The sequence below is a fragment of the Perognathus longimembris genome, chromosome 4 (genome assembly GCF_023159225.1).
Source record: "Perognathus longimembris pacificus isolate PPM17 chromosome 4, ASM2315922v1, whole genome shotgun sequence".
Classification (NCBI taxonomy): Eukaryota; Metazoa; Chordata; class Mammalia; order Rodentia; family Heteromyidae; genus Perognathus; species Perognathus longimembris.
The window spans coordinates 938,153-989,292 of NC_063164.1; the positions used below are offsets into that span (position 1 = coordinate 938,153).

At 63.4% G+C, this 51,140-nt stretch overlaps 4 protein-coding genes across 4 annotated transcripts in view; 2 read left to right on the plus strand and 2 right to left on the minus strand.

The window, feature by feature from the left end:
- Positions 1-17,123: 17,123 nt before the first annotated feature.
- On the minus strand, positions 17,124-29,525 carry Gpr35 (G protein-coupled receptor 35). Its single transcript, XM_048344130.1, has 2 exons — positions 29,441-29,525; positions 17,124-18,058 (listed from the first exon to the last, which is right to left on the minus strand). Exon 2 carries the CDS (start codon positions 18,046-18,048, stop codon positions 17,131-17,133), a length of 918 nt encoding a protein of 305 aa, XP_048200087.1. The 5' UTR covers positions 18,049-18,058; positions 29,441-29,525; the 3' UTR covers positions 17,124-17,130.
- LOC125350087 (vegetative cell wall protein gp1-like) lies at positions 27,995-32,858 on the plus strand. The gene is made up of 3 exons (XM_048344320.1): positions 27,995-29,081; positions 30,278-30,443; positions 32,720-32,858. Exons 1-3 carry the CDS (start codon positions 27,995-27,997, stop codon positions 32,856-32,858), a joined length of 1,392 nt encoding a protein of 463 aa, XP_048200277.1.
- A 9-nt stretch (positions 32,859-32,867) lies between these two features.
- Positions 32,868-33,404, plus strand: LOC125350088 (proline-rich protein 2-like). The gene has a single exon (XM_048344321.1). The coding sequence runs from the start codon at positions 32,868-32,870 to the stop codon at positions 33,402-33,404; it is 537 nt and encodes a 178-aa protein (XP_048200278.1).
- Positions 33,405-51,074: 17,670 nt separating this feature from the next.
- The window catches only part of Capn10 (calpain 10), a 12,075-nt gene continuing 12,009 nt past the window's right edge, over positions 51,075-51,140 (minus strand). The window contains exon 13 of the mRNA XM_048344394.1: positions 51,075-51,140. The gene's annotated coding sequence lies outside the window, so the exon portion shown is untranslated.

Below are 51,140 nucleotides of genomic sequence, written 5' to 3' on the forward strand. Positions count from 1 at the left end.
TACCCGACACCTGCCCCTCGCGGCTGCCCCGCTGGCCCCGGACCAGGCCGGGGCCGGACGCGCCCTGACCGCCCCGCCCGCCCCGCCCCGCCCGCCCCGCCCCCGCCCGCCCCGCCCCGCCCCGCCCGCCCCGCCCCGCCCGCCTTCTCCTCCCCCCACCCCTGGCTTGGCCGGCGCTGGGGCCCCGGCCACCCCTTCAAAGTTCCTACCCAGCTTTGTGACTCATTCCTGGCTCCCCACGCACGCGTCCTGAGCCAGGCTCCTCGTCTCGCCTCTGCCCCCCCCCCCCGACACAGCACCCACCCAGACAAGAGACAGCCGCTCTTCCCCGTGTGGACCCAGACCTCCCCCGGGCAGCCGCGGGCACCTCGAGGGCTCTGGACCCTCGAGACGCAGCCGTGGGACTCGCTCCGCCTCACCGCACACTCTGAGCTTCCGCCCGGTTTCTAGAAAGGGCACAGTCGGTACTGAGCACGACGGCTGGCTGGTGGCCCCTGGGCTGCCTGCGGGCCTGGGTTGGACCGGAGAGGACGCATGTCACGCGGTGGGCGCAGTGTCCTGCGCAGCCCCCGCCCCGCCGCCCCGCACCAAGGCGCACACAGCCCCTCCTGGGGCCACGCGGCGGAGCCCGGCGCTCAGAACCCAAGGGCAGCGCGAGGCGCACTGTGGACATGCGCTGGATCCTGCCCGGGCTGCGGGGGCACGAAGCCGGAGGCCGCGGTCCACGGGGGTGTGCACACCACGTGGAGGTCACGGTCCATGGGAGTGTGCACATCACACACCACGTGGAGGCCATGGTCCCTGGGGAGTGTGGTCATCAGGCACCATGTGGAGGTCACGGTCCACGGGAGTGTGCACATCACACACCACGTGGAGGCCACGGTCCCAGGGGAGTGTGGTCATCAGGCACCACAGTGGCACGGTGATGTCAGGAGGGCGAGCAGCAGGGCTCAGAGGAGGGGAATGGGTGTGCCGAGCCCATGCTTGTGGGGACTGCTTTCTCTGCTCCGGCTCAAATTCTTATTTTCTCTCTTATTATCCTCGCATCGCCTTCTCCCCCAACCCTCGGCCTGCAGGTTGTCGGGTGAGACGTGGGGATGTCTCCGTCCTGGCGGGGCGCGCGACCCCGGTGGCAATGTGACCGCTATCCTACTCCGGACATAGACCACGGAGTCAGCTTCTGAGAGCGAACTAACTTTATTGAGAGAGGGGACAAGGGGAGATGATCCGGGGGAAGGGGGTTGGCCAGGATTCCCATAGGCCACGAGCTGTCAGGTGACCTCCAAGGGGCTGGTCACTTGACCTCCAAGGGGCTACGTCACTCTGAGCGCGCCAAACCAGGGCGGGGCTGGTAGGCGCCAGGCTGGCTGCCAGCTAAGTCGGGGGTCTCTTATCGGACCGGTTTCTCCAGATTCCAATGTAGAGAGGATGGAAGGGCTGCATTCCCCAGCTGGGGGAGGTGCCTCAGGCCCCTTCCATCTAGGGGGGAAGATGGACCCCAACATCTGCTCTTTTATATTTTTTTTTCGAACAGCAGAGGCGCCCTACTCGAGAGCGCGCCATGTCTTAGGTTGCCCCCCCCCCAAGGGAGTCTTACCCGTCTTGGGCTAACGCCCTAGCTCTTCAGGCTGACCTTCCTGCCGGGCTGGCGGGCCGATGAGAGGCCTTGGGGAGAGTGGGATTGGCACTCGAAAGAGAGCCCGATAATTTTTTCCGGTGCTGGGCGACCTTACTGAGCAGCCGGGCCTAGGGTTCGAGTGACGAGCCTCTTGGGGTTCTTATATGTCTAAAAGGCTAAGGCCACTTGGTACCTAGACAGCTCTGGTCCATCGCTAACAACAAGAGACCCAATGTAAACATAAGGTAAATGGAGCATAAAGCAGACATGAGCATAAGCAATCGTAATACAAGGCAAATGCAAACATGAGCAACTGTAACACATGAGCAATTGTAACACATGAGTAATTACAACAAGGCACAAGGCAATGGAGGGTCTCTTATCGGGGTCAGTCACGAAAGCAGAATTCTGGTCCAGTCTGGTGTCGCTCAAGGTAGCGCAGGTGCTCTTCCTTCCTCGATGGTGAGGTAGAGGGGCAAGGTTCAGGTCCTGGTGATGTGGCAGCCAGGATGCTGGTAACTTAACAACTGAGGTTAGTAAACACTTCACAGTAAACATTACAGCAAGGTGCCAATACCTTACTTATTATAAACATTTATAATAAAACATTAAAGTGTCCAAGTCCTTTAGCTCCTATTTCCCTCCAATGGGGACCCCCGAGATAAGCAGCAAAGGGGGGAGCGAAAGAGAGGGACAACCGTGCAAATTTCCCTTTGGTCCTTGTGCAAGGCTGTGGGCCACGCTGCCACAGCAAACGTTACTCCAAAGGGCGTCAGGCAGGGTCCAGGGAAGAAACAGGGCCGACACTGGGTCCAGTCCATCGCTGGTGCAGGCAGGCTTTCCTGTTTCTCCTTAGAAAATTCCACTCGGTCTTTGCTTTCCTGAGAGGAAACAAGGGGAGACATCCCTCAAGGGCAGGTGCCCTTGGGTGGTCATTCTGTTGGACAATATTTTACATCTCTAGCTGGTATCCAGATTGGATTCGGTTCCCCAGTAGGGAAGACGCAGGCGAATCCCCTTCCTGCGCTGATAATTGGGTCGGGTCCAGCCACGCCCCTGTCAGAGAATCCTTCCACCGGGCCTCCACTTTTAAGTAGGGTGTTTGGCTTGACCAGTGTCTCTGGAAAGCCGACAGAGGTTGGTCCTTAGAGAAATTTAAAATATTCAATGTAAACATCGCTGTCCTCAGCTGGTCCTGGGCTTCCCCCCCTTTTTGTTTTAATAATTGATCCTTCAGGGTCCTATTATGCCTCTCAATTATGGCTTGACCCTTTGGGTTATAAGGTATTCCAGTGGTATGTTTAATATTCCACATTTGGAAAAATGCCTGTAAAGGCTTACTGGTGAAACAAGGGTCCATTATCTGTTTAACCTGTAAAGGCAGTCCTAGGATAGCAAAACATTGTAAGAAGTGGCTTTCAGCATGCCGTGCTCTTTCACCGGTATGCAGAGAGGCCACATGCACCAGAGCAGGTGTCAATGGACATAAATATATATTTTAGCTTCCAAAGGGGGCGTAATGGGTCACATCAGTCTGCCAAATTAAATTGGGTCTTAAACCTCTTGAATTCACACCTGGAGATTGAAAGGGAGGGACTTGCACGAAAGGCATACATGATTTGCAAGTCCTAATAATCTTTTTTAAGTCTTTTATAGGAATTGAAGGAAATCTCTGATGTAACCCTCTCCAATTTAAGTGAGTACGCTCATGAAGCCCTTTGGCCATTTGGAGGTTTTGAGGTTGTACAATGGCTAGCGCTATGATGGTTCCATCCGTGGCCAGCTGGTCGGCCCTACGATTACCTTGTGCCAGGTCCCCAGGCAGTCCTTGGTGTCCACGAAGGTGCTGTAAAAAAATAGGCTCACTCCGCTCTTTTAACAGAGACCTGACTTGGATCATCAGAGGAGTGATTGGTTTCCATCCAACTTGATATGTGAACATACCAGGTGGGTAGCAAATTAACCACATACAGACTATCAGAGAACAAGTTCATTGGCTGTTTAACATGGGTCAGTGCCAAGGCGACTGCGTACAGCTCTTTAAACTGTGCAGAGCCAGTGACGGCTTCAAAGTAATGGGTGTTATCTTTCCCACCGCAGGGGGCGAGGCGGAGCGCACCACTACGGCAGAGCCGGCTCGCCCACCATCTGTAAAGACATTGGCAGCCTTGACAAGAGGCTTGGTAGAGAAAAGCACAGGGGGTGTCCATTGTAGCCTGGAAAATGAGGTCACCCATCTTGAAGTGCCATAGTGGCAATCTATCTTACCCATAAAGCCCTCCAGGGCACTAGACACACGTGAATTATTTCTCCTGACCCATTCAAAATCTGACAACCGGTAGGGAATAGTTAGGCACATCGGGATCTCTCCCATAATGTCTCAGGGAATTATCCCTGCCCTTAATACCAAGTCAGCTAGCTGGTCCATCTGGGAATAAACTCTGGGAGCTCCTCCCACTGATGCGTGCACCCACTGAAGGGGCTCGCCTGATTGCGTAATTGCAGCTGAAGAGAGTTCGGATCCGGAGGATCCAAAGGCAAAGTGGGCACTTAGGCTTGTAGCGTGCCAGCTGTGCCTTATTTAAGGCCAATTGGATTTTCTGGAAGGTTGTTTGGAGTGATGGAGTTATTGTAATAACATCAGTGGGCGCCTTGCCCTTTAAAGAGTCATGGAGCGGTAGTAACTCCTCTGTAGGCAGTTGAAGCCAGGATCTTAGCCAATTAATTTCACCTAACAGTCTTTGCATCTCCACCAGAGTATAAGTTGCCTGGAAGGATAACTGGTGCTTGAGTGGGCATACAGAGTCTAGTTTAAGCTCTGCCCCCAAGATCTTGAAGGGGTATACTTTCTGAACCTTGTCACTGGCTATATGCAGCCCTCCTCTTTGAAGGAGTGTTTGGGCCTTGCTATAGGCCAAGTCTAGCACATGGGGGTCTACTGATCCAATAATAATGTTGTCCAATTAAATGCATATAGTCGATCTGCTCCTGTATTAATTAAGAATCGGAACTTTTTTCCAAATATCATGATTACTGTCTCTGGCAATAGGGACTGCCCAGCAAGGGGCTTTAGGCTGTTTATTGCCTTGGTTGGTGGGAAATCTGAAAGTCAGGCCATAAAGCAGATGTTTTGTCCAGGATGCGTTCGGCTGCCTCTCAAGAACCATCCTCCCTGCACTCATGAACATCTGTAGCTTCAAGGCCTCTGAATTTAAAAGTGGCCAGGCCCAGTTTTTTTTTTTTTTTTGCTGCGGGGCGCTGCCGCCGCCGCCACCGCCGCCTGGGAAAAGCGGCAGCTCAGGGCTGCTGAAATCTGCATATGTATAGAGTCAAGCTGAGTTTCACCTGGGGAGGGGTAGCAAGCCTGCGGCTGCTCTGCTCATCTCCTGCCAGCCGCGGCTTTGGATTCCTGGGTACCAAATGAGATTTGGTCCCAGGGCTTTTTGGAGTAGGCATCGGGGCCCACTCCAGATCAAAATTACCTCCAGCTTCCTTCTCCTGAATCCAGGGGTTCCCCGCCCGGGTCCCAAGAGAGGCAAGCCTTGAGAGTCTTAATGGCTCGCAGTGGGAGTTTTCCCCATGGTGCTGTTTGTAATTCCCGCTCTAGTCGGTCCCAAGTTTCCCACGAGAGTGGGTTGGCTCCAGTTAGCCACGGGACCCTGTGGGTCAATTCCTCCCAAATTTGTATGGCGCAGGGCTCTGAGATATTAATCCCCGCGTTTTGGAGGGTGAACTTTAGGATCTTAGGGGGCGAATTGTTTCGCCGACTCTGGACTTGTCCCATCCTCTTACCTGGGGTGGGAGGATCGCGCGTCTCAGGATTTCCAACCTGTTTCTGTCAGGGCCGGTCGGGAGCCGGGCTTCCTCGCGTGGATTCGTGCAACCCACGTGGGCGCCACTCTGTGGGGACTGCTTTCTCTGCTCCGGCTCAAATTCTTATTTTCTCTCTTATTATCCTCGCATCGCCTTCTCCCCCAACCCTCGGCCTGCAGGTTTGTCGGGGTGAGACGTGGGGATGTCTCTGTCCTGGCGGGCGCGCGACCCGCGTGGCAATGTGACCGCTATCCTACTCCCGGACATAGACCACGGAGTCAGCTTCTGAGAGCGAACTAACTTTATTGAGAGAGGGACAAGGGGAGATGATCCGGGGAAAGGGGGTTGGCCAGGATTCCCATAGGCCACGAGCTGTCAGGTGACCTCCAAGGGGCTGGTCACTTGACCTCCAAGGGGCTACGTCACTCTGAGCGCGCCAAACCAGGGCGGGGCTGGTAGGCGCCAGGCTGGCTGCCAGCTAAGTCGGGGGTCTCTTATCGGACCGGTTTCTCCAGATTCCAATGTAGAGAGGATGGAAGGGCTGCATTCCCCAGCTGGGGGAGGTGCCTCAGGCCCCTTCCATCTAGGGGGGAAGATGGACCCCAACACATGCTGGGGAACAGGCGGGAAACAGCAGCGGCTTCTGGAAGGAGGAGCAGGCCAGGGGGACGGAGCAGGGCCCGCGACATTCCCTGCCACGGAGCGGGCGCACCAGGAGAAGGCCGGGCTCGGGGCCGCTGGGCAGTGCCCTCCGAGACGCCGCTCAGGGCCCGGCAGGGCTGCGGCGTGGAGGGCGGTGACACCCGTTTCTCCTGCCCCTCAGAGGTGGAGCGCAAGACCAGGGGCTCTGCTGAGCTGTGGATGACACAGGGGGCATCGGGCAGATGACAGGCAACCGCGCCCACGGCCCTCACACGCCCCACGCCCCACCCCCTTCCCCACGCCCCCACCCCCGTGGTGAGCCCCAGAGGCTCGCGGACCCCAGGGGCAAGGAGCGGGCACTGACCCGAGCTGCGACCGGAGGGGCCCAGCCGGGCCTGGTGACCGGCACCCCGCCAGCTCCTGACCCCGGCCAGAGTGGCTCCCCGAGGGCGCGGCCCGTCCCCACGGGGGTCAACAGGCCGCAGCACATCTCACGAGAGAGTGGGAGCCCGCGCGGCCTTCTCCCCGCCTGCCGGAGCCAGGGCAGCGACGCAGCACAGCCCCCCCGTCCCCGCCGCCCTCAGCTGCCCCTGCGGCACCGCGGCTTGCGCTTCTCTACACGTGGCTGCCCTCCAGTCCACCCGTGAGGGGGGAGACGCGCAGGGAAGGCCAGCGCGAGAGCCGCGGGCGGGCTTTGTTCTCGGCTGCCTCTGCACACGACCTGGGGGACCAGAACTTTCCTGGAGGAAGAGAAGGTGTCCGGTCCCCCCCGGAGAAGAAAGCACACCCCAAATCCCCAGTTCTCCCTGCCCTGGCTCAGAACTCAGCCATTTCCTGCATGGGGCTCCTGACCCCCCGGGGGTGGGAGCACCCCCTAAGTCCCCCGGGCCTAACCCCTGGCCTGGAGACTCCTCCAGGGGAGCACAGCACAAACACTTAGATTCTGACCCAGCACCTGGGGAGGCTGCTCCCCGTCTCCCCAACCTCAGTGTGGAATTGGCTCCATGAGTCTCCAAGCTCACCCACGGCACCCGGAGAAGAGCAGAGTGGAGCAGAGCCGAGCGGAGCGGAGCGGAGCGGAGCAGAGCGGAGCGGAGCAGAGCAGAGCGGGCAGAGCAGAGCAGAGCAGAGCAGAGCGGGCAGAGCAGAGCAGAGCAGAGCGGGCAGAGCAGAGCAGAGCAGAGCAGAGCAGAGCAGGGCAGGGCAGGGCAGGGCAGAGCAGAGCAGAGCAGAGCAGAGCGGGCAGAGCAGAGCAGAGCAGAGCAGAGCAGAGCAGAGCGGGCAGAGCAGAGCGGGCAGAGCAGAGCAGAGCAGAGCAGAGCGGGCAGAGCAGAGCAGAGCAGAGCGGGCAGAGCAGAGCAGAGCAGAGCAGAGCAGAGCAGGGCAGGGCAGGGCAGGGCAGAGCAGAGCAGAGCAGAGCAGAGCGGGCAGAGCAGAGCAGAGCAGAGCAGAGCAGAGCAGAGCGGGCAGAGCAGAGCAGAGCAGAGCAGAGCAGAGCAGAGCAGAGCGGGCAGAGCAGAGCAGAGCAGAGCAGAGCAGAGCAGAGCGGGCAGAGCAGAGCAGAGCAGAGCAGAGCAGAGCAGAGCAGAGCAGAGCGGGCAGAGCAGAGCAGAGCAGAGCGGGCAGAGCAGAGCAGAGCAGAGCAGAGCAGAGCAGAGCAGAGCAGAGCAGAGCGGGCAGAGCAGAGCAGAGCAGAGCAGAGCGGGCAGAGCAGAGCAGAGCAGAGCGGGCAGAGCAGAGCAGAGCAGAGCAGAGCAGAGCAGAGCAGAACGGGCAGAGCAGAGCAGAGCAGAGCAGAGCGGAGCGGAGCGGAGCAGAGCAGAGCAGAGCAGAGCAGAGCAGAGCAGAGCAGAGCGGGCAGAGCAGAGCAGAGCAGAGCAGAGCAGAGCAGAGCAGAGCAGAGCAGAGCGGGCAGAGCAGAGCAGAGCAGAGCAGCGAGGGCAGAGCAGAGCAGAGCAGAGCAGAGCGGAGCAGGGCAGAGCAGAGCAGAGCAGAGCAGAGCGGGCAGAGCAGAGCAGAGCAGAGTGGGCAGAGCAGAGCAGAGCAGAGCAGAGCGGGCAGAGCAGAGCAGAGCAGCGAGGGCAGAGCAGAGCAGAGCAGAGCAGGGCAGAGCGGGCAGAGCGGGCAGAGCAGAGCAGGCAGAGCAGAGTGGGCAGAGCAGAGCAGAGCAGCGCAGGCAGAGCAGAGCAGAGCAGGGCAGAGCGGGCAGAGCGGGCAGAGCAGAGCAGAGCAGAGTGGGCAGAGCAGAGCAGGGCAGAGCGGGCAGAGCAGAGTGGGCAGAGCAGAGCAGGGCAGAGCGGGCAGGGCAGGCAGGGCAGAGCAGAGCGGGCAGAGCAGAGCGGGCAGAGCAGGCAGAGCAGAGTGGGCAGAGCGGGCAGGGTGGGCACACAGAGCCTGCGGGGCCCGGGCCCCCCCGGAGCCCAACCCTGCTGGTCTCCACCATCACTGGGTTAGATAGCGTTGAGGCCTGCAGGTCTGAGCCTTGGGCTTCCACAATGGACAGTGGCAGACCCCAGCGTCAGGAAGCACCCCCAGTGCTGGCGGCCCTCGTGTCCCCTCCTGGTCAACGCCCCCTGGCCCCCTAGGGAGTGGCTCCCCCTCCCCCTTCCTAGCATTCGTCCTGAGCTCATGTTTCCTCTGGTGACATCACATGGCCACAGAACCCCGAGTTAGTGCTGCTTGCAGTCTGCCCGTGGGCCGCAGGTGGATTCCGCGCTGGGAGGGGCACTGTCTGGGCCTCCGCTGGGTTCCTGTTGATTGCTGTTTATTCCATTTTATCCCCCCCCCTTTTTTTAATGATGAACATTTGCTTGTTTTAAATTCTTAACATGAACAGAGCTGCTGCGAACATTTTTGCATATCTCTTCTGTAGACACGGGTTGTTGTTTTTTATTTCTTTTGGGGAAATACCTATAAAATGCCTCCAGCTAGAGGAAGGCCCGTTACCCCCACCTGAAAGCGGTGATAACATCTCCTACTCACCAGCCATGCCGGACTCTCGGTGTCCCTAAAAGTGACGTGGGGCTGGGTGCGATGGCTCTCGCCATGAATCCCAGCTCCGGGGGAGGGTTGGTGGACGGTGTGTTCCCTGGGCGTCCAGGGCCCCGGACAGGGGTGTGAAGGGGGCCGGGGGAGCCCCCCGTCCTGGTGACTGTCAGCTCCCTTCCTCTCTTCTGGAAAGTGCAAGCAGGAGTGTGTTCACATCTTCCCTAACCCCCCGACAGGCCCCGGCGAAGCCCCCCAGGACTGGAGGGGGGGAGGCGCGGGTCTGCGGGCCGCGGACGTTCCTCGGCCCCGTCGGCTCCGTTTCTTCTCCGGTGGGGTCTCGTGTTGGTGCCCGGGCCGGCCCCTTGGTGCTTCCCACGCGGCACAGCTGCCGGGCGACGAACCCGGGGCACCGCCCCTCGCTGAGAGCGGGGTCTGCCTCGCCGTCCCCGCTGGGGCGGCCGGGATTGCAGACGGGCACCGCCGTGCCTGGCTTCGCGTTGGCAATTTAAGTCACTGTGTGCATAGCTTGGGGACAGTTCTTGGGCTGTGGTTACAGAGTTCAAGTACAGGCTGCTGCCTGTCTGTTTTCCGGCCTTTTCCCCATCTTCTGCCTCGTCTACAAAGCCGGTTATTCGAAGTCATTATCTCGGCAAGACTCGGAAAAAATACAGACATTCAAAAGTATACTCTTTGAACTAGGATACAGAAATTAAATGTAGCTGGGTGCTGGTGTCTCACGCCTATGACCCTAGCTACTTGGAGGCTGAGATCTGAGGATCCTGGCCCAAAGCCAGCCTGGGAAGGAAACTCCATGAGACTCTTATCTCCAACTAACCACCAGAAAACCAGAGGTGGAGCTGTGCCTCAATATGGTAGAGCACTAGCCTCGAGCAGAAGAACTCAGGGACAACTGACAAAAATGAATTAAATGTATTATTTTATTTAAATGTATTTTTTAAATAATGAGAGCTATGCCTTTATGAACGCATAAGTTGATGCTAAGTGAAATGAACTCCATATTATGAAAATGACTGTTATATCACTGTTGTAATTACTTTCAACATGCCATGTGAAACCGTAGCGTCTATTGTTGATGATCTTCCTGTATCCCCTTCCTGTGGTTGTCCCCACACTATCACTGTATCTCATCTGAGTACCCTGGATACTGTATATAGTGGTATTAGAACTAGGAAAGGGAAAGGGAATATCAAAATAGAGAGGCAAAAGATAAAAAGACAGGGCTGGGAGTATGGCCCAGTGGCAAGAGTGCTTGCCTCCTACACATGAAGCTCTCAGTTCGATTCCCCAGCACCACACATATGGAAAACGGCCGGGGGGGGGGGGAGGGGCTGTGGCTCAAGTGGCAGAGTGCTAGCCTTGAGCAAAAAGAAGCCAGGGACGGTGCTCAGGCCCTGAGTCCAAGGCCCAGGACTGGCCAAAAAAAAAAGGATAAAAAGACAAACAACTCCAAAAGCAATACTTACAAAACCATTTGGTGTAAACCAACCAAACAACTCATTGGGGGGGAGAGGGAAGGTGGGAGGGGGAGGGGGGAATGAGGGAGGAGGTAACAAACAGTACAAGGAATGTACCCAAGGCCTAACGTATGAAACTGTAACCTCTCTGTACATCACTTTGACAATAAATAAGAAAAAAAATGAGAGCTTAATGGTATCAATAATGATACCAGTGCTAATTAGCATCCCCAAATACTGTACACAATGAAAATATGTCTGCCTTTCCAATTGCTGAACTTTTCCCCAAATCCTAACAATGGTCGTGCCAAGTCTTCTGTCATCTACAATTTTAATCCTTCTCTAAAACATTTACAGTCAAGCTCGTAAAAAATGACTCTAACAAGCTCTTATTTGCTAAACAGCTTCTCTTTAAATATTTGCTCTAAAAGTTTGGCAACTGATGCCTGTTAACATTTAGGAAAGCACAACATCTAACAGCCGGAGCGGTATTTGGAGATGCTGGGACAGTACTTAAAAGACTGACACATTTTTTTTTTATCTTAAAAACAGACAAGTTCAACCTAAGCATTGCTCCTCCTAAACCTCCTATGGCCAAAAGATCTTATGAAGACAGACTCCCGTCTGCCTGTCACTACCCGCCCCCTGCCTCCCTGTCCCGTTCTTGACCTCTCTCCCACTCTCAATTCCCCCCCAAAAAAAACTATGGGGTGCTGGGATCACATCAGCCTGGTGTAGAGAGATAATTAAAGCCAAACCACAGGGTGGCCAATCATAATTTCTTCAAAAATGTTACTCAAGAATGGAGTGTGGAGAGGGTTGTCAAAACCAATCGGATCCTCTTACCCCAGCCCTGGCAGAGTAGCCAAAGCCAAGATGTTCTGGAGAAAGAGCTCTTGTCCATGGCTTCCTACACAGAGGCCCCGCGGCAGACAGCACCCCACGAAAGCTCCCCCCCCCAATTGGGACCAGCACCCTTAGGAGACGCGCAAGAGCCTGCTCTCAAAGGTTTCAAATGTGTCTTGAGGGTTCCACACCCATGGAGTTGTCTTTGAAAGAGTCAGGTCCCTTTAAAATCCCTGATTGCGGGGGGCGGGGGGGCCTTCCTCCAAACAGACACTTAGTTAAAGCTTAGTCGGGCAAGGGGGCCCCGAGCCTGTCACCTCAGCTCCTCAGAAGGTGGAGACTGGGTGTTGAGGTTCCCGTCGATTCCGTGCTGGACTGAACAGCACAGGCCTGGCATCCCAGTGACAAAGAGAAGCCCAAGCAGGAACGGGCTGGTCCGGGCTGGTCCGGGCTGGCCCGGGCTGGTCTGGGCTGGTCCGGGCTGGTCCGGGCACGAAGTGAGACCTTCTCTCGAACAACGACCAGCGCAAAGAGGGGCTGGTGGAGTGACTTCAGGGGTGAAGCACCTACCTGGCCCGCCCCAGTTACAAGTTAAGCCCTTCATAGCAAACCTCAAGGGCAAGCCCGAAGGGGCCCCGACCTGTGTCCACACGGGAGTTAAATGTGCATCAGAACTTGAAGGGGGGGGGGGGGTACAGTCAGAACATCAAGGCATAGGCTACAAACGTAAGCGCGGGGAGGGACGGGTGAGCACGTTGAACGGGGTGGAGCTGCTCCAGGTGCACCGGGTTCATAACCTGCGTTGTCAAACGGCGACTCTGCGTACAATTACTGAAAGGTCACACGTGTGTGTCTGTCTACAGCTACACACACACACTAAAAATAAAGTAAATGACACAGTAATTTTTTTTAACTTCAAAGGACTGATGTCCTTGGGCTGAACTGGCTCGGACCTGGCCGCTCCCCGGGCGAGCAGGAACCCCTCTGTCCCTCACCAGGTCCTCCCCTTGGGCCCCCAGCGCGTCCTGGCCCACGCGGTCAGCACCGCGCGTCGCCCTGCCCGCTGAGGTCTCGCGTCCCAGGGACGCCACCGTCCCCCCCCCCCGCCGTCGGCCGGGAGCCCGGCTCCTCCACGGTGCTCCCACGAGCCGCTCCTCCTTCCTCCACGACAGCCAGCCCGTCACCAGCACCCCTGCCCTACAAGATGGCTGTCGCGGGGGCCCCGAGGGCGGGCGCGGGCGGGAGAGGGGAGGGGGGAGGGGGGCGCCCCGGCCGGCGGAACAACCTCCTGGGACCCACGGACACCTCCGCCAGAGCCCACGTGGGACGGGGCCCCTGCGGGCCTCACCCGGAGCCACGGGGGACCGCCGGGGGCGTCCCGGGGGGGGGACAGGAAGGGCTGCAGCCCCCCCGCCGTGCGTGCTCCCGCCCTCATCCTCCCGCAACCCGGCGCCGCAGTGCGGGCGCGGGGGCGTCCAGGCTCAGCCCAACGGACGGCAGTCAGACGCTCCCCCCTTCCCCCCTCCCCCCCTCCTCCTGCTCCCCCCGCTCCCCCCGCTCCCCCCGCTCCCCGGAACCACGGCCGGCCCCGCCGTGCCGCGCCCATGGCTTCCCGTGGCCTGGAGGTGTCTTCCCGTGGACCGTCCCCCGCCTCCTGAGACCCCACCCCCGCAGCCCACGGACTCGGCGTGGACAGCCCGAGCTCCGGCCTCCTGGTGTCCCCGGTGAGGAGTTGGGAACCCGTAAGCACCTGGCCGGCAACTCTGTTCCGCGTGGGTTGAGACCCTGGGCCCCACCAGCCCCGCCCCCCGCCCCCCGCCCCCCGCCCCCCTGCGCTCCACGGAGGCGTGGCTCCTCCCAGTGTCCTGGGCACTTCCCTGGCCGCCCCCCGGTGTGCGTGGAGCCCGCAGCAGGGCACTCCGGGGCCCCCCGGCTCGTCTCCGTGGGTGCCACCCGACCGCCCCAAGCGCGTTCCCCGGACCCTGGCTGGGCCATTCCCGGCACGGGCCGGGAGGCTGACCCCAGGGGGACCTCATGGCCCCGAGTCCTGGCCCTCGGTCCCGCACGGTCGGTACTTGTCCACGCGTGGCGAGGCTTCTAGAAGCACCCGCAGAGCCGGGCCCGTGGGGCCAGGGGCAGCGGCCGAGGCCGGGGCTGCTGCGGTCCCCACGCTGGGCTCCGGCCGCGCCTGCTCAGGTGGAGGAGTCAGTGAGTGAGCCAGAGGGGCGCCGACGCCCCCAGACAGAGCACCCGGGCGCGGCGGGGAGGGCCAGGCCAGCCACAGCTGCAGCGCCTCGTAAACACGAGCTCCGCAGGGCCCCGCCGCCTCTCAGTGCGTGCGGTCCAGGACGGCCCTGGGCCCAGCGGGAGGCTGACCCTCGGGGCCCCGGAGCCCGCGTGGGCTGAAGGCTAATCCGGGCCCCGGCTTTGCAGCCTGCTGCAAATCCTCATCGTGCAGAGCAGGGGTGAAGGGGTTCCTCCGCATCACCCCACAACACGAACAGGGCGGGCTGACTCATGGGCTGTCACACCCTCCGCCACCCGCCAGGAAGCAGACGGGACGCACGGAGATTCCCCGCCTGCCTTCCCCCGCCCTGGCAGAAGGGGCCCCTCCGCACCCCCTCAGGCACCGGCACAGCCCAGCCCCGCCCCACACCCTGCACCAACACCCCTGCACTACACCCCAGGCCCGCCCCACACCCCAGCCCCGCCCCACACCCCAGCCCCGCCCCACACCCCAGCTCCACTTAACACCCCAGCCCCGCCCCACACCCCAGCTCCACTTAACACCCCAGCCCCGCCCCACACCCCTGCACCACACCCCTGCACTACACCCCTGCACCACACCCCTGCACCACACCCCAGCTCCACCTAACACCCCAGCCCCGCCCCACACCCCTGCACCACACCCCTGCACTACACCCCAGCTCCACTTAACACCCCAGCCACACCCCACACCCTGCACCACACCCCTGCACTACACCCCAGCTCCACTTAACACCCCAGCCCCGCCCCACACCCCAACCCCGCCCCACACCCCTGCACTACACCCCAGCTCCACTTAACACCCCAGCCCCGCCCCACACCCCAGCTAAACACCCAGCCCCACATCCCAGCTAAACACCCCAGCCCCGCCCCACACCCCTGCACCACACCCCTGCACCACACCCCAGCCCCACACCCCAGCTAAACACCCCACACCCCAGCCCTGCCCCACACCCCTGCACCACACCCCTGCACTACACCCCAGCACCACTTAATACCCCAGCCACACCCCACACCCTGCACCACACCCCTGCACTACACCCCAGCTCCACTTAACACCCCAGCCCTGCCCCACACCCCAGCTCCACACCCCAGCTCCACACCCCACACCCCAGCCCCGCCCCACACCCCAGCTCCACACCCCTGCCCCACACCCCAGCTCCACACCCCACACCCCAGCCCCGCCCCACACCCCTGCACCACACCCCTGCCCCACACCCCAGCTCCACACCCCACACCCCAGCCCCGCCCCACATCCCAGCTCCACACCCTAGCTCCACACCCCAGCCCCACACCCCACACCCCTGCACCACACCCCAGCTCCACTTAACACCCCAGCCCCACACCCCAGCCCCACACCTCACACCCCGCCCCACTGCTGACCCAGTAGCCCCTGCCGGCTTCTGTCAACTCTGCAGAACCTAACAGGACCAGGCGCAGGGCGGGCTGCGCCTGTGAATGGCCCCGCCCAGGCCCGGGAAAGGGCTGCCCCCCCCCATGCCCCACCGCGGGAGCCCAGTTTTGTTCCACCACCTGCGCAACAGAGGTGCCAGGGCACTGCCACCTGCCTGCCCCTCTGACGCACCCGACCCGCGCAGCGCCAGCCCCTTCAGCCCATCCCAAATCACGCAGGACACGCACAGACGCTCCCAGAGGACCCCCCGGGGCTCCTCGCGGGCCCAGGGGCCCACGTCCCTTGGGGCTGTTGGCTGCCCCGTGACCCCATCGTCTGGCCCTGGCACGGGGGGCCCGGGGGCCCTGGGGCCCAGCCCCCTCCCCGCCCTCCAGCTGCCACTCGTGGGCAGGGCACCCGAGGCCCGTGTCTCCTACACAGGCCCTGGCCTGGGGCCTCCCGGCTCCAGGGCCTCCAGCCAGGCCGAGGTGAGGGGCCCCGCGGTGGGCTCGGATGCAGCGGAGGGTCACAGTGCCCCGTGGACCTCTCACCCCCAGGGAGGAAGCGTCCCTGAGGTCAGGGCGGGCCCCAGGGCCGTGGGACTGCCTTCCCAGCTGTGCCCCGGCCAAGCCAGGTGCCCGACTTAACTGGGCGTGGACGCGATGGGGCTCGGGGATCCGAGGGGCTGAGGGGGCCAGGGAGGGCCGGGCCGACGCAGCCTGGACAAGCCCGAGCCGGGCACGGCAGCGAAGCGGGGCTACCGCGGGGGGCCACGGGGCAAGGGTTGTCCACCGGGCTGGGTGAGGGAGGGGGGTCACCCGGTGGGGGGGGGAGGAGGGAAGAGAGGGTGCAGCCAGCCAGGGCATGAATCCTCATACCCGTGATTACCGTCTCCGCTCTGCGGGTGCCGCCTGATCACCTCAGGTGCAACCAGGACAGTGGGCGGCCATTCCCACCACAGGACAGTGGGCGGCCATTCCCACCACAGGACAGTGGGCGGCCATTCCCACCACAGGACAGTGGGCGGCCATTCCCACCACAGGACAGTGGGCGGCCATTCCCACCACAGGACAGTGGACGGCCATTCCCACCACAGGACAGTGGACGGCAAACCCCACCACAGGACAGTGGGCGGCCATTCCCGGCACAGGACGGTGGGCGGCCATTCCCGGCACAGGACAGTGGGCGGCCATTCCCGGCACAGGACAGTGGGCGGCCATTCCCGGCACAGGACAGTGGGCGGCCATTCCCGGCACAGGACAGTGGGCGGCCATTCCCGGCACAGGACGGTGGGCGGCCATTCCCGGCACAGGCCGGGCGCTGGGAGGGCACTGCACAGCACTGCAGCGGCACTGGAGAGGGCAGTGGCGGTCTTAGACGCCGGTGGATGGAGGCTGAGCACCTCCCGGGCAGGGAGAGGCCAGGCCCTGGCCCGGCGCTGGGCGGTGTGCAGCAGAACACAGGTCTAGGCACCCGTGCAGGAAAGCCGGGCCGGGCGCTGAAGCCAGAAAGGGCCAGGGAGGCCACCCCGCAGGGCGGCCATGGCGTGGAAGCCCGGAGCCAGGGCTGGGCTTCCGGTCGCGGCGGTGGAGGTGGGAGGCGGCGGGCGGCGGGGGGCACAGGTGGGAGTCGCCGGCAGCCGGCGCTGGGGAGCGGGCCAGGGAGCGGGGGGCAGACCCCGGGGCCCCGCGCGGGAGGGCGGAGTGGATGCCCAGCCCGTCACAGCGCTGCCTGCCTGGTCTGTGAGGCCCCCAGGGTCGTGGGGGCCTCGGTCAGCTGAGGGGCAGGGCAGGGAGGGGCGCAAGGCCCCAGGAGCTGGAGGAGAGCCCCGTGGAGGATGCCCGCGCCCCTCAGAGCCCGGGTGACACAGGGACCCCGCGGGACCGACTCTCAGCGGAGAGCTTTATTCGAGCCGACTGAGGTCCGACGTCCCCGGGGGGGGGGGGGGTGACCCGTCCTGGGTCCGTGGGATTGGCCCTCTCGGCCTCTGTCCTCTGGCCGTTGCCCCTCTCCCTTCCCAGGGGAGCAGGGGCCACCCCCAGCCCCGGGCTCCGTCGGGGCCGGGCAGCGGGAGCCCCTGCCGGGCCGCGCTAGGTGAGGGTCAGGCTGCGGGAGTCCCGGCTCCTGTGGGCCGCGGCTCCGGAGGCCCCGGGCAGCGCGGACGCGTCCTGGAACTCCTTGGCCGTGTAGTAGTAGCAGATGGCGTCCAGGCAGCAGTTGGCGTCTGAGAGCTTGCCGGTGACGGAGAGCGTCTGCCTGAGCAGGAGCCGGGCCGCGCAGGAGACGGGGCCCAGGGCCGCCTGCACCGTCAGCGCCACGTGCAGGGGCAGGAAGCAGACCACGAACACCGCCAGGTTGGCCCAGACCATGCGGGCGGCCTTGCCCGTGGCCCTGGCCTGCCCCCCGTCGGCCGGCGGCCTGCGGGACAGCGCGGTCACCACCCGCAGGGAGCAGAAGACCAGCACGGCCAGCGGCAGGTAGAAGCCGAGCAGGGAGATCACGGTGCTGCCGAAGTGCTGGCGGCCGCTGCTCCTGAAGCAGAAGCCGCCCTCCCGCGTCCCCAGGCGCCAGCGCCCCACCAGGGAGCCGACCACCGCCACCCAGAGGACCAGGCACACGGCCGCCGCCTGGCGCGGGGAGCGGAGCCCGCGGGCCCGCAGCGGGTGCCGCACGGCCACGTAGCGGTCCACGGCGATGGCCACCACCAGGCCGATGCTCATGTACCTGTTGGCCAGGTAGACGCCCTGGGAGAGCTGGCAGAGCGGCGTGTCGGAGGTGTGGCTCAGGGAGTGCAGCATGAAGGGCAGCGAGCAGAGCAGGCACAGGTCGGCCACGGCCAGGTTGGTCATGTAGATGCGGGTCTCGGTCCACCGCCGCATCCGGCGGCAGAACACCCAGAGCGCCAGGCCGTTGAGCAGCAGGCCCAGCACCAGCAGCGCGGCCGAGTAGGCGAGGAAGGCGTAGTGGAGCCGCGAGGACCACGTGACCGCGTCGCACGTGCTGTTCATCGTCCCGGGGCTGCGGGGGCGAGAGCGGGCGGGAGAAAGAGCCCCGGAGCCAGGCCCCGCCCCGCCCCGCCCCAGGTCCCCACGGCCAGCTGGAGGCTTACGAGGTGAGCCCACCCGGGCACACCCCGAGCTCCCCTTCCAAAGTCGCCCTCGGGGCCACCGCTCCCGCCGGGCCGGTCGGGAGAGCCAGGCCTTCCGAGAGGCCGGGCGGTGCAGCCACCCCCTCCCTGGGCCCGCCTGCTGCCCCGCGGGAGGGGCTCGAGGTCCACCTGGGCCTCCGGGGCGCCGGCTGTCCAGCCGGCCTCTGCCCAGGGGGAGCCCGAGAAGCCCAAGGCTGGGCGCGGGGCAGGCCCTGGGACCGCGGCGCCCCCCGCTTTCCCGAGCCAGGCGGCTGCCCCCAGCTGGACGGGCTGCATCCGCTCCACCGGGCCGTTCCCGGAGGCAGAGCCAGGGCGGCAGCGGCCACGAACCCTGCGCCCTCCTCTGTCTCTCCCTCCCAGCAACACCTCCGCGCCGGCGGAGCCCCGCGCACGGCCCACGCCCGGGTGTCCGCTGCCTGAGCACAGGGACACGGGGCTCCTGGCCGCCGCCGGCTCTGCCCCTCCAGGCCCTGCCCCGGCCGCTCAGAGGTGGGGCCCTCGGCCCCGGGCCCTTAGGGGCAGGGCCGCCCCCCCTGGCCGTGGCAGGTGCGGCCTTTGGGCTCTGGGCTCCCTGCCTGGCGCCCACCCCCGCAACCATCGCCCCTCACAGGCCGGTGCCACGGGGGTCACCTGGAATCCGGTACAGGAAGCGCTGGCAAGATCCCGGGCCTGCCGCACCGGCCGGGGGGGGGGGGTCTTGGCTTCCCGAGGCGTCCCCTGGTGGTCTCCCCGCCTTTGAGGCCGAGAGGGGATGGAGGGGACTGGACCCACTGGCGAGAAACAGACCCCCGCCCGCCGGCTGCTCCCCAGCGCCCTCCTCCTCCTGACCCGGCACTGGGCGTGCGGGATCGCCAGTCCTGCGCTCACTTCCCCCGCCTTCCCCCGGGAGCCTCCGGGCCCCAGGTCCATTAGGGAGACAGCGCAGATCCGGCTGGAGCCAGAACGTTCCATCTAATTAGATCGTGTCTCTTCAGGCCCCACGTCTGCTCAATGCCAATGACGCGCTGGGCAGCGACAGCCCCGGCCCGAGCCGGCTCACCCTGCCTGGTGCCCTGGGCCCCGGGGCTCGCTCTCCATCCTCCGGAGGGATGCCACCCCCTCTCCCACCCGCCAGCCCGCAGACCCCCCAGAGACACGCCCCCCCGGAACCCGGGAACCTTCTGGAAACCCCAGGGGAGCCCTGGAGGCCTCCAGCGCTGGGCAGCACGGCCCTTGGCTCACCCTGGGGAAGGACGCCATGGCACCAGAGGTCCTGCTGCCACCGGAGCCAGCCGGGGCCTCCTTCCCACCCACCCCCAGAGCCCGCGGCGGAGCCCCCTCCCCACCCCCAGAGCCTTCCCTCCCCCAGGGCCCCCCACCCCCAGACCCTCCCCACCCCCAGAGCCTTCCCACCCCCAGGGGCCCCCACCCCCAGACCCTCCCCACCCCCAGGGCCTCCCATCCCCACCCTCAGGGCCTCCCACCCCCAGGGCCTCCCATCCCCACCCTCAGGGCCTCCCACCCCCAGGGCCTCCCATCCCCACCCTCAGGGCCTCCCACCCCCAGGGCCTCCCTTCCCACCCCCAGGGCCCCCCCACCCCCACCCCCAGGGCCTCCCCAAGGGCAGGAAGGGTGCGGCCCTGGCCTCTCGCTCACCAGCTCCTTGGGAAAGCGAGGCGGCTGGACCAGGGCCTCACGGCCTGGCCCTCCCGGTGCCCTCCATCCCGGAGGCAGCCCCGAGGCCTGGGGCCCCATCCAAGGCCGGTGACTGTCAGGTTGGCCTCCGCATGGCCCAGGAGCACGTGGGAGAACGCTTAACAAAACCTGCCGCAGTCCTCATGGTTTCCCATTTGTAGTAAGACGAACACCAAGCCACCAAGCCCAGGGAAGGGTTCGGCCTTCCAGGGTAGCGCTCAGCTGCATGGTACCCAGAAGGAGCCCTGCTCACAGAGCCCGCCCCCCAGACACCCAGGAAGTGGGTTCCCAAGGCCCCCAGCCCCCCGCCTGCCTGCTCCACACGGAGCCCCATCGCCCGGGAGCAGCGGGCCGGCCCCTGGCTCCCTGCCGGGCTGCACACAGCCAATACTGGGGCTCCCGTAGCTCAGTCTGGAGAGGGAGCCAGAGGCCCCCGGGGTGGGGAAACCAGGGCCTGTGGCTTTCTGCCCGGGGCAGGGCAGTGTGCGGCTGACATGGGAAGAGAAACCAGCACCGCACGGCTGGCCTCTCCTCCAATCCTCGCCATAGCCAGACTCCATTTGGCCCTGCACTGCGGTCCAGGAGAGAGGTCTGTGGTAGCAGCTGCCAGCCTCAGCAAGCCACAGAACCTCTCCAGGCCCCCCGCAGCCTGGATGGGGACCCCAGATCCTGAAGCGAGTGTTAGGCCCGACACCAGGTCCATTGGCTTCGCCATGGGGGCAGAGTGGGGCTGCTGACTCCTGAGACGGGGACACCAGGGAGACCCTCTGGCCTCTCTGCGGGTGTCCCGGAGAAGCTCTTCCTGCCCCCCACAGGCTCCAGAGCTCACAGAGGGCACGTGGCTGGCACAAGGGACACAAACGCGCCGCCCATCCCCAGGGCACGCCGTTCTCTGTAGGGTTAAGATTCAGCCAACAAAGCTCATTTACACGCCACGCGTGTGGATCCGGTGCCTGTGACGAGCCATGGCCTTTTAGCTCAAACAACCTTCCGGGGCTAGTCTGGAAACTATTTAATAGTCATACACCCCAAGGGAGATTTTAAAATCCGTTATGATTCAGTGGTGCTAAAACAGCAGCACGCGCCGCGGGAGTCCTACGACGTCCCGACGCGTAAGGAATTTTTTACGTAAGAGCCACGACGGTGGCTGGAAAATGAAACTTTTCCAGAGCCTTCCTGTCGCTTTCAGACGAGCGGTTGGAAAGGCCTGACTGTCTGGAGCGCTGGGCTCGAGGTGGCAGCTGAAAGATCAGAAACTAGCGGCCTGGAGGTCTGCCGGCGCCCCGAGGCTGCGCGGTGCCCATCTCCCCAGCTGACTGCTCCCGGGCAGAGGTTGTGTATAAAAGCCATGGCTCCGGGGGTTGACAACAATGCAAACATGAATACTGGCTCAACTGTGTATTACTATCAAGGACCCAACAAATTATACAATAAAATAAAAAAAAAGATTCAGCGTAGTGCGCACAAAATAGATTTTATACTCTGAAATGCGGTGGGAACCCAGAAAGACCCGAGTTACACTGCACTTACAGACCACAGGGCGCCTCCCCCGGCCACGGAGGACACGGGGAGCCCCCCAGCCACGGAGGACACGGGGAGCCCCCCCCCAGCCACGGAGGACACGGGGAGCCCCCAAGCCACGGAGGACACGGGGAGCCTCCCCCGGCCACGGAGGACGGGGAGCCCCCAGCCATGGAGGACACAGGGAGCCCCCCCCACCACGGAGGACACGGGGAGCCCCCCCCAGCCACGGAGGACACGGGGAGCCCCCCCAGCCACGGAGGACACGGGGAGCCCCCAAGCCACGGAGGACACGGGGAGCCTCCCCCGGCCACGGAGGACACGGGGGCGCCTCCCCCAGCCACGGAGGACTGCACACTGATCCCATGATCCCCCAGGAAGTCCACCATCAGAGCCTCACCTATTGGAGCGGCGTCTGCCCCAGCCTCCCCAGCTCTGAGCCCCCCTAGCCCTGGCCACGGCGAGGCCCGTCCACCGCAGCACCCACCTGCTGTCCGCTCCGGCTCCGAGGGCTTCTGCCCTGCCCTGTTCAAGTCTGTGTGGTCGCCCGTGGAGCCCCTGGGGCGGGAGGGCCCTCCTGGGGGGGGTGCCCTCCCTAAGACGTGCAGGCTGACGGCTTGCTGAGGACAGCACCTCCCCATGCCCGCCGGGCCCGTGGGGGGATTTCTGGGGGGAAGTGGGATGTCTGACACCTCTGCTGGCACTTAGAGAACCGAAATCTTTGCAAAGACAGAGCGCTTGAAACAACTTGAAAGAAGCCCGCCCTGGCGGCTTCCTCTTTCCCAGCCCCTCCGTCTCTGCGTCACTGTGGCCGGGCCGTCCCCGACGGAGCCCCCACGTCCCCGTCAGGAGAGGGCGCCTGTGCGGGGGGGGGGGGAGGGAGGGGAGGGGGGCAGGGGGGCTCCCACACCCAGCCGGCAGGGGGCCTGCGGACGGCTCCTGTGGAGGGGAGGGGAGGCCCGGCCGGCCGCACGCCGCCACCCTACCCTCTCCAGTGAAGACCGCCAGGGGAAAGGGGGCCTGAACACGAGGGAGAGGGAAGCAAGAGGGGAGAGGCGGCGCCCCGGCAGCGGGGTCCCCGCTCAGCGGCACGGCCTCCCCGGGGGCTGAGGACAGGCCCGCGGCACAGCTGGCCAAGGGAGGTGGGGATGGGGGGTGTGGTAAGGTGGGGGTAAGGTGGGGGCAAGGTGTGTGCTGGGGGGGCAGTTCCCAGCAGAGCACCAATCACACTGCTGAGCCTCACCTCCACACCTGCCATCACCCCCACACCCGCCATCACCCCCACACCCGCCATCACCCCCACACCCGCCATCACCCCCACACCCGACATCACCCCCACACCCGACATCACCTCCACACCCGACATCACCCCCACACCTGCCCCTCACCTCCACACCCGACATCACCTCCACACCCGCCAACACCCCCACACCCGACATCACCCCCACACCCGACATCACCCCCACACCCGCCATCACCCCCACACCCGACATCACCTCCACACCCGACATCACCCCCACACCCGACATCACCCCCACACCCGCCATCACCCCCACACCCGACATCACCCCCACACCCGACATCACCTCCACACCCGACATCACCTCCACACCCGACATCACCTCCACACCCGCCATCACCCCCACACCCGACATCACCCCCACACCTGCCCCTCACCCCCACACCCGACATCACCCCCACACCCGACATCACCCCCACACCCGCCATCACCCCCACAACCGCCATCACCCCCACACCCGCCAACACCCCCACACCCGCCATCACCCCCACACCCGCCATCACCTCCACACCCAACATCACCCCCACACCCGCCATCACCCCCACACCTGCCCCTCACCTCCACACCCGACATCACCCCCACACCCGCCATCACCCCCACACCCGCCATCACCCCCACACCCGCCATCACCTCCACACCCAACATCACCCCCACACCCGCCATCACCCCCACACCCGCCATCACCCCCCACACCCGCCATCACCCCCACACCCGCCATCACCCCCACACCCGCCATCACCCCCACACCCGCCATCACCCCCACACCCGCCATCACCTCCACACCTGACATCACCTCCACACCTGACATCACCTCCACACCCGACATCACCCCCACACCCGACATCACCCCCACACCCGACATCACCCCCACACCAGACATCACCCCCACACCCGACATCACCTCCACACCTGACATCACCCCCACACCCGACATCACCCCCACACCCGACACCACCCCCACACCCGACATCACCCCCACACCCGCCATCACCTCCACACCCGCCATCACCCCCACACCTGCCATCACCCCCACACCCGACATCACCCCCACACCCGACATCACCTCCACACCCGACATCACCCCCACACCCGACATCACCTCCACACCCGACATCACCCCCACACCCGCCATCACCCCCACACCCGACATCACCCCCACACCCGACATCACCTCCACACCCAACATCACCCCCACACCCGCCATCACCCCCACACCCGCCATCACCCCCACACCCGACATCACCCCCACACCCGACATCACCCCCACACCCGACATCACCTCCACACCCGCCATCACCCCCACACCCGACATCACCCCCACACCCGACATCACCTCCACACCCAACATCACCCCCACACCCGCCATCACCCCCACACCCGACATCACCCCCACACCCGACATCACCCCCACACCCGACATCACCTCCACAGCTGACATCACCCCCACACCCGCCATCACCTCCACACCCAACATCACCCCCACACCCGCCATCACCCCCACACCCGCCATCACCTCCACACCCGACATCACCTCCACAGCTGACATCACCCCCACACCCGCCATCACCCCCACACCCGCCATCACCCCCACACCCGACATCACCTCCACAGCTGACATCACCCCCACACCCGACATCACCCCCACACCCGACATCACCCCCACACCCGCCATCACCTCCACAGCTGACATCACCTCCACACCCGACATCACCCCCACACCCGACATCACCCCCACACCCGCCATCACCTCCACACCCGACATCACCCCCACACCCGACATCACCTCCACACCCGCCATCACCCCCACACCCGACATCACCCCCACACCCGACATCACCCCCACACCCGACATCACCCCCACACCCGACATCACCCCCACACCCGCCATCACCCCCACACCCGACATCACCCCCACACCCGACATCACCCCCACACCCGCCATCACCCCCACACCCGACATCACCCCCACACCCGACATCACCCCCACACCCGACATCACCCCCACACCCGACATCACCCCCACACCCGACATCACCCCCACACCCGACATCACCCCCACACCCGACATCACCTCCACAGCTGACATCACCTCCACACCTGACATCACCTCCACACCCGACATCACCCCCACACCCGACATCACCCCCACACCCGACATCACCCCCACACCCGACACCACCCCCACACCCGACATCACCCCCACACCCGACATCACCCCCACACCCGCCATCACCCCCACACCCGCCATCACCCCCACACCCGCCATCACCTCCACACCCAACATCACCCCCACACCCGCCATCACCCCCACACCCGACATCACCCCCACACCCGACATCACCTCCACACCCGACATCACCCCCACACCCGACATCACCCCCACACCCGCCATCACCCCCACACCTGACATCACCCCCACACCCGCCATCACCTCCACAGCTGACATCACCCCCACACCCGCCATCACCTCCACAGCTGACATCATCACTCCCACAGCTGCCCTCACTTCAAGGAGAGGAACAGAAAGTGCTCCTGCTGAGAACCAAACCAGAGACACCTCCTCCCTGCCGGCCCAGGCCCGGGGCCTGAGGTCTCACCCCTGGCCTCCTCCCCCAGGACAGGCTGCCCAGGGATGAGCAAAGGAGGCTCTGGCAGAGACCCGAAACCAGGGGTCCCAGGAAATAACAACAACAACAACAAAACAGTGCTCAGTACAACTACCAAAGAAAGCAGCCCACCCTGATGGGCAGAATCTCAGGAAGGGCAGAGCCCGTACCGCTAGTTTCTTTTGCCCGTGGCCCCAGCAGATTCCTGGGGGGTGGAGTGGCAGCCCACGTCCAGCCCCACCCGTAGCCCGAGCCCCTGGGCCCCACAGCAGGCCCAGCTCCTGGCCCTCCCCCTGCCCCCCAGCGTCCTTGGCCCTGCCCAGGGCTGACTCGGTCCCACGGAGCCTCACTCCGCTTTCTCTAGTGACCCAGGCTGCCAAGGGCTGGGGTGGCTCAGGAGAGGGTGGTCCTGAGTGGGCATTCTGGGTGGGGGCAGGGGGATCCTGAGTGGGGCCGTCCTGGGTGGGGAGGGCTCGACGGGGGAGTGAGTCACTGCGGATGGAGCCGATGTGGAGGAGGTGATGGGGACTTGGGGGTCTCTAGACTTCGGTGTGGGTTTGAAAATCCCCATGCTGGATGCTTTGGGGTGGGTGGTGTGAGTCGTCTACGGAGGGCGGGTCCTGTCAGTTGGAAGGCAGAGAGGCGGCCAGGTGACGGGGGACACAAGGTAGGACAGGGCCCGAATGCTGTGGGATCAGCAACTTTATCCTGGAGTCCCTTCCACCTGAGATGTGCCCTGCTCCAGGCCTCCCCCCCCCCCGGCCCTCCCTGTCCCCCGACGTGGCCCCCTTGGCCCTGAGCCCCACGCCCAGGAGCCCTGCCGAGCCTCCTCCCCTCCTCGGGGTGTGCCTGGGAGCGCCTGGGGTTGGAGCTATCTGGGGAGGTCACGGCCCCTCCTGTGGGGCGGGGGGACCGCGGGCCGCAGCAGCCCCCCTGTGCCCGCCTGCACCTGCACCGGGCCCCGCAGCCCACCCGCACCGCGCACAGCCGGGCTGAGGACGCCAGGGGGCTCAGGGCTGGGCCCGACGGGGCCCGGTGCCACCAGCCCGCCACCGCCGGCCTGCCCCGCACACCCACACACGCGCAGTCCACTCAGACTGACCCACCGACTGGACGGAACCCAGCAAAAAGCAGGAAATGGGCTTGGGAATTCCAGGGAGGCCACCGCAGCCACGCCCGCCTGGCCCCTCCTCCTCCCCCCCCCCCCCCCGCAGGCCTCCTCTCCACAGCCACGTCCCCCGCCCCACCCCCGCCTCCTTTCCACAGCCACGCCCCCCCTCGGCCTCCTCTCCACAGCCACGCCCGCCTGCCCCCTCCCCCCCCCCCTCGGCCTCCTCTCCACAGCCACGCCCACCCGCCCACCCCCCCCCCCCCCCGCCTCCTCTCCACAGCACACAGCCACAGGGCAGGCTTGGGGGAGCCCTGAGGTGGCCTGGCCAGCCCCCCGGCCCCCCACCCCCTGCCCCACCCCGTCAGGGTCCTGGAGCTGAGGGAAAGTCCGTCCACACAGGGAGCGCCCTTCCTGGAACAACTGCCGCTGCCCTCCCCCTCAGAGGGTCCTCCTGGCGTGGCTGGAAGCTTCTGTGGCCCACGCCCTGTCACCTGCGGCCCCGCGGGCAGCGCCAGCCCCATTCGTGCCACACCCTGATCTAGAGCTGTCTTTGGCTGAGCTGCAGCGGGGGGAGTGGGAGCCGCCACAGGGTGGTAAAGGGGACCCTGAAGGAATTCGGGGGGGGCCTGAGGAGTCCTGCGGGAACTCTGAGAGGGTCCAGAGGGGTCCTGGGGAGACGCTGGGGGGCCCTAGGAGACCCTGGGGGCCCTGAGGGGTCCTGGGGAGACCTTGGGGGGCCCTGAGGGGTCCTGGGGAGACCCTGGGGGGCCCTGAGGGGTCCTGGGGAGACCTTGGGGGGCCCTGAGGGGTCCTGGGGAGACCTTGGGGGGCCCTGAGGGGTCCTGGGGAGACCTTGGGGGGCCCTGAGGGGTCCTGGGGAGACCTTGGGGGGTCCTGGGAGACCTTGGGGGGCCCTGAGGGGTCCTGGGGAGACCCTGGGGGGCCCTGAGGGGTCCTGGGGAGACCTTGGGGGCCCTGAGGGGTCCTGGGGAGACCCTGGGGGGCCCTGAGGGGTCCTGGGGAGACCCTGGGGGGCCCTGAGGGGTCCTGGGGAGACCCTGGGGGGCCCTGAGGGGTCCTGGGGAGACCTTGGGGGGCCCTGAGGGGTCCTGGGGAGACCTTGGGGGGCCCTGAGGGGTCCTGGGGAGACCTTGGGGGGTCCTGGGAGACCTTGGGGGGCCCTGAGAGGTCCTGGGGAGACCTTGGGGGGTCCTGAGGGGGTCCCGGAGGACTCGCGAGGTTACTATGAAGAGGTCTCAGGGGGCTCCTGGGAGGATCCCAGCGGTCATGAGGGGATTGTAGGGGTGCATAGCACCCAGGACCTGCCCCACCCACCCCTCCTCTACAGGAGCCACCTGGGGTCCGGGCTTCCACCCAGTGCCTGCCTTCAGCGAAAAGACAAACCCTCAGGCCGGGCCACACGGCTGCGGCCTCCCCATTTCCGGGAGCCCCCTGCCCATCCACCCCGGTGCCCCATGGCCCCACCCATCCACCCCGGTGCCCCACGGCTCCTGCCCATCCACCCCGGTGCCCCGTGGCCCCTGCACATCCACCCCGGTGCCCCACGGCCCCACCCATCCACCCCAGTGCCCCCATGGCTCCTGCCCATCCACCCCGGTGCCCCACGGCCCCCACCCATCCACCCCAGTGCCCCCATGGCTCCTGCCCATCCACCCCGGTGCCCCACGGCCCCCACCCATCCACCCCAGTGCCCCCACGGCTCCTGCCCATCCACCCCGGTGCCCCACGGCTCCTGCCCATCCACCCCGGTGCCCCATGGCCCCACCCATCCACCCCAGTGCCCCCACGGCTCCTGCCCATCCACCCCGGTGCCCCACGGCCCCCACCCATCCACCCCAGTGCCCCCACGGCTCCTGCCCATCCACCCCGGTGCCCCACGGCCCCCACCCATCCACCCCAGTGCCCCCACGGCTCCTGCCCATCCACCCCGGTGCCCCCGCGGCCCCTGCCCATCCACCCCGGTGCCCCACGGCCCCTGCCCATCCACCCCGGTGCCCCACGGCTCCTGCCCATCCACCCCGGTGCCCCACGGCCCCTGCCCATCCACCCCGGTGCCCCACGGCTCCTGCCCATCCATCCCGGTGCCCCCGCGGCCCCTGCCCATCCACCCCGGTGCCTGCAGCTCCTGCCCATCCACCCCGGTGCCCCATGGCCCCACCCATCCACCCCAGTGCCCCCACAGCTCCTGCACATCCACCCCGGTGCCCCCGCGGCCCCTGCCCATCCACCCCGGTGCCTGCAGCTCCTGCCCATCCACCCCGGTGCCCCTGCGGCCCCCGCCCATCCACCCCGGTGCCCCCACGGCCCCCGCCCATCCACCCCGGTGCCCCCGCGGCCCCTGCCCATCCACCCCGGTGCCTGCAGTTCCTGCCCATCCACCCCGGTGCCCCCGCGGCCCCTGCCCATCCACCCCGGTGCCCCACGGCTCCTGCCCATCCACCCCAGTGCCCCACAGCCCCTGCCCATCCACCCCGGTGCCCCCATGGTCCCTGCCCATCCACCCCGGTGCTCCCACGGCCCCTGCCCATCTACCCCGGTGCCCCCACGGCCCCTGCCCATCCACCCCGGTGCCCCCACGGCCCCTGCCCATCCACCCCGGTGCCCCCACGGCCCCTGCCCATCCACCCCGGTGCCCCCACGGCCCCTGCCCATCCACCCCGGTGCCTGCAGCTCCTGCCCATCCACCCTGGTGCCCCACGGCCCCCGCCCATCCACCCCGGTGCCCCACGGCTCCTGCCCATCCACCCAGTGCCCCACAGCCCCTGCCCATCCACCCCGGTGCCCCGCGGCCCCCGCCCATCCACCCCGGTGCCTGCAGCTCCCGCCCATCCACCCCGGTCCCGGGTGGCACCACTGATGGCTCAGGGCTTCTGGAAACCACAGGTGTCCGCAGCGTGTCCACCCTCGGGGCAGGGCCAAGCCCGTAGACCACAGGAGGCAGCCACGCAAGAGGCATGTCCTGCGGAGGGCAGTGCCCGCCCTGACCCCCGCCCCTCCCCACCCCCCGCATGACACTCACCTCTGGGCAGCTCCCGCACCCCGCTCCAGGCGGGCCTCCTACGGTGCTTTTGCTGTGGCCGGGCCCCCCAGGGCCCTCCGGGCAGCCAGGCGCGGGGGCCTCGGCGCCCTGTCGGGTCCCCTTGCCCTGCCGCGCTCCGGTCGCTCACCGCCCTCCCGAGCCTCCTTCCCCTTTCGGGGCCCGGCCGTGTCTGCCTGGAAGGCTGGCTGCAGAGCCCTCCGCCCGCCACTCCCCGCCCCGGGCGGGGGGGGGGCGGGAGGGGCTCCCAGCAGAGACGCCGCCCCGAGCGCCTCCAGCCCTGGGCCGTGGCACCTGCGGGGCTCCCGCAGCCCGGCTCCGGGGCGGGGACCCCCAGCGGAGGGAGCGCGGGGTGAGGAGAGGCGCAGAGCCGCGGGACGCGGTCCAGACAGCAGGCAGCCGCCGGAGGCTGTGCCGGAGAACCGCCAGGACTCCCCTCCCCCGCCGGCTAGACGCGGCCCCGTCGAGTCGAGGATGGGCTGGAAGTGACACGGGGAGCCCCTGCCCGGGGCACTGGAGCCCCTCCCGCGCTCGCGCCCGCCCGTCTCCCATCCGCACCCCGGCCCTTCCAGATGCTTCCTCTGAGGCTGGGGAGATGAGCACTGCGCTCTGGCACCGCCACGTCTGCCCTTCCGCTGGCACGAGTCCCGGGCCCACCTCGCAGTCAGAAGGAGACGACTTCCGTACGCCCGCACCATTGCTCAAGAACCCTTCCTGCCTGAGGAGAGGAGCAGCTGCCCACGGAGGCGACCCCCGTGTTTTCACTCCTTTGATGAAGTCATTTCTGAGACCGTCTGTGCGGCCGGGGTTGGGCTGCAGGCTCGGTCCTCCTGCTGGGATTACGGCCGTGTTCCCCGTTCCACCGTGACAAGCTGCGCCACGCCAACCAAACTAGAGCCGCGGTAGCCGGGGGCCCTTGCAGCGCGGGAGCGCCAGCTGGCCCTGCCCGAGGGGCATCCGGGACTCGGAACGTCTCCCAGCACCGGTGAGTGTCCCCGAGGCTAAAGGGACATCACACCCTGAGGACAAGGCGCTTGCTGTAGCGGGCCAGGCCTGGGGGTGCCCTCACGTGAGCCGTCGGGGGAGCCCCCGGGGCAGGCCTCCTGCTCGAGCCCTGCGACCACCGAAGGCACCGTGCGACCGTCCCCCGAGATCCCTCCGGGGAAGGGCCCCCGCTCTCCCGCAACCCAACCTGGCCGGGAGCCGGCTCAGACACCATTCCCGGGCCTCGGGGCTCTGGGCTTGGCCCGTCCACCACGTGGACCTGAGGCCACTGGCCGATGGCAGAGCCAGCGGAGCTGCCTGCCCTCAAGGCGAGCACGCTTACCACTAGGCCACATGCCCAGCCCCCGAGCTGCCTGGTTTCAAACGGAGCAGCTTGCCTTCGATGAACGGGAAGGCAGACTCCGTCATCAGTGCAAGTAGGGTAAAGAGCGGCCATGGAAATGAGGCTCTCCTGTCGATTCCGCTGAGCCATATCATCATTTGTACAATTACCAGATTATACTCACTCAAATCTTTAAGAGGAATCTTTTCACACTGAAAGCGAAGATGAAGATAGCCATCTGCATTGTTAGTTGATAACATAATCATTCTAGACTCTTCCAATGATTTAAAAAACTAGGCGTTTGGCTATATGTTTATATTATCTTGCCTACAAAAAAAAATGGCTGGGGGCTGGGAATGCTGCCTAGTGGTAGAGTGCTCGCCTAGCATGCACGAAGCCCTGGGTTCGATTCCTCAGCACCACATAAACAGAAAAAGCCAGAGGGGGCGCTGTGGCTCAAGTGGCATAGTGCAAAAAAAATGGTAAAAAAGTTTGTTACTTTCAATAATCATTTATCAAAAATATGTTTAAAATAATTGTACTACCAAGGTATTGTTGGCACTCTTACTTTGATGTTTTGTTTATTTGTTTTGTTTTTGTTGCCAGTCCTGGGGCTTAGACTCAAAGCCTGAGCACCGTCCCTGGCTTCTTTTTGCTCAAGGCTAGCACTCTGCCTCTTGAGCCACAGCGCCACTTCTGGCCTTTTCTATATATGTGGTGCTGGGGAATCGAACCCAGGGCTTCATGCATAGGAGGCGAGCACTTTACCACTAGGGCATATTCCCAGCCCCATACTTTGATGTTTTGTGTGTGTGTGTGTATGTGTTGTGTGTGTGTTGAATCGAAACATCCTGAATTATTATGCTGAAAATTGTGGCATTATGGTGTGGAATTGATGTAGACCTGAACTTGAATGGGAAGTATTCATTTGTGTTCATCTTTTAAAAAGAAAAGCTAATTGTGGGGCGCTGGTAGCTCTACACCTGTAATCCTAGTTACTCAGGAGGCTGACATCTGAGGATAGCAGTTCAAAGCCAACTTGGACAAGAAAGTCTGTGAGACTTTTATCTTAATTAACCAGCAAAAAGCCAGAAGTGCAGCTGTGGTTTGAGTGGTAGAGCAGTGGCCTTGAGCACAAAAGCTCAGGGACAGTGCCCAGGCCACAGTTCAGCAAAAGAAGAAAGAAAAGAAAAAAAGAAAAGAGAGAGAGAGAGAGAGAGAAGAAGAAGAAGGAAGGAAAAGAGAGGGAGGGAGGGAGGATAGTTGAGAGGGAGGGAGAAAGAAAATTTTATATCCATCAATCTGTAATTAAACTTTAAGAATTCACAATTTGTTTATGGTAAATGCAAGAAAATAGGTCACAGTTTTGAAAACTAATAAATAAAGAGAAAGCACCAAGGTCTTGTCTTCCTTTCCTACACAAATTGTATCAAATGATCAAATTGTTAGTGAAACTTCTCTTTACAGATGTATTTCAGCTAATAAATGAGGAAGGAAGAGAGAATAAGAATGTTGCTATTTTGCAGACTGTGGGAAATTGATGAAACTAGCATTAATATTAGTTGTGCCCATTACACACGCACACATTCACACACACAAGCAGCTCCCCTCCTTGGGTTTCCGTGCTGAGCTGGGGCTCCGCGGGGGTCTTGGCTCTGGGGAGCGGGTACGGCCCAGCCAGGAGAACACCTGCTCTGAGCCAGCTACAGGTCAACCCTCGGCAGACCTGCTTCCGGTGCGGATGCGCCGTGGGCTCGTTGTCATGGAAACCCTAAATGAAGCCACCAGCTCCGTGTAGGGGGCTCTGACAGGAGTCAGTGCAGGGTTAAAACGATCCCTCCCGTTCTCCTGGGGGAGAATGCCACTCCACTCCTTCCTACCGTCTCCTCTTCTCTGAGGGGACAAACCCCTGACACCCCAACGATGGACTGCAGATGTAACTACGTCATCGTCATGGAACTCCCTAAGCAGCAACAGAACCCAGCACGTCCTGTGCCCTTCAGAGAGCAGCAGCAGCTCACGGCCCCCAAAGCAGGTCGTCCCCTGTTCGTAGCCCCCGTGCTACCCTGCTGACCTGGCCCCATGCCGGGCCAGGCGGTATTGGTGAGCACAGCCCGAAGCTACTTCGGTTTGCTGACCTGCCAAATAAATCCATTTTTCCTTACCCTAAGACGTGTCTTCAACTTCCTGGCCCTCTCCAGTGGTGAAGAGCAACGTGGGTTTGTGCCCAGGGGCTGCCCCCGGCCCCTGGCCCCCGTGCCTCCCCCGGCCCCTGGCCCCCGTGCCTCCCCCGGCCCCTGGCCCCCGTGCCTCCCCCGGCCCCTGGCCCCCGTGCCTCCCCCGGCCCCTGGCCCCCGTGCCTCCCCCGGCCCCTGGCCCCCGTGCCTCCCCCGGCCCCTGGCCCCCGTGCCTCCCCCGGCCCCTGGCCCCCGTGCCTCCCCCGGCCCCTGGCCCCCGTGCCTCCCCCGGCCCCTGGCCCCCGTGCCTCCCTCGGCCCCTGGCCCCCGTGCCTCCCTCGGCCCCTGGCCCCCGTGCCTCCCTCGGCCCCTGGCCCCCGTGCCTCCCTCGGCCCCTGGCCCCCGTGCCTCCCTCGGCCCCTGGCCCCCGTGCCTCCCGTAGGCGGCTCACAAGGTGGCACCTGGTTCCCCTCAGAGCAGATGGGTGCCAGGCCTTGCCCCCCTGACAGCGGCACAGGCTTAGAGGCAACGACGCATGGTTCACTGAACGCTGCCGCAGCAAGCCAGCCCCCGGCCGCCGGCCGCGCTCGCCCTGGAGGCCCGGAGAGGCCCGGAGGCCCGCGCCCGCCCGGGAGGCCCGGAGAGGCCCGGAGGCCCGCGCCCGCCCGGGAGGCCCGGAGAGGCCCGGAGGCCCGCGCCCGCCCGGGAGGCCCGGAGAGGCCCGGAGGCCCGTGCCCGCCCGGGAGGCCCGGAGAGGCCCGGAGGCCCGTGCCCGCCCGGGAGGCCCGGAGAGGCCCGGAGGCCCGTGCCCGCCCGGGAGGCCCCCACGCACTGCTGCCCAGACCCGGCCAGGCCTGCACACGGTGCCCAGGGGAGCAGACCTCGGGTCTTCATTCCAGTAAAGAAACAACAACAATTTTAAGTTAGGAAATATGTGTGGCGGCGTCCCCTTGGATAAAGCCTGCCGTTCTATTCCTTAAGAAACGTGCGCGGCTGTATATGATCTTGGTACACTGGATATTGCATATATGTTTATCTGACCTGTGTGGAGGTTTGGAATTCCCAAGACTAGAGGCAGAAACAGAGACGGCCGCGCCCACGGCAGGGCCACCGGGACCGGGCGCTGAGGCTCGCCCGAGGCAGTGTGTATGTGCGGGCCCTCGGCCAGGACCAGCGCCGGAGGGTCAGAGGTCAGAGGTCAGGCCAGTTCCTGAGGGTCAGAGGTCACGCCAGCGCCCGGGGGTCCAAGGCCAGGGCCGCGGGTGGAGAAGGGGACCCGGGGGCCTCACGGGCCCTGACTGGGAGAAGGGGCTCCATGCCGCCTGGATAGAGGCGGGGTGACTCGACGTGCTGGGCTTCGGGCTGACGGGTGTGGTGTGGCGGAGTTTGTACAAATGCCCTGCACACACACACAATGTACCTACGTGCACACACCGGCATCATACACAGAACACACGCATAGACGCCCATGTGTATACATCTATACATATAACCAGACACAAAACACACACACGCACGCGCGTGTGCGCGCTCACACCTCACCACACACACGCACACGTGTACGCCCGTATAAACTCATTCCTCTATGTGGACGGACACCGCACAGGCATACGCACGCACGCACAGATGGACACAGATGGACATGCATCTGTTCATGTGCGCACACACACACACACACACACACAGTTGTCTGCATGCGCTAGACAGTCTACTCCCACGGGAGGGGGGCCCCATCGTCCCACAGGGGCTTGCACCCACCAGGGCCATCCGCCCCCCCTGGGGGACTGGCTCCTGCCCTCCCATCCCATTTGCAGGGTCCTGCCCCTTCTGGAAAGCCTCCTTCCTCTCTTCCTCTTCCGCTAAGGTCAGCCGCAGGTCACTTCGGAGTTAGGGCTGCAGTTACAGGAAATGGGGCGGGCGAGGCAGAGGCGGGGTGCGGGGGGTTCAGACCACAGCGGCTGGGAGCGCACACCCGGATGGGGACGCCCGCCCCGAGGGCCGAGGGCGGGTCCCAAGAGCCAGCGCCCTCCGGGGTCCTGCACGGGACGCGGGCCCACCCCGGGTGTCAGCCCAGCACTGGGGGGTCCTGCATGGGGATGCGGCCCACCCCGGGTGTCAGCCCAGCACGTGTGACGCTCCCCCCATCCCGGGCCCCAGCCCAGCCGACGCTCTGCCGTCCCCGTCCCGGCCCTCGCCTCCTCCCGAGTCCCCGCAGGAGCCAGGCGCCGCTGGGAACCCCCGAGACGGCCCAGCAGATCCGCCCGCGCCCCCAGAGGAGGAGGTCCTCCCTCCCGGGGCCCACTTCCCCGCCGTCCAGACCGCTAGACCCCCCCCCCCCCCCCACCGCTCCCGGGTCCCCGGCCGCGGTGCCTCGGGCTCCCTGCCGGCCGCCCGCCGGCCGTGGCTTCCTCTCCGCCTGCCCTCGGCCGCCCTGGGCCAGGCTGACGGGAGCCTGGCTCTGCTTTGTCACTGTTTCGGTGACGTGGACGCACAGCTGCCCCCCAGGGGCTGAGGCGGAGCAGGAGGTGATCTGGGAGGTCCCCTCCCATCCTCGCCTCCTCCCCGAAGCCCCCTCCTGTGCCCGGAGGCAGCACGGAGCCACGTCCTCCTGTGGGGCCGTGACACACGTGCTGCTGGGTTAGCTTCTGCCCTGACCTCAAGGCTCAGGGTCACACCGCCCTCCCCAGGTCGCTGAAACGCCAGGGCGCGCTGGGGCTTGTCCCGGATCCTGCGCGCGCGCTCCATTAGCAGCTTCCGCCTTCCCCACTCGCTCAAGAGCCACCCGTGACCGGCAGCCTGGGATTGCGAGCTCCAGCCCTGCCTCTGGCCTGCTCGCGGGCCAGGCCGACCCCGGCACCGCCGTCCGCCCGCAGACACCTCAGCTCTGTCCGTGCGATTGCAACCAGCTGACCACATCACCCAACCCCTGAGCCCAGAGGCTGAATCCCTCGGCTGCCAGTCCAGACATTTAAGTGTCAGGTCTGAATCTCCCTCTCCCTCCTACATCCAATCAATTATCCTGAGTGAACTACACACAGCACAAGCCCCAAACAATCACTACAAAGATAAAACAGCCATTTGCAGGGAAATGGATGGATCTAGAACAAATCATGTTAGATGAGGTAAGCCAAGCTCAGAGAGACAAACAGCACATGTTTCCTCTCCCATGCAGAAGCTAGATCGGAAATACACTGAGACGTGATTAATTATGCAGGTCTCTAGGCAGCCACACACAGGGAGACCAGATGAGGATGCTCTTAGGAGAGGAACACAAAGGTGCAAGGCCTAGGTGCATCTGGACATATACAATAATTACTGAAATGAACTCCACGAAATGGAAAGAAGAGGTCTTTTTTTCCTTGCTGCTTAGGTTTTCTTTTCTTCTTGTCTTGTTAGTTTATTTGTAAGGGGTAGGCATGGCACAGGAATGGAGGGACAGAGGGTGAACAAATGGGGCAGTGGTACTCAATGACATTATACGCTAAAAATGAACGTGTCCGTGGGGAAGGAAGGGAAAACTGAGAGAGAAGAGGGAAGGGCGACAATGTTCAAAAGGAAATGTCCTCTTTACCTGACAGACGGAACTGTAACCCTGCTGTATATCACCTTCCCAATAATAATTTTTTAAAATACCGAAAAAAGATGGCAATCCACTAAAAAACGATAAAGATAAAACAAAGAGGTATGCCAAATGATCCGATAGAGGAGATGAAGGTAATTAAAAGGTATTCAATTAACCAAAAAGAAGACAGGAGGGAAAAGATAGGAAAAATAGGTAAGAAGAATAGAAAAACAGCAAAATGTTCTCCTACTGTATCAATAATTGCATTAAATGTAGTTGCTATAAACGATCCAATGAAAAGGCAAAGATGTGGGGGTGGGAGGGAAAACTGGGAGAGGAAGAGGGAAGGGGTGACATTATCCAGAAAGATGTGTACCGTTCACCTGACTGATGTAACCGTGACCCCTCTGTATAGCATCTGTATAATAACAAGGCAAAGATGATCAAACTGATCAAGAAAACAAGATATGATCATATGCTGTGTCAGATACACACTAAATATGAAATAAGACAGTGTGAAAGAATGGGGAGAGTTATAAATATCATAAGAAATTTCTGATAGACCTATTAACACCCAATTGACCTCAGCACAGGAAATTCCCCAGAGATTAAAAGGTCCCCTTTAGCTGAGTGGCAGTGGCTCACACCTGTCATCCTAGCTAGTCAGGTGGCTGAGATCTGAGGATCACAGTTCAAAGCCAGCCTTGGACAAGAGAGTCTGTGAGACTCTTTTCTCCAATGAACCACCAAAAAGCCAGAAGTGGCGCTGTGGCTTAAGAGCATCAGTCTTGAGGAAAAATGCTCAGGAACAGCTCCCTGACCCTGAGCTCAAACATCAGTATGACTATATATTATATAATTACATATACTATATATATATTGTATATCATATAACTATTATATGTTATCAGATGCACACAGATTAGCAAATTAAATCCACTCATTTTTAAATATCAGCTGTGATACAATTCTATATGTAGAAAATATTAAAGAATTTGCCAGGGACTGGGAATATGGCCTAGTGGCAAGAGTGCTTGCCTCGTATACATGAAGCCTTGGGTTCGATTCCCCAGCACCACATATATAGAAAACGGCCAGAAGGGGCGCTGTGGCTCAAGTAGTAGAGTGCTATCTTTGAGCAAAAAAGAAGCCAGGGACAGTGCTCAGGCCCCGAGTTCAAGGCCCAGGACTGGCCAAAAAAAAAAAAAAAAGAATTTGCCAGAAAATGAAAGAAGAATCCATAAGCTACTAAACATATTAGAAAAAATTCACATAGGATACGATATTAAATTACTAAAACTGCATTTTCACAAACCAGCAGCAATATAAGTGAAAAGCAAACGTAAAATGGTACCATTTGCAAACCTGAAGAAACACCTGGGAAAAAGCGCAAAGTGCGTGTGCTCCAAACACTCAACACCATGGAGGGAACCTGACACGCGCAAAGCGTGTGCTCCAAACGCTCAGCACCATGGAGGGAACCTGACACGCGCAAAGCGTGTGCTCCAAACACTCAACACCATGGAGGGAACCTGACACGCGCAAAGCGTGTGTGCTCCAAACACTCAGCACCATGGAGGGAACCTGACACGCTCAAGACGTGTGTGCTCCAAACACTCAACACCCTGGAGGGAACCTGACACGCGCAAGGTGTGTGCTCCAAACACTCAGCACCATGGAGGGAACCTGACACGCTCAAGGCGTGTGTGCTCCAAACACTCAGCACCATGGAGGGAACCTGACACGCGCAAAGTGTGTGTGCTCCAAACACTCAGCACCATGGAGGGAACCTGACACGCTCAAGGCGTGTGTGCTCCAAACACTCAGCACCATGGAGGGAACCTGACACGCGCAAAGCGTGTGTGCTCCAAACACTCAGCACCATGGAGGGAACCTGACACGCGCAAAGCGTGTGCTCCAAACACTCAACACCATGGAGGGAACCTGACACGCGCAAAGCGTGTGCTCCAAACGCTCAGCACCATGGAGGGAACCTGACACGCGCAAAGCGTGTGTGCTCCAAACACTCAGCACCATGGAGGGAACCTGACACGCGCAAAGCGTGTGCTCCAAACGCTCAGCACCCTGGAGGGAACCTGACACGCGCAAAGCGTGTGCTCCAAACACTCAGCACCATGGAGGGAACCTGACACGCGCAAAGCGTGTGTGCTCCAAACACTCAACACCATGGAGGGAACCTGACACGCGCAAAGCGTGTGTGCTCCAAACACTCAGCACCATGGAGGGAACCTGACACGCGCAAAGTGTGTGCTCCAAACACTCAACACCATGGAGGGAACCTGACACGCGCAAAGCGTGTGCTCCAAACGCTCAGCACCCTGGAGGGAACCTGACACGCGCAAAGCGTGTGCTCCAAACACTCAGCACCATGGAGGGAACCTGACACGCGCAAAGCGTGTGTGCTCCAAACACTCAGCACCATGCGAGGGAACCTGACACGCTCAAGGCGTGTGTGCTCCAAACACTCAACACCATGGAGGGAACCTGACACGCGCAAAGCGTGTGTGCTCCAAACACTCAGCACCATGGAGGGAACCTGACATGCGCAAAGAGTGTGTGCTCCAAACACTCAGCACCATGGAGGGAACCTGACACGCGCAAAGCGTGTGCTCCAAACGCTCAGCACCATGGAGGGAACCTGACACACGCAAAGTGTGTGTGCTCCAAACACTCAACACCATGGAGGGAACCTGACACGCTCAAGGCGTGTGTGCTCCAAACACTCAGCACCATGGAGGGAACCTGACACGCGCAAAGAGTGTGTGCTCCAAACACTCAGCACCATGGAGGGAACCTGACACGCGCAAAGTGTGTGTGCTCCAAACACTCAGCACCATGGAGGGAACCTGACACGCGCAAAGCGTGTGCTCCAAACGCTCAGCACCATGGAGGGAACCTGACACGCGCAAAGCGTGTGCTCCAAACGCTCAGCACCATGGAGGGAACCTGACACGCGCAAAGCGTGTGTGCTCCAAACACTCAACACCATGGAGGGAACCTGACACGCTCAAGGCGTGTGTGCTCTGAGCGCTCAGCACCATGGAGGGAACCTGACACGCTCAAGGCGTGTGTGCTCCAAACACTCAGCACCATGGAGGGAACCTGACACGCGCAAAGCGTGTGTGCTCCAAACACTCAGCACCATGGAGGGAACCTGACACGCGCAAAGCGTGTGCTCCAAACGCTCAGCACCATGGAGGGAACCTGACACGCTCAAGGCGTGTGTGCTCCAAACACTCAACACCATGGAGGGAACCTGACACGCTCAAGGCGTGTGTGCTCCAAGCACTCAACACCATGGAGGGAACCTGACACGCTCAAGGCGTGTGCTCCAAACACTCAGCACCATGGAGGGAACCTGACACGCGCAAAGCGTGTGTGCTCCAAACACTCAACACCATGGAGGGAACCTGACACGCTCAAGGCGTGTGTGCTCTGAGCGCTCAGCACCATGGAGGGAACCTGACACGCTCAAGGCGTGTGTGCTCCAAACACTCAGCACCATGGAGGGAACCTGACACGCGCAAAGCGTGTGTGCTCCAAACACTCAGCACCATGGAGGGAACCTGACACGCGCAAAGCGTGTGCTCCAAACACTCAGCACCATGGAGGGAACCTGACACACGCAAGACGTGTGTGTGCTCCAAACACTCAACACCATGGAGGGAACCTGACACACGCAAGACGTGTGTGTGCTCCAAACACTCAGCACCATGGAGGGAACCTGACACGCGCAAAGCGTGTGTGCTCCAAACACTCAGCACCATGGAGGGAACCTGACACACGCAAGACGTGTGTGTGCTCCAAACACTCAACACCATGGAGGGAACCTGACACGCTCAAGGTGTGTGTGCTCCAAACACTCAGCACCATGGAGGGAACCTGACACGCGCAAAGCGTGTGCTCCAAACACTCAACACCATGGAGGGAACCTGACACGCGCAAAGCGTGTGTGCTCCAAACACTCAGCACCATGGAGGGAACCTGACACGCTCAAGACGTGTGTGCTCCAAACACTCAACACCCTGGAGGGAACCTGACACGCGCAAGGTGTGTGCTCCAAACACTCAGCACCATGGAGGGAACCTGACACGCTCAAGGCGTGTGTGCTCCAAACACTCAGCACCATGGAGGGAACCTGACACGCGCAAAGTGTGTGTGCTCCAAACACTCAGCACCATGGAGGGAACCTGACACGCTCAAGGCGTGTGTGCTCCAAACACTCAGCACCATGGAGGGAACCTGACACGCGCAAAGCGTGTGTGCTCCAAACACTCAGCACCATGGAGGGAACCTGACACGCGCAAAGCGTGTGCTCCAAACACTCAACACCATGGAGGGAACCTGACACGCGCAAAGCGTGTGCTCCAAACGCTCAGCACCATGGAGGGAACCTGACACGCGCAAAGCGTGTGTGCTCCAAACACTCAGCACCATGCGAGGGAACCTGACACGCTCAAGGCGTGTGTGCTCCAAACACTCAGCACCATGGAGGGAACCTGACACGCGCAAAGCGTGTGCTCCAAACACTCAGCACCATGGAGGGAACCTGACACGCGCAAAGCGTGTGCTCCAAACACTCAACACCATGGAGGGAACCTGACACGCTCAAGGCGTGTGTGCTCCAAACACTCAGCACCATGGAGGGAACCTGACACGCGCAAAGTGTGTGCTCCAAACACTCAACACCATGGAGGGAACCTGACACGCGCAAAGCGTGTGCTCCAAACGCTCAGCACCCTGGAGGGAACCTGACACGCGCAAAGCGTGTGCTCCAAACACTCAGCACCATGGAGGGAACCTGACACGCGCAAAGCGTGTGTGCTCCAAACACTCAGCACCATGCGAGGGAACCTGACACGCTCAAGGCGTGTGTGCTCCAAACACTCAACACCATGGAGGGAACCTGACACGCGCAAAGCGTGTGTGCTCCAAACACTCAGCACCATGGAGGGAACCTGACATGCGCAAAGAGTGTGTGCTCCAAACACTCAGCACCATGGAGGGAACCTGACACGCGCAAAGCGTGTGCTCCAAACGCTCAGCACCATGGAGGGAACCTGACACACGCAAAGAGTGTGTGCTCCAAACACTCAACACCATGGAGGGAACCTGACACGCTCAAGGCGTGTGTGCTCCAAACACTCAGCACCATGGAGGGAACCTGACACGCGCAAAGAGTGTGTGCTCCAAACACTCAGCACCATGGAGGGAACCTGACACGCGCAAAGTGTGTGTGCTCCAAACACTCAGCACCATGGAGGGAACCTGACACGCGCAAAGCGTGTGCTCCAAACGCTCAGCACCATGGAGGGAACCTGACACGCGCAAAGCGTGTGCTCCAAACGCTCAGCACCATGGAGGGAACCTGACACGCGCAAAGCGTGTGTGCTCCAAACACTCAACACCATGGAGGGAACCTGACACGCTCAAGGCGTGTGTGCTCTGAGCGCTCAGCACCATGGAGGGAACCTGACACGCTCAAGGCGTGTGTGCTCCAAACACTCAGCACCATGGAGGGAACCTGACACGCGCAAAGCGTGTGTGCTCCAAACACTCAGCACCATGGAGGGAACCTGACACGCGCAAAGCGTGTGCTCCAAACGCTCAGCACCATGGAGGGAACCTGACACGCTCAAGGCGTGTGTGCTCCAAACACTCAACACCATGGAGGGAACCTGACACGCTCAAGGCGTGTGTGCTCCAAGCACTCAACACCATGGAGGGAACCTGACACGCTCAAGGCGTGTGCTCCAAACACTCAGCACCATGGAGGGAACCTGACACGCGCAAAGCGTGTGTGCTCCAAACACTCAACACCATGGAGGGAACCTGACACGCTCAAGGCGTGTGTGCTCTGAGCGCTCAGCACCATGGAGGGAACCTGACACGCTCAAGGCGTGTGTGCTCCAAACACTCAGCACCATGGAGGGAACCTGACACGCGCAAAGCGTGTGTGCTCCAAACACTCAGCACCATGGAGGGAACCTGACACGCGCAAAGCGTGTGCTCCAAACACTCAGCACCATGGAGGGAACCTGACACACGCAAGACGTGTGTGTGCTCCAAACACTCAACACCATGGAGGGAACCTGACACACGCAAGACGTGTGTGTGCTCCAAACACTCAGCACCATGGAGGGAACCTGACACGCGCAAAGCGTGTGTGCTCCAAACACTCAGCACCATGGAGGGAACCTGACACACGCAAGACGTGTGTGTGCTCCAAACACTCAACACCATGGAGGGAACCTGACACGCTCAAGGTGTGTGTGCTCCAAACACTCAGCACCATGGAGGGAACCTGACACACGCAAGACGTGTGTGTGCTCCAAACACTGAGCACCATGGAGGGAACCTGACACGCGCAAAGCGTGTGTGCTCCAAACACTCAGCACCCTGGAGGGAACCTGACACGCTCAAGGCGTGTGTGCTCCAAACACTCAGCACCATGGAGGGAACCTGACACGCTCAAGGCGTGTGTGTGCTCCAAACACTCAACACCATGGAGGGAACCTGACACGCTCAAGGCGTGTGTGCTCCAAACACTCAGCACCATGGAGGGAACCTGACACGCGCAAAGCGTGTGTGCTCCAAACACTCAGCACCATGGAGGGAACCTGACACGCGCAAAGCGTGTGTGCTCCAAACACTCAGCACCCTGGAGGGAACCTGACACGCTCAAGGCGTGTGTGCTCCAAACACTCAGCACCATGGAGGGAACCTGACACGCTCAAGGCGTGTGTGCTCCAAACAGCACCATGGAGGGAACCTGACACACGGAAGACGTGTGTGTGCTCCAAACACTGAGCACCATGGAGGGAACCTGACACGCTCAAGGCGTGTGTGCTCCAAACACTCAGCACCATGGAGGGAACCTGACACGCGCAAAGCGTGTGCTCCAAACACTCAACACCATGGAGGGAACCTGACACGCTCAAGGGTGTGTGCTCCAAACACTCAGCACCATGGAGGGAACCTGACACGCTCAAGACGTGTGTGCTCCAAACACTCAACACCCTGGAGGGAACCTGACACGCGCAAGGTGTGTGCTCCAAACACTCAACACCATGGAGGGAACCTGACATGCTCAAGGGTGTGTGCTCCAAACACTCAGCACCATGGAGGGAACCTGACACACGCAAGACGTGTGTGTGCTCCAAACACTCAACACCATGGAGGGAACCTGACACGCTCAAGGTGTGTGTGCTCCAAACACTCAGCACCATGGAGGGAACCTGACACACGCAAGACGTGTGTGTGCTCCAAACACTGAGCACCATGGAGGGAACCTGACACGCGCAAAGCGTGTGTGCTCCAAACACTCAGCACCCTGGAGGGAACCTGACACGCTCAAGGCGTGTGTGCTCCAAACACTCAGCACCATGGAGGGAACCTGACACGCTCAAGGCGTGTGTGTGCTCCAAACACTCAACACCATGGAGGGAACCTGACACGCTCAAGGCGTGTGTGCTCCAAACACTCAGCACCATGGAGGGAACCTGACACGCGCAAAGCGTGTGTGCTCCAAACACTCAGCACCATGGAGGGAACCTGACACGCGCAAAGCGTGTGTGCTCCAAACACTCAGCACCCTGGAGGGAACCTGACACGCTCAAGGCGTGTGTGCTCCAAACAGCACCATGGAGGGAACCTGACACACGCAAGACGTGTGTGTGCTCCAAACACTGAGCACCATGGAGGGAACCTGACACGCTCAAGGCGTGTGTGCTCCAAACACTCAGCACCATGGAGGGAACCTGACACGCTCAAGGTGTGTGTGCTCCAAACACTCAACACCATGGAGGGAACCTGACACGCTCAAGGGTGTGTGCTCCAAACACTCAGCACCATGGAGGGAACCTGACACACGCAAGACGTGTGTGTGCTCCAAACACTGAGCACCATGGAGGGAACCTGACACGCGCAAAGCGTGTGTGCTCCAAACACTCAACACCCTGGAGGGAACCTGACACGCGCAAGGTGTGTGCTCCAAACACTCAACACCCTGGAGGGAACCTGACACGCGCAAGGTGTGTGCTCCAAACACTCAGCACCCTGGAGGGAACCTGACACGCTCAAGGTGTGTGTGTCCAAACACTCAGCACCCTGGCGGGACCCTGAGCCGCGTGGAAGGTGTGCCGGGCAGGCCACACACTGACACTGCGTCCTGCTGCCTCCGCGTCCCACATCCTCGACGGCCTCGGCCGCCATCACCTCCCGCCCAGCCCAGGGAACCCCCTGGGCGTCCTCAACCTGCACCCCGCGGCCCCGGCCCTCCCCCCCTCTCCCCGGCTCCTGTCCTAAGCCAGTGTCCACGTCACTGTGAACGCCGCCCGCCCGCAGGGCCCCGGCCACCTGCGGAGGTGCCCAGCCCTGCCCCGCCCGTCCCGGCCGCCGCAGGACCCCGCCCTGCCTCCCACCCAGCGCCCCGGCCGCCTGGCCGCCGCAGGACCCCGCCCCGCCTCCCCCCCAGCGCCCCGGCCGCCTGGCCGCCCCGGCTCACCTGCGCGCGGACGGTCCTCTCTCCACGACCGCATGTGCCACCGCAGGGGCGCCGGCCGCCCTGGCCACAGGCCCTGCACTGCTACGGGCGGGGTGCCGGCCACCCGACACGCGGGCCCCGCCGGGCTTCAGGACGCGGGGAGGCGGGCAGGGGGCGGGGGAAGTGCCTCTCCCGCGCGGCCTCCTCCCCGGGCCTGAGGGAAGAAGGACAAGCCGGTCAACCGGACAGCAGCACAGGCGCCACACCAGGGCTGCCCCCCCCCCCGCCCCGGAGGCCTTGGAAACCCCCGGGGGGCAAAGCCTGGTCCCCCGATCCTCCGGCCTTCGCAGGCAGCCTCTCAGCAGTGGCAAAGGGTCGGGTGTCCCCAGCAGCGGCGTGAGCCCGGCCTCAGCCCTGTCCTGACGGGAGAGACCGCGCACGGCCTGCAGACAGCAGGCGAGCCCCGGGGTCCCGAGGGGCAGCCCCGGCCTCGCTCCGCGGACACTGCCGAGAGGGCCGCCCGGCCTCCCACAGGCCGCCCGGCGGCCAGAGTCGGGCAACTCCACGGGAGCTCCGGGGGACGCCGTAGCGGCCCATCGGCTGCTCCTGGCTGGCCAGGCTTTCAACCCACAGGAGCCCCTTTCCCCACGGCCAGCCCGCCCAAGCCCCAGGGTGTCAGCACCGCCGCGTCTCCCGGGGACACAGGGCTGCTCGGCTCATTTCCCATGACAGCGGGGCTGGCTCGAGCCTGGTCAGCAGTGGGGACAAAACAATCACAACCCCAACTTACTCATTCACGGGACACCTAGCACAGCAGGGTTATGAGGGCAGAGAGAAGCGGGGGGGAGGGGCCGGGGGAGGAAGAAGAAAGAGAAGGGGGACAGAGGGACTCAGCCCGGTCCCTCTCCCTGCCGTGCCCGTGAGGCCCTGCCCGGGGCCAGGCGCCCCCATCCCCGCCCGCTCCTGGGGCACCAGCACCTCGACACTCACCCCTGATGCCGTGTGCCGAGGCTGGCCCGGGCCCAGCGAGGCGCGCGCTCAGGACAGGGCCGGGCTGGGCGAGGCCTCGTGGGACGCGGGGACGCTGAGCAGGAAGTGGTGCCGGGAAGGAGCCGGCCGGGGAAGGGCCAAAGTCTGCCCGGAGGGCTGGGAAGATGGGCTCCTCATACGCCCAGCCCGCCACCAGGGAGGCCGCCTGTCCCCAGCTGGGCTGGGCCGGGGGCCCGGACGCTGCCATCCTACCACAGGGAGGCAGCGTCCCGGGGGCCTGGCCGAGGCTGCCCTGGTTTGGAGCGGGAGGACAGCCAGGGACCCAAGCCTGGGAAAGAACACAGGAGCTGGGACTGCAAGACCCCAACAGGGGTGCTGTCGGGGCCCAAACGGGCTTCCCCAGAGTGACATCTTGAAACGCCAGCGCCCAGGAGCTGGGGCTAGGGAGGGGGGCCCTCACGGGCAGCGCCAGTGCCCTTCTAGAAGACCCCCTCTGGGCTCCCTCACTATCCCACCCCTGAGCACTCCGTGAGGAGTCCACAGGTGAACCAGGAGCAGGTAGCAGGCCCGCCCCACCCCGGCCACATCCCACCCAAGGTGAACCAGGAAGCAGTGCTCACCAGATCCCTTCACCTCCACCCCTGAGCACTCAGGAAGCAGGAAGCCGGAGCCGACGCCCACCCACAGTGGGGAGTTCACGTGGGGACCAGGAAGCGGCTCTCCCCAGACGTCTCTGCTCCTGGGCCTTGGTCTTGGACTTTGAGCCTCCACAACGGGGCCAAGTTTGGTGTCCATAAATGACGCGGCGTGTGCGGTGGCGCAAGGCGGGGGGTGGGGGGGCAGGGCACCTCAAAGGGCAAGAAGACGCTTTGGCCTGCTCTAGTTCATGTGGACCACCAGCCCGGCCGCTCAACAAGGGGTTGCGGGAAGGTTGCCGGCTGGACTTGCTGAGGAGCCCGGGGTGCTCCATGCTGGGGCGCGGTGCCCTCCAGAGGCAGGGGAGCTGCCGCTCTGCCTCCCAGCCCTGCCCTGGCGGCGCCTCCGTCCCCGCCCAGAGCAGGGGTGCCCCTGGTGAGCTGCGTGGTGGCCGGGGAGCCGGCGGGGGTCCAGACGGCTCAGCAGATCTGTTTACACCGCGCTTCCGAACGGAGGCTTGCAGCCTGCAGCCAACTCCCGCCTGTCCCTCCCGAGGCCCGCCACCGGGGGGCTCCTTCCCGGAAGCTTTGAGGCAGGGGTCTCTCCTGGGGGCCCCCGGCAGGCCTTCCTCCTCGGGGTTACTGTCTAAACAGACGTGCTGAAAGGGAAGGGGCAGCCAAGCACAGGCCTGCCGGCCAGGAGGGAAACGGAGAGGACGCCCGCGGCGGGCCCGGCTCCTTCGGAGGCTCGGCCCGGAGGCACTGGAGGACTTCTCAGGCTGGCCCGGAAGGTTCCAGAGTCCCCTGCACGTCAGCTTCCATGGGCCAGCCCCTATTGCAAGCTATTGCACGGCCTATTGCGGCCGTGCCAGTTTTACTTCTGCCTTCTGTGCAGACTCCTTGCCCCAAATGTTGTTCCAGCCAATTTTTTTTTTTGCCAGTCCTGGGGCTTGAACTCAGGGCCTGAGCACTGTCCCTGGCTTCTTTTTGCTCAAGGCTAGCACTCTGCCACCTGAGCCACAGCGCCACTCCTGGCCGTTTTCTATATATGTGGTGCTGGGGAATCGAACCCAGGGCTGCATGCATGCTAGGCACGCGCTCTATTATCAGCTTCCAGACAGTCTTTCTCGAGAATCTGGTCATCAAAGCTGGGTCGCCCACTGCCCACTGGTGACAATTCATCACCCGTGGTGGGGAAACAGCATGCCCTGGCCCAAGGCCGTGGTCCTCCCGGTCTAACAGCCAAAGCCAGTCTGCCGCTGGTCTGGAAGGTGTGGGGAGGCGGGTCACGCTAGAGGGCGTGGCACGTGGCGTATGGATGCCCTGTCAGAGAAGCCCCAGCATGCTAGAGGGATGGCTGCATCCATGGGGACAGACACAGTGGCAGGTAGGAGACAGGCCTCTGGCGGGGGCTCCAGGAACTTGGTGACGGGCCTGGCGTCGTGGGCTCTCAGCGTTCTGTGTCCACAGGAAGGCCTGGGTCACGCCTTGCCAAGACCTCCGGTCTGCGCGCAGGCTCATTGCCTGGCCGCCAGCCGTCCTGCAGGCCAGCGGATGACAGCGCCCATCACCACAGGCCCCGGTCACCAGGGGCAGCAGGGTCCAGACCCCTGGGGAACAGAGGCTGGGTGGTGGCCCTTGCCTATCAGAAGCCAGGCGACAACGCACAGGAGGCAGCACAGGGAATGATGGGATGTCAACGGGGGCAACTCGGGGCCACCAACCAGGCACCATGCGACAAAGCCAGTCAACCGTGGCCAGGGCAGTCACCTCAAAGGGGACTCCTCGGGACGAGGCTCATCCCTTACCCGCTGTGCCCTGGGGAAGGACAGTGGGCACACGGATCCTGAGTCGACTCAGTCTGTCCAGGGGACCAGCTCATCTGAGTCCACAGGGCCTGCAGACCAACCGGGGTCACTTCTGGGCGTGAGAACGACCACCATCCTTGGTACCGTTGGCCGGATAGGGTGCGACGGCAGTGTGGGGGTGGGGACGGCAGTGTGGGGTTGGAGACGGCAGCGTGGGGTGGGGACGGCAGTGTGGGGTTGGAGACGGCAGTGTGGGGTGGGGACGGCAGCGTGGGTTGGGGACGGCAGTGTGGGGGTGGGGACGGCAGTGTGGGGTGGGGACGGCAGCGTGGAGTGGGGACGGCAGCGTGGGGTGGGGACGGCAGTGTGGGGTGGGGACGGCAGTGTGTGGTGGGGACGGCAGTGTGGGGTGGGGATGGCAGTGTTGATGTGAGGACGGCAGCGTGGGGTGGGGACGGCAGCGTGGGGTGGGGACGGCAGTGTGTGGTGGGGACGGCAGTGTGGGGGAGGGGATGGCAGTGTGTGGTGGGGACGGCAGTGTGGGGGAGGGGATGGCAGTGTGTGGTGGGGACGGCAGTGTGGGGGAGGGGATGGCAGTGTGTGGTGGGGACGGCAGTGTGGGGGAGGGGATGGCAGTGTGGGGGTGGGGATGGCAGTGTGGGGGAGGGGATGGCAGTGTGGGGGTGGGGATGGCAGTGTGGGGGAGGGGATGGCAGTGTGGGGGTGGGGACGGCAGTGTGGGGTGGGGACGGCAGTGTGGGGTGGGGACGGCAGTGTGTGGTGGGGACGGCAGTGTGTGGTGGGGACGGCAGTGTGGGGGAGGGGATGGCAGTGTGTGGTGGGGACGGCAGTGTGGGGTGGGGACGGCAGTGTGTGGTGGGGACGGCAGTGTGGGGGAGGGGATGGCAGTGTGTGGTGGGGACGGCAGTGTGGGGTGGGGACGGCAGTGTGGGGTGGGGACGGCAGTGTGTGGTGGGGACGGCAGTGTGGGGGAGGGGATGGCAGTGTGTGGTGGGGACGGCAGTGTGGGGGAGGGGATGGCAGTGTGTGGTGGGGACGGCAGTGTGGGGGAGGGGATGGCAGTGTGTGGTGGGGACGGCAGTGTGGGGGAGGGGATGGCAGTGTGGGGGTGGGGATGGCAGTGTGGGGGAGGGGATGGCAGTGTGGGGGTGGGGATGGCAGTGTGGGGGAGGGGATGGCAGTGTGGGGGTGGGGACGGCAGTGTGGGGTGGGGACGGCAGTGTGTGGTGGGGACGGCAGTGTGGGGGAGGGGATGGCAGTGTGTGGTGGGGACGGCAGTGTGGGGGAGGGGATGGCAGTGTGTGGTGGGGACGGCAGTGTGGGGGAGGGGATGGCAGTGTGTGGTGGGGACGGCAGTGTGGGGGAGGGGATGGCAGTGTGTGGTGGGGACGGCAGTGTGGGGGAGGGGATGGCAGTGTGTGGTGGGGACGGCAGTGTGGGGGAGGAGATGGCAGCGTGGGGTGGGGGCGGCAGTGTGGGGGTGGGGAAGGCAGTGTGGGGTGGGGACGGCAGTGTGTGGTGGGGACGGCAGTGTGGGGGAGGGGATGGCAGTGTGTGGTGGGGACGGCAGTGTGGGGGAGGGGATGGCAGTGTGTGGTGGGGACGGCAGTGTGGGGGAGGGGATGGCAGTGTGTGGTGGGGACGGCAGTGTGGGGGAGGGGATGGCAGTGTGTGGTGGGGACGGCAGTGTGGGGGAGGGGATGGCAGTGTGTGGTGGGGACGGCAGTGTGGGGGAGGGGATGGCAGTGTGTGGTGGGGATGGCAGTGTGGGGGAGGGGATGGCAGTGTGTGGTGGGGACGGCAGTGTGGGGGAGGGGACGGCAGTGTGTGGTGGGGACGGCAGTGTGGGGGAGGAGATGGCAGCGTGGGGTGGGGGCGGCAGTGTGGGGGTGGGGAAGGCAGTGTGGGGTGGGGACGGCAGTGTGGGGCACCGTCAGTCAGGTGGAGGTGGCCCTGTCCTCGCCTGTCCACTGGAGGCTGACTCAATGGTGGGCGACATGAAGCACCGATGCTTAAGTCACTTGTTTATTTATAAAGCCACATCCTAAAAATAGTTCAGTGGATACAGTGTGCAGTGATGCGCGTCACAAGCTCCCCCATGGCCGGGGGCAACTCAAGTCCAGGAGACGCCTTGGGGGGACGCTGGAGCCCTCCAGCCCTCGTCTCTGGGTTGGAACAAAGCTGCCACTGGAGCTCCCGCCCTCCCCGCAGCACCGGCTGGGCCGCACCGGCACCTCGCCCGGGCCGGGGAGCTCCCGCCCTCCCCGCAGCACTGGCTGGGCCGCACCGGCACTTCGCCCAGGCCCGGGGGTTCCCGCCCTCCCCGCAGCACCGGCTGGGCTCATGTCGGCACCTCCCCAGGACCCGGGGGCTCCCGCCCTCCCCGCAGCACTGGCTGGGCCGCACCGGCACCTCGCCCGGGCCCGGGGGCTCCTGCCCTCCCCGCAGCACCGGCTGGGCCACACCGGCACCTCGCCCGGGCCCGGGGGCTCCTGCCCTCCCCGCAGCACTGGCTGGGCCGCACCGGCACCTCGCCCGGGCCCGGGGGCTCCTGCCCTCCCCGCAGCACCGGCTGGCCCGCGCCGACACCTCCCCTGGGCCCGGCGCCTCGGCTGGGCCTCCGGTGTGGAGGCTGTAGGCACCGCGGTGGCTGAGC

Coding starts and splice junctions, on each gene's coding strand:
- LOC125350087 (XM_048344320.1), top strand. CDS start 27,995: ATGGCTCCTGCCCATCCACCCCGGTGCCCCACGGCCCCCACCCATCCA. Junction 29,082..30,277: donor GCCCCTGCCCATCCACCCCG/GTGCCTGCAGCT, acceptor GTTGGGCTGCAG/GCTCGGTCCTCCTGCTGGGA. Junction 30,444..32,719: donor CGGAACGTCTCCCAGCACCG/GTGAGTGTCCCC, acceptor GATGGACTGCAG/ATGTAACTACGTCATCGTCA.
- LOC125350088 (XM_048344321.1), top strand. CDS start 32,868: ATGCCGGGCCAGGCGGTATTGGTGAGCACAGCCCGAAGCTACTTCGGT.
- Gpr35 (XM_048344130.1), bottom strand. CDS start 18,048: ATGAACAGCACGTGCGACGCGGTCACGTGGTCCTCGCGGCTCCACTAC.